Here is a 72,089-nt window from a genome sequence, read left to right as displayed (position 1 = left end):
CTTCATGAGGGAGACATAGATGTAAGTAGTCTCTTCTTGCTAAGGAAAGTCTACTTAGAATACCAAAGCAAGATGCTATTTAAATACTTTCTTCAGTTTCATTCTTTTCCTCTGTCCTTTACTGCCTTCCTTATCATCTGACTGAGGCAGGATCTTGGCAAACCTTATTCAGCAAAACAAATGATCAGAACCTTGGGAACCCCTGGACTCTGTTTTTGGAATCTCCAGAACAGTTTTGCTGGCCACTGTCTAGGAGAAAATTTCTTTCTCCAAACCTCCTTGCTCACAATAGTTATACCTTTTCTGGGATCCACCCTTTTGTGGTCCCAGTGTCCTGGAACACAGATGTTCATAGTGGCCGTCACATGGGCACTGTGGCCACGTGCATGGCTGGGGGTGGGGTGGGGGGGAGGGGGGATTTGCTGCCCTCTGCTGGCCACAGCGGACTTGGTCTGGTTGTTAACTACTGGGTCATGTCCACCTCTGGCAAAAGGCTGCAGTTCTCGCCCTCCAACTCGCCTTCCTCAGCATTTCTTAACAGGTACCAAATCCTCCTATTATTAAGAAGCATGGGATGAAGCCACATTGCAGCTCCCATGAAGAGTTTATCTAATATCCCCAAGTGAATGATTCTAGCAATATATCTAGCATAGGGATCATGAATTGTTTCTGGGAATGGCCCTGAAATATGGTCAGAAAATGTCTGAGCTCATCAACTCTGTCCTGACTCTCATTTGATTTGTTGTCAGACAGTGGTATCTCTGGATCTTGCCCTTACATAGTGTGGTAGTTTCTATTTGGAAGCCTCAAAACACAAAGCCCCTTCTATAGCATAATGATAATTATCATTATGATTAATCTGCTACTGCATCCTTTAAGTGGTGAGAATTGCAGAAATCTCAAACATCAGCATCAGTTTGAACCTTTAAACTAGAAATAAAGGGGAGAAGATTTGGCAGTATGATGATGGGGGCAAAAATCAGGTATTTGGAAGAAAGAGGAGACTGGGTTTAGATACCCTGATGTGCCAGCTTATTGGGAATCAGTAATATATGCCAACTTTTATTTTACCACGAATACCTCCTCAAAGTCTTGGATGGGCTTCTCTCTGGCCGTTCTGAGCACACTAATGCAGATTGGTAGTGTGATATCTGGAATGTACTTCTAGGAGGATCCATTTACTAGGCAGCCTTTTTTCTTTGCTGTGGAGGAGCCTTTTAGCAGATGGGTGTGTTATAAAATGGTTGGCACTTTGCCCCTACATGAGTGTAAATATTATAAACATGAACATCTGCCTGATATTACTGATGTCTGCAGGGCATATTGGCCTCAGTTTAGGAGGCTGAAACAGTGAAACACTCATCAAACAGTGAAAAATCCAAGAGATGGCTGACATGGGATGAGGAGGGAAATTAGTCCCTCTTTTTTTTTTTTTTTTTTTTTTTGAAACAGAGTCGTCCAGACTGGAGTAAAGTGGCCACGATCTCGGCTTACTGCAAGCTCGGCCTCCTGGGTTCACGCCATTCTCTTGCCTCAGCCTCCCAAGCAGCTGGGACTACAGGCGCCCGCCACCACTCCTGGCTAATTTTTTTGTATTTTTAGTAGAAATGGGTTTCACCATGTTAGCCAGGATGGTCTCGATCTCCTGACCTCATGATCCGCCTGCCTCGGCCTTCCAAAGTGCTGGGGTTACAGGCGTGAGCCACCGTGCCCAGAACCCCCACCTTTTTTTTTTTTTTTTACATAGAGTTTCACTCTTTTCACTCTTGTCCAGGTTGGAGGGCTATGGTGCAATCTCAGCTCACTGCAGCCTCTGCCTCCTGCGTTCAAGTGATTCTCCGGACTCAGCCTCCCGAGTAGCTGGGATTACAGGAACACGCCACCATGCCCAGCTAATTTTTGTATTTTTAGTAGAGACAGGGTTTCACCATGTGGTCTCGAACTCCCGACCTCAGGTGATCCACCCACCGCAGCCTCCCAAAGTGCTGGGATTACAGGCGTGAGCCACTGCGCCCGGCCAACTTAGTCCCTTTTAACCTTCATTGTGGGGAAAACTTTCCTTTAAGAAAGTTATGCAAGTATTATATGAAAATAATTTTTAAAAATCAAATAAAGGAATTTCAATAAAAAGTTGATTTCTTTCTTTTTGAGGCTGAATAACATTCTGTTGTAAGCATATACCACATTTCTTTTGACCATTCTGTCAATGGACATTTGGGTTGTTTCCACACATTGGCTATTATGAATAGTGCTGCAGTGAACACTGGAGTGCTAATATCTCTTTAAGATCCTGATTTCAAATTTTTTGGACGATCCCAGAAGTGAGATTGCTGGTTCATATGGTAGTTCTGTCTGTAAGTTTTTGAGGAACCTCCATACTGTTATCCATAGCAGCTGCACCATTTTGCATTTCACAGTGTACAAGGATTCCAGTTTCTCCACATTTTCACCGAAACTTTTTGTCTTTTGTTTTTTTGATAATATTCTTTCTAATAAGTGTGAGATGATAGCTCTTGCTGGTTTTGATTTGCATGTGCCTTATAGTGATATTGAGCAGCTTTTCATATATCTATTGGTCATTTGTATGTCTTCTTTGGAGAAATGTCTATTCAAGTCCTTAGCCCATTTTAAACTCAGATTATTAGTTTTATTGCTATTAAATTGTAGGAATTCATATTTTTGATACTAACCTCTTATCTGATATGTGGTTTGCATATTTTTTCCTATTCTGTAGGTTGCCTTTTTACTCCGTTAATTGTTTCCCTTGCTGTGCAAAAGCTCTTTTAGTTTGATGTAGTCCCACTTGCCTGTTTTTGCTTTTTTTGCTTGTGCTTTTGGTATGATATCCACGAAACCATGGCCCAGACCAACATCATGAAGATTTTCCCTGTGTTTTCTCCTAGGAGTTTTACAGTTGCAACGTGTGGTTTACTTTTGGTATGTTCCCTCTGCCAATCCTTAGGCGGCAGTTTTTTCACTCTGTTAAATCATTTAAATCATAAGGATGTATTTATTCCCCTATAATTAGCATTTTTAATCCAAATACTTCAAACAGGAGGCAAATTGGGAAGGGAAGAATGAACACCACAGCCGAGTGACTGCAGATATAAAAAGTCCCTTCATTAGTTTGGTTGTTTTTAATTAATAATTGAACTTAAGGCCGGGCACGGTGGCTCACACCTGTAATCCCAGCACTTTGGGAGGCCGAGGTGGGCGGATCACGAGGTCAGGAGATCAAGACCATCCTGGCTAACATGGTGAAACCCCGTCTCTACTAAAAATACAAAAAAATTAGCCAGGCGTAGTGGCGGGCACCTGTAGTCCCAGCTACTCGGGAGGTTGAGGCAGGAGGATGGTGTGAACCTGGGAAGTGGAGCTTGCAGTGAGCCAACATTGCGCCACTGGATTCCAGCCTGGGCAACAGAGCAAGACTCTATCTCAAAAAATAATAATAATGATAATAATAATAATAATAATAATAATTGAACTTAAATAAAGAGGACCCAGAGGCAGCTGTTTCTAATATTGAATCACCACTGCACATGAAAGATGCATTTATTTATGTCTATGCTATGCCCTTTTTTTGATGTGGATAATTGATCATTTCTTTTTTTCTTTTCCTCTTTTTTTTTTTTTTTGAGATCGGGTCTTGCTGTGTCACCCAGGCTGGAGTGCAGTGGCATGAACACAGCTCACTGTAGCCTTGACCTCCTATGCTCACGTGATCCTCTGGCCTTAGCCTCCCAAGTAGCTGGGTCCACAGGTGCTCACCACCACACTTAGCTAATTTTAAAATTTTTTGTAGAGAAGAGAGCTCACCATTTTGCCCAGGATGGTCTTGAATTCCTGGACTCAAGTGATCCTCCTGCCTCGACCTTCCAAAGTCAAGGTGGCTCATGCTGGAATTACAGGCGTGAGCCACCATGACCAGTCCGTAATTTCTTAATCTTGCAAATGTACCATGCAAATGCAACTTTGAGCTCTACCTTCTAACCTGTCCATTACAACTCCTGAGCCCCTCATATACAAAATTCCTAAATATATATTAAACTTCACCCTTATGACAGAGTACTCTTGGGGCTACAGTTAAAAGCAGAACTAAGCAAAGGTCTCTTGTGGTTATATATCAAAGTATATGCCATATTTCCTTGTCATTAATATTTTCTTTCATTTATTCATATATTCATACATGTATGCAACATATGCGTTGAGCTCCTACATGTACCAGTCACTTTGCTAAAAGACAGAGATACAGGCATGAAGAAAACACCGCCCCTACCTATAACCTTCATGTTAGATTATGTCAGTGTGGTTTTCATTAGGGCTGTTGGCAAATCTTTGTTTATTTCTATCTCCCTTCAGACACATAGTGGGATTACATTTCACTGTCTTATTGGTTTAGGCATGGCTATATGACTGGCATTAGCTAGCAAAACGTGAACAGAAATGATGTGTCAAATTCCAGGGAGATGCTCTGAGAGCCAATCATGCCTTTTGTCACACCTCTTTTTCCTTCTGCTAAAGTGACTTACCAGTGTTCCATATACTGACTACCAATGCATACATGAATGTGTGATGATTATTGTAACTCGCACATAGTTCTTAGTTTCATGAATAAGAAGTAAGCCTTTATTATTTTAAGGCACTAAGATTTGAGAGTTACAAATAACCCTAGAAAAGGGTTACCAAATAACCCTGCCTACCCTGACTGATATAATCCATGTGAGTATAGCAGTCAATTACTATACTTGGTCAGGCATGGTGACTCATGCTTGTAATCCTAGCACTTTGGGAGGCTGAGGCAGGAGGATTAGGAGGACCAATTGAGCCCAGGAGTTTGAGACCAGCCCCGGCAACATAGCAAGACCCCGTCTCTACAAAAAAATTTTTAAAAATTAGCCAGGCATGGTGGTGTGCATCTATAGTTTCAGCTGCTTGGGGGGCTGAGGAAGGAGGATCGCTTGAGCTCAGGAGGAGGAGGTTGCAGTGAGCTGTAATCATGCCACTGCACTGCAGCCTCACAGAGTGAAACTCTGTCAAACAAACAAACAAACAAACAACCCAAAAAACCACTAAGGCTCTAATTTGAGAGAGACAAAGGTTTAAATCCTAGCTCTTCTCTCTACTAAATCTACTAGCTCTGTGACTTTGGGTGGGCTTCCGAACCCCTCTGAACTTCAGTTCTTTCTCTGGAAAATAAGGATAATAGTAGGATTGTTGTAAGGATTAAATGACTAAATGCATGTAAAATAGTACATGTCCTGCACATTGTAAATGCTTAATAAATTGTAACTATTTTTATTGCTTTCAATCATTAACAACATTTTTAGCCTATTAAACATAGGTACTCAGGCTATCTAAAGACAGGAGGAATGTGTGTAAGGCAGCTGAGTTATTGTACTAGATGGAATACTGTGTTTTAGGAGATGTGAAAAAGAGTGAGTTCTTCAAGATTTGGGTGAAAATAAGTGCATACATGACTATTTTGTGATAGTAGTGGGAAAGAGGTCTTTCTATTTGGTCTTTGAAAATAGTATCTGTGCTTATTCACGCTCCATTCAGAGTACTAGTCCCTCTTTACTAAACCTTGATGAATTCTGTGCTAAAAATACTTCTTTCCCATTTGGTGCAGTGAAATGTCATATCCATTAAACACCAACATACTAAATGCTGCTTGCACATACTCAACCCAGCAAACCCAAGTCAACAGGAAATTGGATCTTCCTCAGTTTGTTCATACTGCACATCTCAACAGATTATTCTGAAGGATTATCTAAATGCTAATTGTTACCTTAGAGCTCTCTTAGAATTAGGAAACAAAGAACTCATCTACTATAAAGAAGGTGGCATTGGGTCAAGGTCACCAAACCCTCAAGCTGTTTTTTTTCCTCCTTTATAACAGATAGTCACAGAATTTTCAGAACTGGAAGGGACCTTTGGAATTACCTTGTCTAGTTCTAATATCTTCTAGAAAATTGAGGCACCAAGAAACTTAAATGTCTTGCCTAGGGTAATGCTTAAAACTAGTACGTTCTAGAGCTTTCGGATAACTTTTTCTAACCACAGGCTTGGAGCTACTAACATGATACTGGTTAGTCCAACGTGGTTATTTATATCAGAGGCTTCCGAATCCCAGTTAGTGGGCTGGTCATGGGCTATCAACATCAGAATCACTCAAGGAACATTTTAAAAAAAAATTCCTGGGTCTCATTCTTTGAAAATTCAGGTTTGATGGGTCTGAGGTAGAACTCCAGGAATCTGTATATTTAGTTAACTTTCTAGGTGATTTTGGTGTGGGGCACCCAGACTGGGGGACCATTTTGAACAGAAGTCAGCGTTTTATGTTCTATTCTCTGCTGAGATTGGCCTATGATAATTTTAGCCACTGACTAGACACTTGCAGGAAAGCTAAATTAGGAAAAGTCTTGGACCACTAAGGAGTGTCTAAGATTTTAATCTGCAAGGCCAACCTCAAGGTGATTAAAGTATAGAGAGAGGGGAGCTAGTGTTGCCCTTGCCAGATACAGATTGATTTGAAATGGAAGCACATTCAAGTACAGAATGGAAAGTGATCTAAGAACACTTGGTCCCTCCTCTCCCAGAGATGGGTGGCCACTAAATTAGAACTGGCAGCTTGACTTCACTTAGGAAAACGTCATTCTGAAACAAACGATACCAGTTTAAATATTTTAAAACAGAATGTTTGAGGGAACACACTTTAAAACTGCATATAGAAAAGGTAACAGTAAATCATTATAAATAATAGACCAAGATGGGAGGTTATATTTTGCCAACTTTTGAAAAATAAGAGCTGGAAGGGATCTTTGAAACCTTTTAGTGAAGGGATTCTAGACACGTCTGAGGGCATGGCCCTCCTTTAGTAACTCTGGCTCTCTAAGCAGAGGTTCGCAAAAGAGACCACACCTCCTACTGTCAGTATTTGTTGTTTTGCCTGTCTGGTATTCTTTCCTTCCTTTTAATAGCACTCCGATTTCACTTTAGGGAATCACTCTTACCTCACTCTCACTCTATGTGGTTCTCATCCGTGGGTTCCAGGGGTGGGAACATCGCCCAACCTGGGCCAATAAGCATTCTACCCTTAGCCACAACAATTGCATCAAGATGGGCACTGGGCCAATGAGCACCAGCCCGGAGCTTTTATTAGAACTACTGGAGAAGAGGAGTTCCCAGTCTTTCTGCTGGGCAAGGCTATACCAGCAAGACTAATGTTGGAGCTGTTGGTAGGTATTTTTCCACCATGAAAGGAGGGATTGATTTAGGAAAAAGTCAACATAGAGGAAAATAGGGCCAAGAGTCAGGGAATGACAGATTTATGAAAATATCATCTGAGCATCTGGTCCAGATATTTCTGAAGCTAGATGTTTCAACTAGTTTGGTTAGGCTTCAGTAACTTACAAACAAACAAACAAAAATCGTGGCTGCCGTTAACTCCTCAGGGATCAGAATCTGGGCTGTGCATTTAGAAAAATCCTGATAATTCTGATACATTCATTGAGAGTGGACGGGATTTGAAAACAGGAAATGGGGGTATGCATTTACTCAGTGGAGCACTTCTAGTTGAGAATAACTTAAGCTAGTTGAGGAAATTTGGCCAGAGTCACATGGCTGGAATACAGTAAACCTCTTGTGAGCTTGATTCTATCTTCTTTTTGGAAAAACAAAACAAAACACAGTATACTTTTAAAAAGTAAAGGCACACATCACTTAATATAAATTTGCTGACAGGGATGATGTGGTAGAATTGCTTCATTTTATCATTCAGGGATATCTGACTTTTATTGATGCAAAAGCTAGACAGAAATTTGAAGAGCTTTTTTTCACACAGTGTTCCCTCCACTGCTATAAACATTGACCACATTTTAACAACAGCAAGTTTTATTGGAACATAGGTAATTTTCTAGAGGTCAAAGTCCCTCGATGTTCCTCAATAAGAATGCATGCATATCACACACTGTGACTCCTGTCGTCTTCTATGTTGGAGCACACCAATGCTGCTGGGGTGGTCTGCTCACTTCACTGCCATCTTCTACCTGTACCCTCTTGGCGGGTCCCACTGCCTCACCTGGGTTTCTATTCCACCTCTTCTTCTAGAAGTCCACAGACATCCTCAGGTCTCATCGAGAAAGACGTGATGGGGCATAAGCATCTTTCACCTATCCTGATCAGTGATTACAGCTCCTATACAATAATCTACCACTTCTGCAACTCATACCAGCGTAGCAGAATGGAGGGGTCAGATGCAGGCTCCTAGGTCAGACTTGCTAGCTGTATGTTCATGGACAAGTTGCTAATTTCATTAGTAAAATAGAGGTATTAAGAGTAACCACCTCCTGAGATACTTGTGAGGCTTATACAGTATTTAATCTGCAAACCCACTCTATGACTATCCTTATTCACATTTTGCAGATGAGTTTGATTAGCTTGTCCCAGGTCCTAGAGCTAGAGAAGGCCATATTGGGATGCAAACCAAGGTCTGCCTGACTCTTAAAGACATGCTGTTACCACTATGCCCACTGCCCCAGAGACAGAAGTATTGTGGACACCAACAGGATTGACCTACAGGCCAAAAAAAAGAAAACGTGTCATGATTCATTTCTTCTTTAAACCCTTACAGAAGTACTTTTGCCTCTTTCAAGTCAAATTTTTTGCATGCTGGCTTTTAGAAATAAGTTCCACTGGTTTGTAAATTATTTAGGGGTAAGGACAATTTTTTGCTTATTTTAATTTTCTTTGTATCATCTACCATAGTGCTTTGCACATAGTAGGTGTTCAATAAACATCTCCAGTGAAATTGAGCTTGTCTTGTGTCCATACGTATAAATACTTACCAAAAGCTCTATGATACTGGGGACACATCAAATTTCTGAGTGGAGTATCTGTCTATCTGGCAGTTTACAGAGTTCTGAATTTTTAATATATATTTTGTCTTTAGGCACTTCGTAACATGGTGCCACTGATAGATATGATCCAAATGAATCTTTCTTGGCTTCTTAACTGATTATATAGCTGTGGGAAAGTTACTTTGCTGTTCTAAGACTCTGCTTTCTCATCTGTAAAATAATACTATTATCATAGGATTAGAGATGATGGACGATAATATGGATAAAGCCCTTAGGATAGAGGCTGACTCATAGTAAGTGCTCAGTAAATGTCACCTATTACTGTAATTAAATTAAAATATTAAAGAATATGTCCTATATTAAAGAAATTTTATTTTAGAATTATTAAATAGGTGTGTATAGGCAAGGCCAAGCGAATGAAGTATGAACAACAATTATCCTGAGATCTGGAATTACTAAGAGGACCGATTTCTGGGATACAGATTTGCTGGGAATTACTGTTAAAAGCTCCAGCTAGGGAGGATGCTCCCTCTGGGGCATCTCTGAGTAGTACTGACTACAGGTGTGGACTCCTCTCTGGGGATAAAAATTTCAAAGGGCATAGACTTTCTGAAAGTGCTAGTGTCAAGCTTCTTGCCTTTTTACTCCCCATGGCTTAATTAAGTCAGTTCCCATCCTTCAGTTTTGTGAACCATAGGTAGATCTGCAGTGTGTGTATTTAATAAGGATTTACTCAGGAAATAAATTGTGTCTCTTTCACCTTCAAGCCTAGCCCGGTTACTGGTGGGGAGCTGGCAGACTGTCAAATCCTATTCTTTTGGGGGCAATCCATGGCCAGGATTTTTTGTGGAGCTGGGAACTCACCACAGGGGATGTGGCTGCTTGTCAGAGATGCAAACAGAAGCACTGAAGCTTCTGGGCTTAAATGAGTTGATTTCCACCAAGTTTTTGGACCATCTTCAAAAAGTAGGACTGTTCTAGGAACTTAGGGGTGGGATGGATGGAAGAATCACAGGTTTCTAAGACACAATCCTGACCCTCAGAGATGTGTAACCTGGTGGGAGAGATGGATATATTGACAGCTAACCATAATGCAAGGTCGAGTGAAACATGAGCCTTGCTTATGGTACAAAGCAATGGGCCAAGAAACCCAGAGGAAGGAGAAATCACACCTAACTGGTTGGATGAGAAGGACTAAGATTTCAAAAGGTAGAAAAGTGGGGAAAGGGCATTGTGGGTGGTTGGAGCTGCTGAAGCATGTCCGTGCTTAGATTAATAGAGTTTGGCAAATTGTGTGGGTAACTGGAGTGTGGGCAAGGTAGAGGATGCAGGAGTGGGAGAAACAGCAGGCCAGATCTTGAACTCCACCTTCAGGACTTTCTAGGGCCATTTTAGGTCTTCTTGAAATGTAGTGTCCCTGGAGGCCCTGATGTTGTTGATAGAAATCATATTAAAATGCCTTATATCCCACATTCTGATTGATATGTATGATAAGAGCCGAGTTGAGTGAGTTGAGCTATAGTTGTTTCAGTTACCTACAGATGTGGTCCTGGGACCAATGCCAGTCCAGGGAGAGTTTGGAATCAGTTTGGGATAAGTACAGAACTTGAGACATTGCCACAGCAACCAAGTGTGTGATCGTTTTTCTAGTAACTCCTTTTTAACTTCCAAAAAGATTGGTTCACAATACATTGGTCCAAAATACACTGGAAATTTTAAAATTTTGATGGTTCAAAACTTTTCATACATTGGAATTTTTACATAAAAGTTTAGAAGCATTAATCTGATTGAAATAATATTATGTTTTGAAGACATTTGAGATTGAAAATGAACTTGAAGATAGAGCAATAGAAATTATACAGTCTGAACTGTGGAAAGAAAAAGGATGGAAATATCTAGTACTTACCATCATATCTACATTACAGTAAATTATGCCTAAACATTTTGAATTAGTTGGAGATAATATTGGGACAAGCACAGAAATCCATTCAAACTAAGCTGAAACAAAACAAAATGTATATGTGCATGGGTTGTCGTTAGAAGGTTATAGAAGTCCCTTGTATTAGTCCAATTTTACGCTGCTAATAAAGACATACCTGAGACTGGGTAATTTATAAAGAAACAGAGGTTCAATGGACCCACAGTTTCAGATGGCTGGGGAGGCCTCAGAATTATGGCGTTAGAGCAAGGGGCAAGAGAGAGCTTGTGCAGGGGAACTCACCTTTATAAAAACCATCAGATCTCGTAAGGTCTATTCACTATCATGAGAACAGCATGGGAAAGACCCGCCCCTATGATTCAATTACCTCCCACATGGTCCTGCCCACAACACACGGGAATTGTGGGTGCTACAATTCAAGATGAGATCTGGGTGGGGACACAGCCAAACCGTATCATCCCTTGAGGAATTCAAGGGCAGGGAGCTGCATCCAATGGCTAACCAGCATGGATACTGCCTACATAAAAAGACCTGGTCCCCTTGCTCTAAACTTGAGACAACTGAGAAGGGACATCCCAGCTCAGCTGTCTCAAGTTAGAGCAGCTACCAGGTTGCCTGAGGCTTTTATTAGAACTTTGTCACAGTTTAGTGCCTCCCTCCACCCAATCCTATTTCCATTTTCTCCTTCCCAGGTGATAACCTCAAGAGGACTCCTTAATTAATGTCTGTACAGTAACTTCTCAGAGTTTGGTTACCAGATAACCCAACCAGGAACACTGTACCTCCCCATCTTCCTCTCACCATCCCTCCCTCCCCACTTCCTCTTCCTTTTTGCTCTCCCTTGTTCCCTCTTTTCCTCCCTCTTTTTCTCACCCTTTTTCTATCTTCTTTCTTCTCTCTATTCTCTCTCTTGCTCTCCCTCATACTGTGGAGTTTCTCACGTTGGCTCCTTTCTGAGCTCTCATGTCATTCTCTTCTCACTTTCTGACCAATTTTCTCAGCTCTTCTGGCACATGGACCATCATGGCTGCCCCCAAATGGTGTCTTCAGCTCCCCAGTCACCATCACTGTGGTATATGCTGTCGGTATCTCACCCCAATGCCTTTACTGGGCTGACGTCCTCATCCTGCAGCTGCTGTGGGTGTCAGTTAATAACAGCTCATATGTGTACCCTTCTCTGGAGGACTATCCTTTACCAACTGGAAGCTTCTCTCCTGGAGATGCCCAAAAGGTTTTGCCTCACACTCCTTGGCCAATGACTGTCAGATGGGTGGGGGTGTGCAAAAGTCCATCCTCCTTGCCTCAAGGCAGGACACACTCCGTGGTACAATTCCCACTCTGGACAGCCCCCTAGGATCAGGTGTAGCCTGTCTTTTCCTGTCTTTGCATAGCATCTTCCCCTGTCCCATGCTGCTCCTCTCACTCCCTTCAGGTGTAGCCTGAGAGCACTCCCTCAATCAATCCCTCTGCCTCTAAGGAGCCTGATTTAGGCTCATCTCCTTACAGATCCTGTGCTTGTGGCAAATTGGCTCAGCCTTTGCTGTCCTAATTCCAAATATCCAGGAGACAGAACTCAAAGTTCTTTCTCTTTGAACTCCCATTCAAAGACCAGTGCTCCCTGTGTGCAGCTTGGCTCAGGCTGAGCTAAGCCCAGCATCTAGGACGAACACCTGGAGTTCATTTCAGGTGAACATTGGGAATGCATTACAGGTGCAACCTTCTGTGGCTGCAGAGGGGACAGAGTTAAATAGTATAGGGTAGATGAAGGGTACAGCGAGAGGGGACAACTCTCAGAAAAGGCTAGTCATTTCCTGCAGAGGTGAACCCTACCCGTGTCCTCCTCCTCAGTCTTTCTTGAATTAATTTTCTTGGTCTTCTCTTTACCCCTCATCAATCTTCCCATCTACATGCCAAGTTCTAATCAGATAGTGAATATTTGAAAAGTGGCACCACGTGATGGAGAAAGGACTGGGCTGAGTGTCAGGTTGGAAGATGGTCCTAATTCAGCTAGCTTACTTCACATACACCTCTGGGTCTCCAGCTTTAAGGTAAATTAGAGAGTCAGTTTGCTAGCTTCAACAGTCAGTGCTTTTCTGAAAACAAGAAGGGCTGGCTGAGTGCTTTGGCTCACACCTATAATCCCAGCACTTTGGGAGGCTAAGGTGGGAGAATTTCTTGAGGCCAGGAGTTGAGATTAACCTGGGCAACATAGCAAGACCCTGTCTCTACAACAATTTAAAAAATTAGCTGAGTGTGGTAGTACCTGCCTGCAATCTCAGTTATGCAGGAGGATCACTTAGCCCAGGAGTTTAAGGCTATAGTGAGCTACGATTGCACCACAACATTACCGCCTGGGCAACACAGCAGGACCCTAAAATTAAAAAATAAAAACAAATAGGGCAGAATCTGGGTCTTTTAATCTCTGCATTCCTGAATTCAGCACAATGCCTGGCACAAAGAACACTGATAATGTATTTTTTAAAAGGAGCTATTCTCAGCTGGACGTGGTGGCTTATGTCTGTAATCCCAGCACTTTGGGGGGCCGAGGCAGTGGATCACCTGAGGTCAGGAGTTGAAGACCAGCCTGACTAACATGGCAAAACCCCACCTCTACTAAAAATACAAAAAAAAAAAAAAATCCGGCTGTGGCGGCAGGCGCCTGTAATACCAGCTACTTGGGAGGCTGAGGCAAGAGAATTGCTTAAACCTGGGAGGCAGAGGTTGCAGTGAGTCGAGATGGCGCCACTTCACTCCAGCCTGGGTGACTGAGCAAGACTCCATCTCGAAATAAAAAAAAAAAAAAAAAGGAGTTATTCTCTAAAAAATGAAATGATGGAGAATTACATTAACATAATAAGGTAGAGCATGATCCCAAAGTATGCAATATTCTGAGTGTGGGGTGCCTGTTAACAATAACTATCACTCGGTAAGTGCTTAGTTGTGCCACTTCCATGTTAAGTATTCGACTGCTGTTGTGTAACAAATCACCCAAAAACTTAGCCATTTAAAACAATTTAAGCCATTTTATTATGCTCATAGAGTCCGTGGGTCAGGCATTTGGACAGGACACAGTGGGGATGGCTTGTCTCTGCTCTGCAATGTCTGGAGCCTCTGCTGGGAAGATCTGAAGTCTGGTAGTGACTTGTCAGCTGGAGCTGGGATCACCCAGAGGCGTCTTCACTCACAGAACCGGTGGCTGAGGATGGCCTTGGCTGGGTCTGTTGACCAAGGCACCTATGTGTGGTTTCTCCATGGGGGCTGGGCTTCATCACAGAACGGTAGCCTCAGGCTAGTAGGACTTTTGAAGGTGGCTGCTCACAGCTCCAAAATCAAGTGTCCCAGTTTACAAGGTAGGAGAGAAGCTTCATCGTTTTTATGACCTAGCCTCAGAAATCAACTATATTATTCCCACCACATTCTATTATGAGCAAGTCATAAATTCATTCACGTTTAAGAGTAGGTGAACTAGGTACTGCCTCTTGAGGGGATGGGGGAAAGGCTGTCACAGAGCACATGGGATGGCAGCTATTGTTGTGGTCATATCTGGGAAATAAAATCCGCCGTGCATGTACTGTCTCATTTAATCCTTTCATTATCTTTGGAAGTAGGTATTATTGTCCCTCTTTACAGGGAAAGAAACTGAGGCTCAGCGGGGCTAAGCAACTGGCCTGTGGACAAGGCCAGTACATGGCAGAGCTGGAGTTCAACCTAGCCTGTACAGAGCAGGTGTTCTCCAATAGCATATGATGCTGCTTACAGGAAAAGGGAACTGAAAAAAATAAGACATTCAAAGGCCAGTTTGGGAGTGAGGTATTCTTCTCTCCCATAATCCTGATGTCAGAGTTATTATCTTTCCCATATGGGAATCTGGTTCCTGTGCATAACTCTCCAGGGAATTGCTTCACAGAAACTATGTAAGTATGTGTGTACCTTTGATGCCTCAAGTCTTCTAGATATGCCAGGGGCTGCTGTCTGCCCTTCCCGACCACACTTACATGGCAAAAGAGTCCAGCAAACCATGAGCAGGAGCAAGCTCTGACCACCTCCGTGAAGGCAGCACACAGAACCAGTTCGTGCCAGGAATATCTTCTCTGCCATGATCCCCCTTTGAAATTACATCTTCCTTTTAAGTTCAAACAAGAACCTAGACTTCCAGAAAGTCATCTTGGTACTCCCAGGATACTTATAATCTGGAATGTTTAGAAGGTACTTGGCACTCACTGCTTGCTCTGTAGGTTTTTTGTGTTGTAACACCCCAGTTAGTCTTCTAAGGCCTCAGAGGGCCTTATTCTGCCTCAGTCCCCCACCCCTGCTGAACAATACCCCATTCTTAGGAGGTAGGCAATAATTAGGTCAAAAGGCCTCAGAAAGTTTATTATGATATTATAACAGGAGGACACATGCTTCTTTAAAAGCATTTTTTGAGAGCCTACTGTATCACAGGCATTGTGCTAATGACCCATGTGATCCAGAAGCAGAAATTTAGAAAATCAGGTATGAGCCTTTTGGGCACTCTGCAGCAGGTAAATAACAAATCAAAATTGTATCTAGAAGTGAAGCATCCTTGGTCAGATTAAGAGGCCTTCATGACAGGTACATCTGAGGCAAACGCTGTAAGGTTACAATCTCTATCAGCTGTCAGATGTTTAGGAAGACCCTAAATAGAGTATTGAGATCCTAATTCTTGATTTTACTTTCTCCTAGAAGTTGTCTGAGTGATGATTTTAGCTGGGGCTATCAGTCAGGAAAGGATGGGTCTTGCTGTCACTAATTTCAAATCAGTCCTCTTGTAGTAGGCAAATTTCTCTACCTTTCTTTTAATTTGTCACCATTTCACCTCAAATTATCCTGAAAGGCCATGACCTTTGGAAATACCTTTGAATGTTAAAAATCATCTGATCGAGCCACATATAAACCTGGTCATAAATTATGGGTAATCAATATCAGATTACCCATAATTTTATCTTCATTCATTATTCACACTGTAAAGCCTTGATCCAAATACAAAGCTATTATATAAAACTATTTCTTCAACAAACCAACAACAAGAATAAAACAGCTCCTGTAAATAATTACCTTTGGGATATGAAAGAAAATGTAAACATTTTATTTGGCAGTTGTTTCTGAACACATGAATAAATAAATGGAAAAGTACATATTAATATTTCTTTTTGGAGTAACAGATACCATTAAACGCTTATTTACACATCTTCACTGCAAAGAACAGTTACACAATTAAATTTTGTCTTATAAAAGGTAACTTCCCACATCACTGGACTGGACAGTTAAGGATGGAGATACTGGTAGTGCTTGGTTCTAGCAGTCTCAATGTTTGAAAGGCATTCATTTGCAAGTGTAATAAGAAGAGTCATCATGCATTGAGTTCATCCGGGTCATGTACTGTAGAAAATTTCTGATGGCAGCCACAGAATTTGGTGTCTCATGCGCTTAAGTCAACTATGACATGTTTGTAAATCTGTGTATTTCCCTTAAAACTGGAAGCAAAAAGAAAATTACGCTTATTAATGGACACATGTGTGAATGATCTTGGTGCCTGAACATTTAATTCCTGAAATTTCACAAATTTGGCTTTTTCTGCATCCCAGTTATACACTTGAGTAAAGGAGTAATCACTTCCAAGAATTGCATATTGGTAATTATTTATCTGAAGAGGCTGGAACACCATGGATCCTCGCGACGGCATCCTCTGAATATCCTGGAACGAGGAGCCTCCCCATTTCATGACTTTGGAATCACCAATGAATCTTGTCAAGCAAATGTACACGTCCCCTTTGACTGAGAAGTGCTTCACTGCGTACACATCCTCCATGTTAGGAATGTCAGTTTGGTTAGTGAATAATTGTGTTGCTTTGTTCCACTGATAAATTACAGGACGCTGGGAACTACTGGACAGAATTAAATGAGGCGTTCTGAGTGTCTGAGGTGTTCTGACTATTTCTAGATATTCCACATCAGTGTCCCTGTACCACGCATGTAATGATTGATGGGAGTAGAATCCGTTTCCGTTCCATTTGTAAATGGTAGTAAAACCAGCTTTTGAACTGTCAGCAACAACAAAGTACCAGTTGTTTTCAATCTTGAATGTTTCAATGTCATTGGGTTTTCGGATTTTGAGAATTTCAATATCCTGGATTTTTATGAATTTATTTGCAAAACTGTCTCGCTTATAGATGTGAGAGCCACCAAACAGCTGGGCCACAATAACATAGAGCTGAGTTTCAATGACTATAGGCTTGCATACTACAGTGGATGTGCCTGGGAAAAGACAAAGGAGAGGTTAGTTGTGTGGCCATCCTCTTTTGGAGCATGTAAACATGCAGGCTGGGGCCATACAACTTCCACCCAAATCAGCCTGAAACAAGAGATCTCCTTGGTTGATTAGGCAAGGCTGGTCTCCAAAGCCCAATGGCAGCAGTGTCCTGAAGTTCTGTGCCTTTGTGCCTCGTGGGGCCTTGTTACCAACAATTGAGTTGTTTACGTCATATCCAGCCTGCTCTAGACGTTCAGGACACACAGCTATGGCCCGAGCGTTCTCTTATTTCTTGCAGAAAGAAAGCATTACTTTCCCTGACATATTATGAGTTAATCATAACTCTAATGAAAACTACTGTTTACTGAGCATCTATTATGTGCTTTCTCAATTTACCTCATTAATTTTCCCAACAATCTTAAGAGATAAATAGTATCTCTTTTTCCACATGAGTAAACTGAAGCTCAGAGAGGCTGTTTTGGTAGCAGAAAGCAGAGTTGGGGATTCAAAGTCAGGCCTACCAGCGTGTCTATGCTTTTAACCCAAGCTGGGGACAAGTTAGCTATTCCAGGACTTCAAATTTGGGTTATCTAAGATCTTAGGTAACCAAAGGCTAGCATTGTGGTCTGGGTAGCCCATGGCTCTACTGTAATTGTTTTGCTCTAAGTCTGAACTGCTTCCTGCTCTAGAATAACTCGCCTTTCCCCTGCAAAGAAAGGAGATGCCACTTTTCACTTTTCTGGAGCTTTAGGTCACTGGTGGCAGGAGTGAAGAGAAGGAAGAGGGATGTTTAAGAAAATCGAAAGACGGGGGCAGCCATGGGCAATGCTCCTGAAAGTTATTTTGGGAAATCACAGAAAATGATGTGGGATCTGTCAGTGGCCTAGCTTGATATCCTTTGGGGAAGAGTTTGATACTTATCTGACCTGTGAGATTCTGATCTCACAGAAGGAGTTTGGCTCTAGAAAATCCAGAGACAGCTGGGCAAATCTGGGCTTTAGGCCTCTTCTGACTACAGCTCTAGTGCGGGGCAGAAAGTTCTACATTAACTCTTTCTACTAATTGGCTTCATCCATAGGCAAGGTAGTCTTCTTTGTGACTCTTTTCAGGGCTAAACTGATTGTATGATCTTAAGAAAATCATTTAACTTCTCTGAGGCTCAGTTTTCTTTTCTGTACAATGAGACTTTAGACTAGATTAAGGATGGCCACCAGATTCCAACACGTACCAATACTGATTGGCTCATTGACTGTGATTGTCTGGGGAACTGTGTTGAGAAGGATTCTGTGGCCGTGTCTGCACTCTACATGAACGATTACCATGATGGATTAGTGATGCCTGTCTAGAGTGAAGGAAGGGATAATGACTGAGCATGGGACACATATTTGTCATCTGCTATGGTTGGAATGTTTGTGTCCCTCCAAAATTTATGTTGTAGTTTAATCCCCAGTGTAATAGTATTAAGAAGTGGGGTGTCTAGGAGGTGATTAGATCATGAGGACTCCACACTCATGAATGGAATTAGTGCCCTTGGAAAAGGGCTTGAACAAGTCTGTTAGATCTTTTTTTGCCCTTCTGCCATGTTAGGACATAGAGAAGGCACCGTCTTTGAAGCAGAGAGTGAGCCCTCACCAGACCCTAAATCTCCTGGTGCCTTGATCATGGAGTTTCCAGCCTCCAGAACTATGAGAAATAAATTTCTGTTCTTATAAATGACCCAGTCAAGGTATTTTTTGTTACAGCAGCAAGAAGGGACTAAGACATCATCCTAGACAAGATGCTCTGAGGTGCCCTCTGAAATTTTGCAGATGTATGATTTATTTCTCTTGTAAGTGCTCATCTAAAGAGCCATTCAAAGAAATTCATGAACCATACACAAGTAAGAAGAGCCTGGTTTTGACTGCACAGAACCCTGCTATAGTCCACTGGAAAACTTACGGGGGACTAGGGAAACATGACCTTCTTCCTTCAGAAAGGAGGATTCTAAAAGAAAGGAGTTTCTTTTAGATTATAAAATGGTCTCAGTTTGGAAGGGATCCCTTTATTTAAGTAACCCCAGCCTTGAGCAAGCCCCAGACCTGTCTTGGTCCTTTGAGCAATGAGGGTGATGGCTACCAGTAAAATCTCTCATGACCCTCCATGCCTTATCTAAAGGCTTACCTTTTATGGGGAGGTGTGAGTGCTCTTGAGAGCAGATTTAATGGTATTAGAAGCTAAAGCTGATATTAAATATTGTAGAGGGAGCCCTATGTTCTAACTAATGACTTATAATTTTAAAAATTATTAAAATGGGAAAGAGACTTAAGAGATCAGCTAAGTAAGGCCAGGCAAGGTGCTTCATTCCTGTAATCCCAGACCTTTGGGAGGCCGAGGCAGGTGGATCACTTGAGGCCAGGAGTTTGAAACCAGCCTGACCAACTTGGCAAAACTCCATCTCTACTAAAACTACAAAAATTATCGGGGCATGGTGGCGCACGCCTGTAGTCCCAGCTACTTGGGAGGCTGAAGGACAAGAATTGCTTGAACCCAGGAGGCTGAGGTTGCAGTGACCCCAGATCATGCCACTGCACTCCAGCCTGGGCAACAGAGTGAGACTCCGTCTCAAAAAAAAAAAAAAAAAAAATTAGATTCCATGGCCAAATTAAGGGTGAAAAATACGGGAAAAATTTCCTCACTGCAGGACTTCTCGGATTCACAGATGTATGTATTATGAATCTACAAGACCAAGATATGGTTCACGAGTTTATTGAACCACAAAATCCTTTTTGTTACAAGGCATACATTAACATTTTGTAGAAGAAATGTTTGTGTAACAAAGTTTGAGACTTAGTGATCTAAAATTACCTTCTTATCTTATAGTTAAGAAAAAGGGGTTGGGGGTATCCGTGAGTATGAGCGGCTCGCCCAAAGAGACTGTGGCAGAACCTGGACTAGAACTCCTGATTCACCATCCAATACTTTTCTTTGAAGAAAAATAATCAAATATTTACTGATTATGTATTATACTAGACCCTATGCTAAGTTTCTTGAATATGTGTTCACATGATCTTATTAACAACCCTGTGAGTTAAGTATTAATATTATTCCCATTTTACAAGTGGGGAAATTATGGCTTAGAGAACAATCCCAGGTCATTTAGCAAATGGTAGAGTTGAAATTCAAATGACGTTAGGTCTGCTAAAGCTTTCCCCTATACCACTCATCTTTCCTTGTTGCCCTTGGCTGAAGTAATTTAACTTCCCACTCAAAATATTATTAGGCTTTTCATACCTGTAATGTTGTCATAATTCCGGAAGGTCTTTTCCACATGGTCCCATTCAAGGAAAATGCATTTTCCAGTAAAAGGCTGAGCGATGACTACATACTCATCATTCAAATAAGAAAAAGTGTCTATGGACAATGATTGATAAGGCAGGTCTTGAGACTTTGCAAATTCTGCAAAAAGAGGAAATGATAAATAACTGTGAGCTAATACCTCTTTCCTTGGCTGGATCTCAAATATTCATAAGAAATACATGTATTTCAGAGAATAGTAAAATGGCCATTTTACTTTTCTTTTAAACGCATGAAGCATTGTCAATGGTTCATAATTTTTTAAAAATTAAATTGCTCAGTTGGTTTTTAAGATATAAAAAATATCAGTTCCTGCATACGGAAAAAAAAAAAGGTAGCTCTTATTTTAATTTTATGAGATGGAATGATGATGAGTACATTACCTGTAATGATGCAATCGAAATCCTTGGAGGAGAGACTATTGATTTTGCGCTTCTTGTATTCTGGGGGGCCTTCACAGTAGATGTCTTCAACAGTTGCATTGGTGTGGCCAAGCCATTCCACTAGCCATTTCAGTTTACAGTCACAATTAAATGAATTACCCCTCAGGTCCCTGAAAGACAAACTTCAGCTGCTTTTGCTGTACAAGGGCCCTACCCACACAGGAGAGAGTGCTACATGAACAATTAACATGTGCAGAATGACCTTACCCAGCTTTACATCCTGCCCTATAACCCACCTGGAACCTGACTGACCACTCACTTGGGGCTCAGAGACTTAGCACCATGCACTTGAAGACTACCCAGTCAATGGAACCTCATCACTTACTCCCTCTTGGATCCCCAAGTGGCTTAGTCTAGGGCTGTGCTGTCAATAGAAACAGTATACGAACCATAAATGTAATTTAAAATTTTCTATAGCCACATTAAAAAAGTAAAAAGAAGCAGGTATAATTCATTTTAATAATATGTTTTATTTAACCCAGTACATACAAAAGATTATCATTTTGACACATCATCAATATAAACATTATTGAGATATTTTACATTCCTTTTTTATACTAAGTCTTTGAAGTCCAGTGTGTATTTTATACCTATAATATATCTTAATTCAGATGCTAAATTTTACCAGAAATAGGTGATCTATATTTAGATGTCATAAAATTCATAATTGAAAAAAAAGATGTATATACCCAAATTGTTCCAAACATACTTAACATTTTCCAATAATTGAGCTGAGAATCAGCTTTTAAATTTAAATTTAACTGTTAAAAAATTAAGTAAAATTTAAAATTCAGTCTCTCAGTTGTACTAGGAGCACATTTTAGGTGCTCAGTGACCATAGATGTCTGGTGGCTACCCTATTGGACAGCACAGGTCTAAAGGACAGAATGTAGTGATTATTGTAATGTATTTAATTAAATCAAGTGAGCTGTTTGCTTCTCTTCTTCCTCACAGACATAATTAATCCTGATCCTCTTCTGTGGTCTACAAATTCAGTTTAAATAGGAAATGACTTTGACACAGCAAAGTTAGCACAGACATACAATCGCTCATGCCTGTAATAAGTTATACAGCATAGACCATTTACATTTCCACATATGACCCCAACTCACCAAGTTCTCTGTGTATTTGCATTGCTTCTGTTCAGGAATTCCACCTCCTTTCCTGGTCACATAGAATTCTTAAGATAGGTGCTGCCTACTCTTCACACCGCACATAAATAATTTTTAAACGCCCAAACATTTAAAAATGTTTTTTAAAGGATACTTTCAAGAAAGCCAAGAAATCCACTAAAAGGCAAGTTGGCATGGATCCTTGTACTTCTAAGATAATTCTTGATTTGGGCATATTAGAGTAGGTCCAAAAGGCTAAACCCATCTTGGGATCCCCTGGAGAGACTGAGCCAATTTCAATATTTTTTTGTTTTGTTTTTCACTAGTGTAGGGTATAGACTGACATAAAAATGGGGTAAAGGATCCCCAATGAGCTACATCCCACGTCACCCATGGAGTGTGTTCTAACTTCCAAGACACTCCCAGAACTGACCTAGTCTCCCAGGAGAACTCTGACCCACACTAATGAGTGGCAACCTTTCAGGCTAGTGTAAACCAGAGAAGATAACTATGGTCTGTCCAGGACTCTCTTGGAAGAATCCTGATTTGGGCGTTCTCTTGGAATTAAACCATCATTCAGGAATTGGGGTAATAGACATGGAGGAGGGGCTGGGGAAATACTGCAAGGAACAAAGAAAGTTTTTCATTAGGCTACTGATTTGAAGTTAAATACTGGGCTTGGAAAAAAGTACTTGACTCAGATTTTCTTTTTGTTTGTTATTGGAGAAAAGTTATTTTGAATATATAGTCTACAGCAAAGTACCTGAATACTTTTTTTAAAAAGCCTTTGTTTTCATATATCCTTTCATTTGTTCCTGTATTCCACCTTATGACATTTAAATACCTTTCTAATGTTCTGGAAGGCAAATAATGAAGCTGAATTGCTTTTGAGAGGTTTAGGCATATATTACTTGCTTTGCTTACAAAAATGTACAAATTCCTTGCAAAGATCTTTCACTCGGAGGCTTAAAAGTCAAAGTTTGAAAGCTCTTTTGTTTGAAAAAGGGTCAAAAATAATTAAGTTCATTCCCTTCCTGGGGCTTAAGCCAAATTCCTGGGGATTAAGCTTAGAGTTGTTGTTCAGTCTAATGAGAAAAAAGGCAAACTTTTCTCCCTTCCCCCACTTCCTGCTCCATTTCTCTGTTGACTGACCAACCCAAGGGTGTAACCTTTCATCTTTATTCTGTCAGTTTCCCAGACTCCTTTATGTTTTCCCTTTGTAGCCCTATTTCCTGGACCTCATGAGAAAAAAGGGATCTTGAAATTTCTAGCCGGGTCTCTTCCCACCCTGTCAAAGTCCCTTACCATCGCTCCCTGCCATATAGACACACACTTTGTCAAAGGAATGCCTGGCTGCCACATATTCAGAATTTCCAATGATAAATATCACAGAAGACTCAAATGTTAGTCCATGTAAATTTAAATTTTTAGCCAGTTAAAATTCAGATTTACAAATCCTAATTTTAATTTAAAAGCCAATTAAAAATTCTAATAATCAATACCAGGCTTCCTTGTTAATGACTGCAAATTAATTAATTGTTCATTGATTTCTTAGGTCCTCTTACACATTTGTTAAAGAATCCAGGCCTTTGAAAATATCTTTTGGGAGTGTCTGGAGATTGTTGTTTGCAAGGCTCCTGGAAAAAAAAAAAAAAAAGGTGATGTAAACTGTAGTGATAAATTAAACAAAGGCATTTACTGATAAAGTTTAGTTATGAGTCTCTTTTGTCATTTCCAGCCTACTAAATGACTTGTGGTCCTTTTTTTACTTCTGAAATACTACTCAGATTCCTGCTGTTGTCCTTTCAGTTCCTAACCTGTTCACTTCAACACCCACTCTGTATTTATTTATTTTTATTTTTATTTCTTGAGACAAGAGTCTCGCTCTGTCACCTAGGCTGGAGTGAAGTGGTGTGACGTCAGCTCACTGAAACCTCTGCCTCCCGGATTCAAGTGATTTTCCTGCCTTAGCCCCCCTAGCTGGAATTACAGGTGCCCACCACCACACCCGGCTAATTGTCGTATTTTTAGTAGAGACAGGGTTTCATCATGTTGGCCAGGCTGGTCTTGAACTCCTGAGCTTCAGTGATCTGCCTGCCTCGGCCTCCCAAAGTGCTGGGATTACAGGCGCACTCAATATTTAAACAACATTTTATGTTGGTTAAAAACAACAATGATTCCTGGGCATTGATCTTTCCATTTAGAACAGAACACGGGAGAGTCACACTCTCGGACACTCAGTCTAGGGGATATCTCCCAAATGATGACTAACCAAACTGGTGAGTGTCCATCTCCAAAATGCCCCCTCTCCTCCCGCCTGGGCTGCCCCTTCCTCCTCGCTTGCTCCGGAGAGCAGCCAAACCTCCAACCCACAGTGCCAATAGCTCTATCCCTTCCCCAGCACATCCTTTCTCCTTTCCGAAGCCCACGCCGCCTTTTCCTTTCTAGCTCCATTCATTCCACCTCAGAAAAAAGTTTTCTTATAAATACCTATCCAACTATTCTCTTTAATCATCTCCCTCTTTCTCCTTCTTCTGGTTCTTTTCCTGTGACCACAGGAATGATTTTCCCTTTCCCTTTCTATTTGTTCTTCCACAAATCACTAGAATGATTCTAATCAACGTTAATGAGTAAAAAATTGTCCTGATAATGCCAAGAAAAGGGAAATGTGTCCCTAGTACACAAATATAGCACAGTACTAATGCTGTATGACTGGGGAAGGTCACCAGGTAGTGTAATTTTCTATTTTTAACCAGCACCATATATATATATATACACATGTTATAAACTTTTCTTAGAGGTTTTTTTTTTTTCACAATAAAAATAAAAAACTAAACTAAAAGTAAAGAGCCCATACCATTAGCCTCTAAACCCTTGAAAATTCTCTCGACTTCCCTTTAAAACATTCTCAAAAGTCTATGTCTTCTACCTCCACTAATTAAATATAAGATTTCTCAAGTGCAAACATTCAAGATTTTTAGAACTTATTTTTAAGTTAGTTACGTTGTTTTTCTGGGTTTTAGAAATTACTACTAGTTTGGAAAATGGTTCTCAAAGAACCTTGGAATGTAAGAATAGGAACTGAGTCAGAACGTTCCATGCTCAATGGTGGTCCAATTGTGACAAAGAGCATGGCTTTTGGAGTGATTCTGAGCTACGTTTGAATCCTGACTCCAGCATTTACTGGTTGTGTGACTTTGGTAATGTATCTTCTTGGAAATTCAGTTGTTTCATTTTTAAGTGAAGATAATAATACCTTATCTTATAAGATTATTGGAAAAAGAAAATTAGATAATCAAGGATGGTGCAGGCATCTGTACTACTCTCAGTAGAGTGGCTGGCATCAGAAGAGGAGAATGGCTTCTGTATGTACATTGTCCAAGAAAAAACGTTTAGAAACAGACCATACGAATGAGCTGCTATGGCTGTCCACATACAGCAAAATTAACAAAATACCACTAAGGAGGACTATTCAAGAGAATGTCGCCATAATTCATCTTACTGACTGGTGTTTGAATGAAGAGATTTTCTGATGTCTTGGACCAGTCCAGAGTCACTCCCCATGTTATGTGTCTCAGTTTATTTTCTGGCATAATGTGGCTTAAAGTTATCATACTAACTTCTAAGTGGATGTCCCTTCCTCTGAAGCTAGCAAAAACTGCAACTGGCTGCAGGGCATAAATTTAGAGGAGGTTGAATCACAGGACAGTGGGCATGCAATGATTAAGCAATCAAATCCTGAATTACTACTGCCAATAGGGCTACACAGGAAAAGGCACTGTGCTTGTCTTACTGTCGGAGGGGAATTCTTTTTTTTTTTTTTTTTTTTGAGACAGGGTCTCACTTTGTTGCCCAGGCTGGAATATAGTGGCGCGATCACAGCTCACTGCAGCCTCAACCTCCCTGGCTCAAGTGATCCTCTGGGCTCAGCCTCTCCAGTAGCTGGGACAACAGGTGTGTGCCACCATGCCCAACTGAGTTTTTTTTATTTGTAGAGGCAGAGTCTTGCTATGTTGCTCAGGCTTGTCTTCAACTCTTGGGCTCAAGCTATCCTCATGCCTCTTCCTCCCAACGTGCTGGGATTACAGGTTTAAGCCACCTACCCTGTGGGATTCTTTTAAACAATGGGTGAATCTGGAAATTCTACTTCCTGCCCAAAGGAGCAGAGCTTTAGGCCTCACATGATCCATGTGAGATAACCACAGAACAGATGGCAAAACAGAACTGCAGACTCCGAGCTACCGGGCTTCCGGAACGGAGAGGCAGTATTTTTGCATGACAAGATGGAGGGCTTCTTATTCGCCAGAACTGCGAGATGGGGCTGAGAAAGACAGGCTGGCCCGGTGGGCTGTGGGATGAGGCATTACATTTCCCGACAACTTCTTGTGACAGAGGCTCTTGCCTTGGGAACCAAAGGGTTGGGGAGGCAGGGGAGTCAGAGGGAGAAATGGTGGGTGGATTCGCTGAACCCAGTGTCAACCCTTTGCTGCTTCGCTACCAAAACTTCAATGAAATCCTTGCCCACAATGGACTGCTCTTAGAGGAGAAAGGATGAAGCTTCATGTCTAGGTTTGGTGAGTGATGGGCATGAGAAGGCTGCCTGGATTCACTAAGAGAAGCAGAATCAAGAGGAAGTAAGATTCAGACATGACAGCGGGGCTTCCAGACACCCAAAGCCAGGGAGCTGGAGTTCAGATAGCTTCCCTAAGTCTCTGGGAGGTCCCAGTGACATCAGGGTACATTTGGATAAAAGTAAAGCAGGCAGTGGGATTTGGGCAGAGAACGACTTAGGAAAGCAATGTTGACAGAGCCTGAGAATTATTCTGCAAAAAATGTAACAGGTTACCAGGGTGCGGTGGCTCACGCCTGTAATCCCAGCACTTTGGGAGGCAGCGGTGGGCGGATCACCTGAGGTCAGAAGTTCGAGGCCAGCCTGGGCAACATGGCAAAATCCTGTATCTACAAAATACAAAAATTAGCTGGGAGTGGTGTGTGCCTGTGGTCCTAGCAACTCTGGGAGGCTGAGGTGGGAGGATGGCTTGAGCTCAGAACTTGAGGCTGCAATGAGCCATGATTGCACCACTGCACTCCAGCCTGGGTGACACAGTGAGACCCTGTTCCAAAAAAAAAAAAAAAAGATATATATAAAGGATTGTGTAAATAAACGATGGTCCATATGTAACATGGAATACTTTGTAGGAGACTTTAAAAATGAGGTAGGTCTCTATGATTTAATATGAAGTGATACCTAAGGGTAGAGTGTCATCTCTCTGGAGCAAGAAGGACAGATACATGTCTGTGGATACACAAAGAAAACTCTATCAGAAGATACAAAAACTGTTGATTGAAGTTGTATCTTGGCGTATGGTTACTGGAATCTTTCACTTTCCTATGTAAATACATATTTATGTTGTGCATTTTTATCATCAAGCATGTATTATTATTTTATAATCAGAAGAAACAAAGAATAGAGTTGACTTTTTGAAAGGATCCTGTTGCTGAGTACTTGTACATAAATATGGTTCTGTCTAGTGAGGGTTCAGTCATTCAAAATCAATCATTTGGCTGCATTCATCAACTTCCAAAGCTACCTACAGGGTTAGATTAGGAATTACTGTCACGGCCCGAACTCTGGGGCCTGAGTGGTCAGATCATGCAAATGTCTTTCACAAGACCTCCTGCAGGAGGGAGCTGCCTGTTTTCTAAAAAATTCCCATGCAGTTTCAGGCCCTCACCCTTTAGGGAGATTGGGGCTACAAGGCTGTCCAGGCTTGAAGCCATTGCTATGGTTCTTTGCCCCAGCTTAAAGTCAGCTGTGATGAGGGTCAGCTGTGATGAGGGTCTGTTGCCTCCACAAATCATCATGGGCATCTGAGGGCTTCAGGGAGATTCACTGCAGGAGAGAGCTGCTGAGGGCTCTGGGGCCAGGGGCACCAGGAAATAAAAGGGCAAGTCACGTGACGTTCCCTGAAAACTCCTCAGCATTTAATCATAAAAATGGGGTAAATAGCATGAGATCTGGTGGTTATCAGGGATAAGCACTGAGATAGCACTTTGTGGGTTAGAGTTAAGGTTATTTTAGGGTTTATATTAGGATTATTTGATTCTTCAGATTCCACCTCTGCACTGAGTTTTGCTACCAGAAAGCAAAATACCTGGATAAAATTTTTGCAGTTCTGCCTTCATCCCACTCCCAGCTTCACAGAGTAGTGACTTAATATTATTATTAACTTTTCCTCAACAGAAGCTCTCATTGCTATATGTGCTATGTGTTTGTAAAACTGGTTGTAGCTATTCTTTCCTGCATCACTTAGTGTAGTGTAACGGTTTAAGTGCCAACTTCGTCCAAATCCACCAGGGATTAAATTTGAACGTCATCACTCTTTGGAATGTGTCCTTAGCCAACTTAATTTAACCTCTCTGGGTTTCTGTTTTGACATCTGCAAAACTGAGTAAAGGGTATGAATTTCACTTATTGTGAGAATTAACACATGTAGTTACTAATATTTTTATACACGTATCTTTGTAATGGATTCCAGGAAAAACTGTATCTGCAGGTGAATCTTTAAACCTTATGTGTTAAGACCACAAAACTAATCTTTTTCTTTGTTGTTATAGTCATTAAACAGTGATATTAAATATCTAAACACTTTAAAATATTCACTTCAGGAAGCCGAGATCATCTATTGTTTCTGCCTGTCTTAGTCAGGATAATCCTATGCCTTGGTATTCTTAAAAGTTCCATCTTTTACTTTTACTGATACACATATACACATACACACATATATACACATACTACATATGCACATATATATGTAATAATAATTATTTCTTCGCTTCAAGAAAAACTGGAAAGTGCAAAACTTATTTTTTGAAAAAGGAGAGAAATAATAATTATCATAGGAGAAGTAACCACTGTTAAGATTTTGTCATGTTTTCTTCCGGCCATTAATGCGGAGCCCATCAAAAGCAAGGGATTCTGGAAAGCCATGTTGCTAGTCCTGCCCTCCAGGGTGTCTAGTCCTTCTCTTACCTCCAGAGTGTCATGACCTGAGAGAGTGTCACCCTGAATTGCGGTAGGGGACCCTCCTTCCTCTGCAAAGATCTGTTAGCCAAGGGTGAGGGTTAAACAGAGCTGAATTTTAACACTAGATGTAAGAATTCTTGATTCTTAGGAATAGGAGGAAGAAAAATTATGAAGGACAGAGAGGCAAGGAGTCCCAGGTAGCCACCAGAGTTGTCAGGAAAAAGACTTTCTATATGGTATGGTTTAAGGAGTACCAGGCTCCTGCATTGGCCGAAGCTGACCCCTTGCCAGTCAGACTCACTTTAGGGCCCAGAACTCAGCCACAGAGTACAGGGGTGAGGTGAACAGGGAAGTGGATATCTGAGTTTGAGCTCTGGCCGTTCCCTTTTCTATAAAGTGAATGATCACTGGGTCAGAACAATCTCCAAGTTCTATTCTTGCTCTTAAATCACATCTTTGTCATTTTCACTGAGAGGCTTATGGCTTCATCTTTAAAATTAATAGATGACACTAGGATAGGTGATACTTTAGGCCACATACTTAGGGGTCAGTGTGTTACAACAGGCTTTTCCAGGAGATGGAGATCGCACTGGGTTGTACCAGAATGTCCGACTGGGGTGGGGTGGAGCTAATTGGGACAGGGGTGAAGACACAGCCAATGAGAGACTTGAGGAAACATTTATTCAATGTTCCTTTATTTCTAGGATAATTCTGCAATGAGCACTGGAAGGATGGTTCTCTTTCCATTATCTGTAGGTCTAGCATAGTGCCTGGCACAAAGTAAGCCCTCAATAGATACTTTTATTTATTTATGTATTTATTTATTTTGAGATGGAGTCTCACTCTGCCACGCAGGCTGGAATGCAGTGGCACTACCTCGGCCCACTGCAACTTCTGCCTCCCTGGTTCAAGCAATTCTCCCGCCTCAGCCTCTTAAGTAGCTGGGATTACATGCACGTGCCACCATACCCGGCTACTTTATGTGTTTTTAGTAGAGATGGGGTTTCACCATGTTGGCCAGTCTGGTCTCGAACTCCTGACTTCAAGTGATCTGCCCGCCTTGGCCTCCCAAAGTGCTGGGATTACAGGCATGAGCCACCACTCATGGCCTAATAGACACTTTTAAATGAATGAATGAATGAGACAGGCTGGAGTAGATGAGAGGAAGCGTACATATGGAAGCGTACATATCTAGGCAAAGAAAAGAGCAGAGGATGCTCCTTTGAAGTCCCCTGTGCCAAGGCACTGAGGGAGAAAGCTCAAAGCCCCGTGAGTGACTAGTGCAGTCCCCACCAGCTGGTGTGGACCCCCTCAGGAAGGACCCTCCCTCCCCACAGCCCCACTGTGGTAGAAACCCCAAGGCAATGTGGAGGCCCTTTAAAGTGTGCCTTCAACTAACCACCATTCTCTAGGTCCTGATTCACAGTTTACCTAAGAAACATTCTTTAAAACAACTGAGATATTGCACAGCTCAACGTCTAGTTACCTTGAAACTGGCTGAGTAAGGTCAAGTGTTCTCAAAGGCAGATGGGCATTCCTTCTTGACAGAAATGATGACCATTTCCTGCCCTTTGGTGTTTTCATCGTTTACCCAAGAAAACCTCCAATTTTGACTGTGGAAGCCACTGGAAAGTCTTCTCTCTGAGGCAACCAGACTGGCTCAAACACCACATTTGTTTCAGTGCCACCGGGCTCTTCTGCTAAGAGAGCATCGCCCACAGCCATCTGGGGTGCATCCAGCCCCTCTGCAATGCAGATTCTCAGCTTGGGTTTGTGTCTCTCTGAGCCTGAGGCGGTGCAAGTGCAGTTACTTTAATTTCATAGAAAGTGTTTAAAGGGGATATACACTCTAGCATTTAGAATCCTGATTCAGGACTAATGGAGGTTGTGCAGTGAATTTTAGTTTATTCCTACACAGTGGTGCTTACTACATACCAGACCCTGTTCTAAGCACTTTGCATATATTAACTCACTTAATCTCAAGACCTTAGGCACTAATACTCTTAATTGCCTTGTTATTCCTCATCCCATTTTAAAAGATTTTTATTATAACCCCATTTTACATGCCCAGTCTGTAGCATAGTGAAGCTAAATGGCCTGCCCCAAATTCCACAGCTGTTAAGGTGCAAAGCCGAGGAATTGATCTGAGGTGGAGAAAAGGGCACTTTGAAGCCTAAAGCCTTAAAAAGGAAACCAATGGTTCAGATAAATGCCAGCTTTATTAATAAGCAGTAAATAATGGAAAATAAACTTGACCTATTGAGCTGGCAGAGAGACAGTTGAACCCAGGCAGTCTGGTGGCAGAGATCACCCTCTTAGCTGCTACATTGCACTACCTCTTTACATACATGGCAATGTGAAGGCTAAAACAAAGCATCCTATGCAACTGATTGGGAATACGCAAGCATCCCGAGTTTGGGGACTGTTATATAGTTCTTTGTACCCCCTCAGTGCTGAGCAACCATTGGATACTCTACAATACATATAGATTGATGATAATTTTCTCCAAATATTTATATATATGCATGCAAACAACGCTGGTTCCACTGGGCCTTATCCACAGTGACACTTACATGGCACACAAAGCAATCATTACTAAAGACTCGTGGGTATTACTAGAAGCCAATACATAATGTTTGAAGACTTTGTCATCATTGGCCATAAACTAATTTTTATTCAGAAACTAATTTTTTATTCATGTTTTCCTGATTACCAAAATAACATATGTTCACCAGAAAAATTTAAATATACGAACGATTGCTAAAATATACAAACCATTAAAACATTAAAGTGAAACATGCATAACATTAGGACAATTATTCAAAATAAAGTAATTGAGAATCTCAGGATTTGACAGGCTTTGAAAGGACTTAACTTTAAGAAGTCTCTCTGTCTTTTTAAGGGTTAATTTGTACGGTTTTAAGAGTTAATTTGCAGGGAAGGGGGGATCTCGCCTGATAGCCAGGTATATATAGTAACTTTTTTATTTTTATTTATTTGTTTATTTTTATTTTTATTTTTTCTTTGAGATGAAGTCTCGCTCTTTTGACCAGGCTGGAGTGCAATGGCGCTATCTCAGCTCACTGCAAGCTCCACCTCCTGGGTTCATGTCATTCTCCTGCCTCAGCCTCCCGAGTAACTAGGACTACAGGCGCCCACCACCACGCCTGGCTAATTTTTTGTATTTTTTTAGTAGAGATGGGGTTTCACCGTGTTAGCCAGGGTGGTCTTAATCTCCTGACCTCGTGACCCGCCCGTCTCAGCCTCCCAAAGTGCTGGGATTACAGGCGTGAGCCACTGCGCCTGGCCTATAATAACTTTTAAGTTGTCCGTAAATGTCTCTTAGAAGAGAAATCTACTGACATCTCTGTATAAGAAGGTGAGAAAGTGCGTTGTTCCTCTAGGCATGAACTAAATTTATATAAATGCACAGGTAAGGGAGTGGCTTTAATGTTAGGCCAGAGTGGGAACCAGCTGGACCTGAAAGTATACGTCTAATCCCAACTATCTGCATTTTGAGATGAAGTATGTGGGTAGGGTTCCTGTTTTCAGGATCTTTTCTTTCTTCTCTAGTCATATTTCCTCCTCAAATCATGTCCCATGGAAGGATCCAGACAGCTCAATAAAAGCTATCTGGTCCTGCTCTAACTGACACAGTGGAGATAGCACCGGACGTCTCATCAAAGACCGTGGGAGTTATCTGGCTTTACCACTTAGTAACTGGGGAGCAGCTTAAACTCATGGTGTACCTCCACTTGCTCTTTTGTCTGTGAACATAGTGCTACTGCCCTGTCTCTTTCATGGGGTCATCAGGAGACTATGATGAAGCCAAGAATATGAGAAAGCTTTGTAACCTCTTCCTGCAGCACATGCAGGTTAGAGGGTGAGGTGCTAATTCCTCACAGCTCGAATGTTTGCCTTGATTGGGAAGGATTGATCTGAGGTGGAGAAAAGTGCACTTTGAAGCCTAATGTCTTAAAAAGGAAACTAATGGCTCAGACAAATGCCAGATTTATTAATAAGCCATAAATAATGGAAAATGAACCTGACTTACTGAGTCGGCAGAGGGAAATTTGGGTTTCACATCCTCCCTACTCCATCTCTCCTTGAAAGACAGAAAGCAAAGAAGGAAGGAATAAAAGAAGGAAGGAAGGAAGGAAGAAAAGAAAGAAGGAAGGATGGAAGGAAGGAATTGTACAGTGAAGAATAGCATAATTCAAAAGGAGAAGATAACTTGGGGACAAAGGCCCTCAGTGAGAAAATATTTGTCCAATTTCTCTTGCTAGGCTGAGCTTCTCTAAGGTGGGACTAGATCTTACTCATCTTTGTAGGCCCTACTCCTTGTAAAGCATGTGTCACATCCTAGAAACTATTTAAGATGAACCATATGGCATTGCCATTTTTGTAGATAAAAAATAGCCTAACATTGGCAATGCCATATGAGTCAACCTAATAAGTGTTAGCTAAAGATGCAAGAGACCTAAGGGTCATATTCATTTAGCCAGCCTTAACCCCTGTTCCCTCATAACACCTTCCCACCTCCAGCAGCAGCTCAGAGACGTGGGACTTCTCTTTCACTGCCTGTAAGAGTCGTGCCTCTCTTTGAGGGCTGCCCTTGGTGTTCCTTGAACCTGAAATTTTCTGGATATTAAGTGTATTCTGTACCAGTCTCTCTCTCTTATGGGCTCCATACTGCTAAAGAAAGGGCATCATTAAGACCCACATTTAAATTCCCATTTCATTTGATAAACATAATAGGTTCCACTAAACAAAATGGGTGTCCTACACTAGGATGTCAAACAGACTTTTTTCTTTGCCTTTTTCCTCTTCCCCTTCCCTTCTTCCTCTCCTTTCCCTTCTTCTCTCCTCTCATCTTCCTTCCTCTTTTTCTTTTTTCCTCCCTCCTTTCCTCTCTCCTCCCTTCCTTCCCTCCCCTCACCTTTTCCCTCCCTTCCTTCCTTCCCTCCTTCCTTCCTTCCAAGACAGGGAAACATTTTTTCCTGTTCTGTGCATGAAGCCTGAGGGAAACCACAGGCTTTTAGGCTGGAGAGGAGACACAGATGAATGAATTGGGCAAGTGAAGCTCATATCTGGGTTCCTCAAAAGGACACCTGAGTCCTACATCCTCCCTACAGCTCTCATGATGCTAAGCATTGGACAGAGGCCATGTGGATTGGGATGTATGTGAATCTAGTGGATTTCAAGTTGAGGTCATGAACTTCCATTTCTCCTTCCATATATTTGCTTCTTTTGTTTAATTTTGTCTGAAAAATGAGGTTTGGCAGTGTTGGGCTCTGTGATAAAACTGCATAACATTTATTCTGTAAACAGCCATCTTTGCATCATATCATGTCATTGACATGAAGAGTAGTATTGCAAACACTGTTTTTTTATTATAATAACTCTGTACAGAAGCCTTGAAAGGTATGATTTTGTAAAATATGTCTGGTCATTAGCTTCTCTTTGCTACAAAACAAGCAGCAGGAGAGAAAGGGGCCTGGTGGAGGCAGAGGGACAACCGCATGGACACGCTGGAAATCAGGCTCAGTCAAAGGACAGGAATTTTTGTCTCCTTTGTTCCCTGCTGCATCCTAGGGCCTACAGCAGAGCTGGGAATGAAGTATGATGAGAGAACAGGTTAAACTTGACAGAATGACTATGACACTTGGATCTCTTGCATCTGTATCTAGAACTGATAAGATACCTATTAGGTAGGTTGAGAAACAGCTGTTGAAAGGATGAAGAGTCACTGCAATTCAACTGTTAAGTAGATGTTCTCATAATTCCATAACTGATCAGCTCATGAGGCATCTATCCCCTCCAAGACTGTTTCCTCATTTCTGAAAAGGGGATTATTGTGCCTGTTTGGCAGGATTATTGAGAGGATTAAATGAAAAGTGATGTAAATGTTAGTGCCTTTTCTTTCTATGTGCTTCCAGTTTCCTTAAAATAATCTATGTGTATGTAAGAGTGTGTATGTGTGTGTGTATGTGCGTGTGCATGCACGTGTGTGCCTGCGTGTGTGTGTGTGTGTGTGTGCGAATGTGTCTGTAGAGGGTGAGGGAGGCTAGAAGAAACAAGTTGTTTGGGTCATGTTGTTCAGGGTTTCTCAACCTGCCCACAATGCCACTTTAGGCTGGATAATTCTTTATTGTGAGGGGCTGTCCTATGCAGTAGATGTTTAGAAGAATCCCTGCCTTTTACCCACTAGATGCCAGTTACATCCCCCAGTTGTGACAACCAAACATGTCTCTAGATATTGCCAAATGTTCCCTGGGAGACAAAATTGTTCCCTGTTAAGAACAACTGCTGTTAGCTGTAATCACCCATTGAATAATTAAATATTTCACTGATAAACAAGTTGATCGGGTAGTATGAAGACATCGTCTGTGGCTATATTATGTTTAAATGTATATAAAGTGAGGGCTTATAGAGGAAAAAGAAAAGCTGATATCAAATTACATAGTCAACCCATAATGATCCATGAAGCAAGTAATGATGTAGATAATAAAAAAAGTTACTTCAGGCACACAATTTCCCTGCATTAGATTGCTTTTCTAATTATGGTTGATTTAGGATACAAATATTAATAGTAATCAATTTCTTGAACACCCTCTGACAGATGACAGGGAAAGATGGCAAGTGTGCATGGAGAGAAATCATTTGGGTTTCTTAAATTTTTATGGACACTCATAAAGTAGGTGCATTAACCACAGGTGATCAAACTTCATTGTCCATTAGCAAGCTTAAAAAGTAATAGCAATATTCATACTTACAAGTGAATTAATGACTTTAGTCCCCGGAAAGTATGTCTTGAAATTGACTTGATGTTGTTGTTTTCTATGAATCTGCAATAAGTTATAATATTTTTTGTCAAACAGTTACAGGAACTTGAGAGTACTTGTCCTGAATCATCATGTTTAAAAAAAGCTTTTTTACTTACAAATACTCTAGATGTGGAAGACCAATAAAAGCATCATCACTGATCACATCAAAGGAGTTCGATGTGAATAACCTGCCCAGAAAAAGTACACAATGAAAATGGTGAAACTGACAGATTGTCAATCTTGGCTGCTTTTATCTCTCAGAAAAATGAGTGGGAGTTGTATACAGAAAAATGTCTGCATGGCTGTCTGCTACAGTGTTAGTTATGCAGATAATCTATGCAGCATTCTTTTACTCCTAATCATCTCCTCATCAAAGGCTCATCAAGGGGTGCCTGGTGCCCCACTCCTCACAATGACTGCCACCTGCCCTGGGTGATATTTTGAGATACAATCAGAGCACCCAAAGCAACATTTTACATATTTTCGTGACAAAGGCACTAACAATCTTTCTACTTGTTCTAGAAACCTCTGGAGTGTTCTGACTGGCAAAAACAATGGTGCTTGGGGTTTTGAGCCTGGGAAACCTAAAAAAATTAAGCTGCATGCCCAGTTGTGCTGTGATATCTCATAATAGACAGGCAGTTGACACTGGCTCCATGAACACCAACCAGCCTCCTCCTTTGCAAACAGACTGAAAATGGGAAACATGAGGTTCGGGAAGAGTCTTAGACCCATTTTATTACCGAATAGTTGAAACTTTTACTTGGACAAATATATTTGCAATTTCAAAATCCACAAGGATTTGGTTTTGAAATTACTGATGAAAAAGAACATCAATCAGCCATCCCACACCCTGTTGAACTCCTTGGAGAACTGAATGAGAGGCTTAAAAGAGGTAGTTTTAAGCTAAACCGTACAGCAATATATTATATTATGTCATAATGTAATAATAATAATAGTAATTCTGTTAGTAAAGCTTATCACTTTTACTTTGAAGCCGGGGATTAAATATAACTACCACGAACCAGCTCACTGAATTCACCTCTGAGCCTGTGAACTAGAGGAATTAAAACTAGGAGATCTCACTTTCTGAACATTTATGAGTCATCTGTTTGTCATCTGGGATTGCTTCAAATAATCAGAGGAGGGGGACAGCAAGGAGTTAGAGAAGAATTGGCATGAGTTGATAATTTTTGAAGCTGAAAGATGGATACATAAAAGTGAATTTTACTATTTTCTCTACATTTATATATACTTAAAATTTTTCATAAAAATGCGGAGAATGGGGGATAGGAATGAACCAACCAAACAAAAGGAGATGATTTCTTGCATTTCTTCCTAAACTATCAATCCTAGAGTGGTGTTGGATTGTCTTCTAATCCCTTATGCCTCTAATGTCATGGCTTTGTACCCAGATAATTTACTAGGTTCTGAAAAGCCAGCACTAATGAATAGTGATACATGTTAGAATTCCATATTACTAAAACAAATTCAAAGCTGTATGATTTCCATCACAGCTTTGGCAATTGTGTCTTTTCTGACTTCATGGTTCTGGAAATCAAGAAGATTCCTCAGCTTGACTCCAAGGTAAGCTAACATCCAAAGGCTTCCTTAGGTTCCAGACTTTCATTGCATTCAGTACAGGCAGCATCAGTGGTGGAGAGAATGGAATAAGGCAGAAATTGGTATATACAAATATTATACCTCTCACACTCACTGATTTGAAAAATGGCCCATGGACCATGCACTTCATAATCTCATACTCCAAGTTGCCAGAAGAAATAGTTTCCATTGCTACTTCCCTTTATGTTAAATCAGATGCAGGACAGAGTGGGAAATGAGTATCAGTGGGCAGAACTTGCCCATGCATGTCACGGGAAGAAAAGAGAGGATTTCTGCTAGATTTTTTGTCTGCTTGTTCATTTCTTATCCCTAGCACCTGTGATACAGCACCTGACCTATAGTAGACATTGAATAAATATTTGTTGAACAAAGAGGAATTCACTTTACATTAAATTCTGATCCTTACCAAATTACTGGATTAAATGTTTCTTACAGCAGGAATTCGCCCTTATTTGTTTTTATGTCCCCAGTCCCGAGCACAGTTCCTGGAGGAATAATGTTTGTTGAACTACATTTCAAGGACTAAAACCTCTGGTGAGAACTACAAATGCATATGCAAAACTATGGATGAATATTGGAGGAAAGGAGCCAAAACACAATAAAGTACATCCTATATGATTATACTTATATAAGGTACAAAAGCTAATGTATGCTGCTAGAATCAGGAGAGTGGTTACCCTTGGAGGCAAGGAGCAATTGGGAGGGAACACAAGGGGCATCATTTGGGGTAAAGATAATACTGAATTTCTTGACCTGGGTGCTGTTTACAAGGGTGTTCACTTTGTAAAAAGTCATTGAGATGTACATTTATAACATGTGCACTTTTTCTTTACATATATTATACTTCAATTTAAAAGTTTCTTATAAAAGCTAAAAAAAAAAAACCCCTCTGGCTAAGATAATAATGAATACCATAATCTCTCAATTCTAAATTCAATTGTAGTTTCTATGGAAAAAGATGTATAAAATTAGACATACATTCTAAAGATAGTTGAGTGGGCTATCCATTTTATTATCCTACGTATACTTAAAAAGACTCCTACATCATATTCTATACAGAGGATGAAACTCTGACCCTTAATTTGTATGGATTCTTCTAAATATGTTTGATTTCATTATTATAATTTGTTATTGAACCAGATATGTTAAAGTATTCCACAGTCTCTATTAAGGGAAACTGTGCCCAACCCACCCCACCTACACAAAAAACAGAACTGGGGCAGACCACGGTGGCCATGTTTTACACTACACAACCTCTGTCCCTTTCCACAGAGTAGTCAGTCTCTAAACCAACCAGCATCCCATGGCCCAAGTAGCCTGGTTTAAAAAGGTGAGTTGGGCTAAGATGAGACCCTTGTTGGGGATCTGGAATTGGCCGACTGAGAATTGCAGCCACCTGGTAGAGAAGCTAAAGGATAAAGGATGCCTTAGGGTTGAGTTGGATCCATGGTAGGCAAAAGTATGTGCAACGAATGCTTGGGAGAGTGCAGAATGGAGACCTCACCAAGGGAAGTTTTTTGAAGACTGGTATGGGAGAGATACCTAGATCTGTGTTGGAACCTGAGCCAAGGCTTCTGAATGCTGCTTGCTCTTGGAATCACCTGGACAGCATCAAAAATACTGATGCTTGGTTCCCACCCTCGGGGATTCTGGTAAAATTCTAAACCTGGGGTGTTGCCTGGGTTACTGAAAAGCTCCCTAGGTGACTCATATGCAGCCAGGGTTGCACATGGTAAGCTTCCCAGGTCAGTCAAAACACTGTCCCCTTTACCTGTGGTGACCAAGGGGCCTCCGCTCCTTGCAGCAAGTCTGCCTGGAGCAGTTGCTGTGCGGCGTGGAGGAGCTGTGGACTTTCTTGTCCCTATAACTCCGTGTAGCCTAGAGTCTGCAATAATATGAGTTGGAAGTGACAACTATCCTCACAACAGCAGCAGCATCATGGAGGGGTTTCTGAAACCAACGGACCGTCCAAATGACCTCGTTACTCTGAGCCACAGATCAGTGATCTGGACCCTGCAGGCGTGCCAAGCAGTCAGCCCGTGGGTTTGTGCAGAGGTGGTGCAGAATTTGCCCTCTGCCCCAGTTCCATGGGAACGTTGGAGGTTTCTCCTCTTTTTTTAGGGAAGCATTTTCCTAAGAAGCCAGGCATTTTCCCCTAGAATTTTGGTGGAGGTGGACACAGGGGTGTGCCTGATCTGTCTATACCCTCCCCCAAGGGCTGTGCACTTATTAATTCAGTAAGACAAGGGGCTGTGGGAGGAGAGGGGAGGATTTTTTCTTCAGCAACCACGGGAGTATGTTTCCTTACCAGAAGGGAGATTTAGAAAAATCATTTATATGAACTGTGGATTCCAGGCAGGTACTAGCTTATTCTTTGAATAATGATCTTTGCCTTCATAATAGCCTACATGTCATAGACTCCTGCCTGGATTATCTTATTTGGTCTTTAGAACAACTCTATGAAAGTAGTAAAGCAGGTAAGATCTATTTGACAGAAGAGGAAACTGAGGCCCAGAAGGCTACTAAACGCTTTCCTTGAGGTCACAAGGCCCAAGACCCCTGGTTCAGTACCCCTTTCCACACACTGGGTGACCTCTCAGCATAGGTCTCAGGTCACATAATGACATAATAACCATGTTCTGGCGAGCAGCCATAATACCACCACTCAGCTCATATGGATTTAAGAAAAGTAATTAAACAATAATGCCTTTCTTAGAGGAATTAATTAATCAGCGTAAGCAGTCTTAAAATCACATCCAGATCATATCAATCTGTGTTTTTCAAGTAGAAAGTTTAAAAATTTTGAACACACTTTGTGAGGTTTTTCCAGTTTTTTTTTTTTTTTTTTTTTTTTTGACAAAGTCTCGCTCTGTCACCCAGGCTGGAGTGTAGTGGCGCGATCTCGGCTCACTGTAACCTCCGCCTCCCTGGCTCCAGCAATCCTCCCACCTCAACTTCCCAAGTAGCTGGGACCACAGGAGCACAACACCAAGCCTGGCTAATTTTTGTATTTTCTTTTTTTTTTTATAGAGACTGAGTTTTGCCATGTTGCCCAGGCTGGTCTTGAACTCCTAGGCTCAAGCGGTCCACCTGCCTCGGCTTCCCAAAGTGCTGAGATTACAGGCATTAGCCACCATACCCAGCCTTGAATACACTTTGGTGAATTCTGTTTATAAATAATATATGCTCATTGTAGAAATTCTGGAAAACACAGAAAAGCTTAAAGAAGAAAATGAAGTGCACCATAATCATACTACCCAAAGACACTGATATGCATATGCATAATACACATATGGTATATACACAAATGTATTTCTAAAATTGACATCATATTATATTATTGTGTGTCCTTTTCATTTGCTTATTATATCATGAACAATTTCTCATGACAATCAAGTTTTCAAAAATACAGTTTCCATAGATTAGTAAGTTTTGTATTATGGATATATCATGATGTAACTTTTTCTTATTATTGATTCCAATGTTCACTATTATAAAAATGATTATAACCATCCTCATATATAAATATTTTTCCTATCTCTACTTGTTTCCTTATGATAGACTTAGGATAGATTTCTAAAAGTACCATTATTAGATTATGGATGGTTTTTAAATCTCTGGTTCTTCACTGCTGACTTGTACCAAATTACATGTCCAACTCTGAGTATGGAAATGCCTATCTGACCATATCCTCACCAACATTTAAAATTATCATTTTTATTTCTTTTTCTATGAAATCATGTCCTTTGACTCCTTTTGTTGCTTTCTAAGCACTTTTTATTTATTAAGGATATTACTTAGTCTTTTCCTAATTCTTTTGATGCTGAAAGTTTTTTCCTACTGATTACTGATTTGCCTTTTCATTAATGATTTTTAACATAGAGAAGTTTAAATTTTTATTTAACAAAATATATTAACTCCTATTATGTATTATTTCTTTGCTTTTAATTTTTTTTTTTTTTTTTGAGACAGAGTTTCACTCTTGCTGCCCAGGCTGGAGTGCAATGGCATGATCTCGGCTTACTGCAACCTCTGCCTCCCGGGTTCAAGTGAGTCTCCTGCCTCAGCCTCCCGAGTAGCTGGGATTACAGGCATGTAATCCATGTAATCCACCATGGCATGTAATCCACCATGCCTGGCTAATTTTTGTATTTTTAGTAGAGACAGGGTTTCTCCGTGTTGGTCAGGCTGGTCTCGAACTCCCGACTTCAGGTGACCCACCCTCCTGGGCCTCCCAAAGTGCTGGGATTACAGGCGTGAGCCACCGCTCCCAGCCTGCCTTTATTCTTTTTTTAAAATCTTTTTTTAATCTTTTTTTTAAATCATGAATTTAGGGGGTACAAGGGCAGTTTTGTTACATGGATATATTGTGTAGTGGCGAAGTCTGGGCTTTTGGTATAACCATCACCCGAATAGAGTGCAATACACCCGTTAAGTATTGCATCATCTCTCCCTTCCTCCTACCCCCCACCCTTCTGAGTCTCCAATGTCTATCATTCCACACTTTGTGCCCATGAGTACATATTATTTAGCTCCCACTTATAAGTGAAAACATGCAGTATTTGACTTTCTGAGTTATTTTACTTAAGATAATGGCCTCCAGTCCATCCATGTTGTTGCAAAAGACATGATTTCATTCTTTAAATATCCTTTCCTGTCTTCAGATCAAGGAAATACTGCCTACATCTTCCCCTTAACATTTTCTTTTTAGCTCTTAATACATTTGGGACTTACTTTTATGTATGGTGTGAGGCAAGACACTGCCTTGTTATTTTCTAAATATTTACCCAAATTTACCCAAAGCTTTCTGTTGAATAATTAACAGAATTTACAGAATCTCCCCTACTCAAGTGTGTGATATCCTTCAAATGTCTGCCACTTTGTTTTTTTGTTTGTTTGTTTGTTTTTTGCTTTTTTCTGGCATTTTCCAAGGATCAAATCTTGGATTTATTTTTTATTCCCACTGTTTTCTAATTTATTATTTTATCTTTTCTTTACTGCTTTTCTCCTGATTTCCTTAGGATGCTTACTAAGTTTAGTGCTCAATCATATACTTTTTTTCTTTCTGAATAAAAAACGAAAGTATTTAGAAAATGGAACTTTACCTTGTGGAATGCATCCAGTAAGTTTTGCTCCATACTCATCTCTTAAAATTGCGTATTTCATTTCAATGGGAATTTAGAATAATATTCTTAAAATTCCCTGTAATTGTTTTTTTTTAAGCTTTCATAATTTCATTATTAATACTAAACTGGGATCAGAGGATGTTGCCTGTAAAATGCTAACACTAAGCTCTAATTCCTCCAGATTCCGCTGTCTATAGGGATGCGTCATGACTAAGTGACACTTTCACACTAAGGCCATAAAGCTGTTAGGGGATTCCTGGTTGAACGGAGAGGTAGGACACACAGAATTTACTTCAAAAGGAACGGAAAAGTAGGCAGCAGGGTTAGCATGGAGCTCAGAGTTCAGAGGGAACTCAGGGCCAGCAACAGAGAAGTAAATGAAGAAGCAGAAGATCTAAGAACGAGGATATAGCTACAGGGGGTCAAGGTCAAGGCTGCCCAAATTCCAGGTGAGAGGCCAGAGACGGGAATGCATAAGAGCGAAAGGACTGGGCAGGCTCATGTGTTGGTGCTAAGTCTGGTGCGCCACTGAGGTGGTTGCCTGTCCTGGGGCCTCACCTCTCCAGAGGCCAGGGAAGCAGCACACTGAAGAGGGAATCAGGAAGCCTAGGTCCTAATATAAAATAGACCATAAATTCTGTGTCCTAGAGCATACCACTTCTCTCTATGTTGTAAAGCCAGGAGACTAGACTAGATCATTTGTGAGGTCCCTTGTAGCTCTAAAGATGTATGAGTCTATCCTTATAGCACTGCAGCCTTCATTCATGGAAGAGTAGGCATGTGGAGTCTGGGGAGCGGGGAGGCGGGTCTGCAGATGGCTGAATAGTTGGGGGAAGGGTGACTCCTGCTGAGAAAAGTTCCCATTGTCTCAAACTAGACTGCTCATTTGGTCCCGTGCCAGGCACCCTGGCTCTAATGACACGTACTTCTTCAGACCCTCTCCAGCCACCTGTAATATCTTGATTGCCATTAGAATTGTATCTGGCCCATCTGTGGCCTGCATCCCATCTTCCAGCCTAGAGCAGGTTTTCCTGGCTATGGAGGGAGATGATCTAGGGGGCTCTTCCAAATGATTCCCAACTCCGTGAAAACCACTCTGATTAAGAAGGGAGAAGTGAGTAGCCAGCACCTGGTTGTCACTTGGAGAATGAATTGATTGGATTCAGAATAGAGAATCAGGTTTCTAAGCTTGTAACTGCCAGTTATAATTGTATGTTTACACATTAAGTAGGTAAATCTGTTTCATCATCTGTTAAAATAGGATTGAGGATGCAAAAAGACTTCCTGGATGATTTTAAAAATTATGTGAGGTAATGTGTATGAGCATATCTCCAATGCTCCTGCCAAGGAATAGCTAAGCAAAGAGCACAGACATCAAATGTCGGAGCTGGAAGAGCTCTTAGATCTAGGAAAAGGACACGTGTTTTACTGCAAAGGAAACTCAGGTCCCGTGAGGATGTCACCTGCCCCAAGAAGACTCTGATTGACATCTTCTAGGATATTAGGTAGGACATGGACAGTGTGTACAAACACGAGTGTGCACACTCCCAAGTGAACATGGGTTTGTTTGCATATGTATATGTAAATGAAAGAGCACAAGATGCACAGGTTACAGCTGTTAGAAGATATGGAGGGACAGCTGCAGGGGCTTGCCAAGTTGTTTAAAGCTGGCTTTGCTTAAATGATTCAAACCCTTTGGTTTTTACTAACATTCTCCTTTATCCAAAAGAATAGGGCTGGTTAAATGATAATTAATAATAGGCTGATGATTCACTTTAGTTAAATGCACACATTCTAAGTGCATGTGCCATGTGAATAATTTACATTTGAATATTTTAAAATATGCTCCTAATACAGAAAAGCATTAAAATTGGAAGCATCACACAAGTACATTATTTGACAGTTCTTTTTGACTCTCAATCTTGAAAATTCAGCTGATCCTTAATTAGATTACCAACTCTTCAACATGGATTGATTGGAATGACCTAAATTTGGTTCCACACTAACCTGAGGGTGGGGGGCACTCCAGAGAGATACGTAGTCCAACTCCTCTTTTTACAGATGAGGAGACTGAGGCTGGCAGAGGTTAAGTGACTTAACCAAGGTCACATCTTTTGTCAGTGGTGGGGCTAGGATTAGGATGTGGATTTTAGATTTGCAGGGATGTCCTTGACATGCACACTAGCAAACATTTGAGCATGTGCCCACTCCGTTTTGAGTGGTAACCCCCATTTGGTAATCCCCAATTCTCCTGGGATTATCTCTCATCCCAGGGCAGTGAAAACTCTTCTCTTCCAGGAATTGGCACAACTAGTCAGCAGCCCACCCTCCCCGTGTGTTTATAAAATCACCCTGGATCTCCCCGGTCCTGGAACACCAAGGAGAAGGGCCTACTCCATGCCAGCCCTCATCTTCAACAGTTTGACATCTGATTTTAATCCTCAGATGAACACTAAGATGTAGGTTTTATATTCTCCACGTAAGAGATAAAGAAAACCAAGGTGAGGGAGGTGAAGTGATTTGAAGCTTGGAAGTGGCAGAGCTGGGATTCCAGGCTAAGGCTTGTTCTCTCCCTTCCCGACTTCCCCAGGACTGGTGAGTGGCCATGAGGAAGCCAACTCCCTCTTTTTAGTATCAGCCCTGCCCAGTATCTGCTGGAAACCTACAACAGCCTTGCCCACAGTATATACTCCCAGAGTATATTCCCTGGAACGCACGACCTTCAAGGGGTTAATAGGTTTATGTGCACAAAGACTGGCGGATACATTTAGGAAAAGTGGGTTAAAGAAGTTAATCAGAGTTCTTAACTATGCCTTTTCTATCCTTAAGTAAATTGAGACTCTTCAAAATGAAATTCAATATACAGTTTCCTAATCTCACTGATAATGGGACTCTTTTATCATTGAGCTTCCTACAAAATGAATATTCCATGGAACATACCCAGGGAAATGCTTGTTTAGCCATTTAGAAAATAGCTGTGATGAGGCCGGGCGCGGTGGCTCACGCCTGTAATCCCAGCACTTTGAGAGGCCGAGGTGGGTGGATCACGAGGTCAGGAGATCGAGACCATCCTGGCTAACACGGTGAAACCCCGTCTCTACTAAAAATACAAAAAATTAGCCGGGCGTGGTGATGGGCGCCTGTAGTCCCAGCTACTCGGGAGGCTGAGGCAGGAGAATGGCGTGAACCCAGGAAGCGGAGCTTGCAGTGAGCTGAGATCGCGCCACTGTACTCCAGCCTGGGCGACAGAGCAAGACTCCGTCTCAAAAAATAATAATAATAAATAAATTAAATAAATAAAAAAAGAAAAGAAAATAGCTGTGATGAAACCTGCTCCAAGTAAAAACAGTGAGAGTATATATTTACACTCAGAAGCCTTTTCCTGTTGAATGAGCTGCAAGCAGTCATCTCCTTCCTCCAAAAGCTGGAGATATAGTGGGAGGTCCCTAAAGAAGGGGTGTGTACTAAACCCCTTGAACAGGTAGAGAGCCTACTGGGGAGGCTGACTCCCAGAGGTCACATCAACAAATCCACACTAACAAAATGGTCTCGAGTTGCTCCTTATGTGGAGACAGACCGTTTAATGTATCCATTATGATGGGATTCTTTCCACCTGCGTATCCTTTGCTATCCAGCCTCTCTAGAATGAGGTGGAGTATAAATAATTAAGCTAAAAATAAAGTGAATTATCATATGCATATATTTCCAAAGTACTGTATGTTCCATAGAACCAATATTCTATGAGATGTTAAGAAAAGTAAACAATTTTGAATAATTTCAGAGATGTTTCCATGCCAAGGTAACTTCATTGTAAATAACCAAGCAGGGATAGAACATGCGGTTTCCCAAATTTATTTGAGCACAGAACTCTTTTCTTTCAGGTCAACTGCTCCACAGGACACAAGTTTAGACAACAGTAGTCTAAGGTGTAACTTTAAAGTAAATAAGTCCTTTTTCTTTTGCTTTTTTCTTTTCTTTCTCTCTATTTTTGTTTAAGCGAGGAGATCAGAGCTTACACATATAAATGAGAGTTGCAACCTAGGGAAACTAGCTGCTCTTGCCAGCAACGCGGCCACTCTTTCAAAGGGCTTTTGAAACTCCTTTCAGTCATTGTCTCCAGGAATTAGGGCACATTCTCCCGAATACCCTTGTTAATGGCGAAGGTTGACCCTTTGAGAGGGGATTTGATTTTGGGAACAAAACTATGCAAAGTCAAGCATGATGATTCATGTTCAGGAAGAAGTAGACAGCAGTGGTTAAAAGTGAGGACATGAGTTTAAACCCCAGCTCTGCTACTTAATAGCGGCATGACATTGAGGAGGTTACCTTTTAGGACTCAGTGTTTCATTTGCAAAATGGAGATGATTATATCTACCTCAAAAGGTTACCATGATGATGACATTAAAAATGAGATCTATAAAATGCTTAGCACCAAGCAATACAAAAATAACTAATGCCTCTAATAAAACCTTGCCTGGTTTTATTGCATGGCTTGTAAACTGGAAGTAAAGACAGTTCTCAAAGGAGGGTCCAGAAATCTTTAGCCATGGAAGCACAGTTGGGCAAAATCTATGGCCCTCTATGAAGTCAAGAGTGATTTGTACGTATACATTCTAGTTTGTATTTTTAAAGATCCATTGCCTTTTGATCACATTTTACACATGCAAGCACCTGCCATCTTGCTATGTAAAAATGGGCCTAACAATTTTTTTCCAATCCTTGCTCCATGAGAGGGATACTGAAACATCATTTTATCATCAGCTACCACAGGGAGAGCCTGGTAAGGTCCCTTTGGACCTGTTTGGGAGATTGGGAATGACAATTATTGTATTAATAATCTTACAACAGCCAGTTTCATATTATGAGGTTCTTTCAATGAACAACCTAATATATTGGCTTGTTAGAACTGATTCAATAATCTTTGTCCATTTCTTTTTATCTCTTTCTTTATTTTTTTTTTTTGAGACGGAGTCTCGCTCTGTCACCCAGGCTGGAGTGCAGTGGCGCAATCTTGGCTCACTGCAAGCTCTGCCTCCTGGGTTCACGCCATTCTCCTGCCTCAGCCTCCTAAGTAGCTGGGACTACAGGTGCCTGTCACCATGCCCGGCTAATTTTTTGTGTTTTTAGTAGAGACGGGGTTTCACCGTGTTAGCCAGGATGTTCTCGATCTCCTGACCTCATGATCCGCCCGCCTTAGCCTCCCAAAGTGCTGGGATTACAGGCGTGAGCCACCACACCCAGCTATCTTTGTCCATTTCTTTAACCATGCCATTTCTTTATTATATTAAAGTAACTGTTTGTAGAATACAACAGAATTTTAAGATAGGAAGAGACCTTAGATGTAATCAAATGCAAGGGTCTCAAAATGCCAACCTATGTTTGTTTGGTCTTTATCCTGTTTAAAAATCTATTTCCAGATTTCCACCTTCCCCTAAAAATTAGGAAGGTAGGGCTCCATATGTATGTACCACATTCCCTTCAGCAATAGTCAGTTGGAGCAGGGGACGTCATTTTTAGGTAAGACATGTCTTCTCTGGTTTACCTCAGTCACCACTACTCCCTATTGTCTTATACTCAACTGCTTCCTTCATTGATCTTACCACCTCAAACCCCACTAGCATTTGAGTTTCAGAACCACAATTTAATCTACCTTTAATATTTTATGCAATAAAAGCTGAGGTCCAGTGATATTTTGTGACCTACCCAAGGTCATGCAGCCCAATAGTGGTCAAACTGAATTTCAAACCCGTATCTCCTGACTTCTCCTTCAGGCCCCTTTCTATGCTACCATAGAACCACTCATCTGAAGACTGCCGATGTTAATTATTTCAACAAAATCTGGCACGTTTTGCAAAATGTGGTGCCAGTCATTTTATTCATGAGGAAGAAAGGAGAGGGTTATGACTTTTTTTTGAAAGGTAAATAGTTCATGTTTCCTGCGAGAAGTATTTAAAGAAAAGGTTTCTCAGCAAGTTCTGCTGGAGAACTGTGTATAGAACCACAAAATGTTTAAAGCTGAGATTATTGGCAAATGCAGATTATACAATCAGACACTAATCTGATGTTACGGTAGTTCCAATTAAAGCGATTTTCAGATACTGTAGTAAAGCTAATGTGTATTGAGTTACAGGAACCTTGCCAAGCATTTTCCATGCACCGTTTTACTTAATCCTTACTGTAAATCTGTGCAATAGGTACTATGGTTCTTCCTCATTTTGTAGAGATAGATATCAAGACTTGATTAAGCTTGCCCCAAATCACACAACTAGTAAGCAGCAGAGTGGGGATTTGAACCCATGCTTATCTGCCCACAAGCCTGTGTTGTCTGCCTCATTGCCAGCTCACCAGGGTCAGCTGTTTTGATATTACAGCTGATGCTGTGAAGCCCTTGCAGACATTTTGTAGCCCATGTTAGCCACAGCATCAACAACCAGCAAGCATCACCATCATCACTAATCAACTGAATATCATTTTGAACAAAATGAGAACACTTATCAAGACTACATTATAATACATTTAAGCAGGCCAGACAAACACCTGTAATCCCAGCACTTTGGAAGGGTGAGGTGGGAGGATTGTTTGAGACCAGGAGTTCAAGACCAGCCTGGGCAACATAGCAAGACCTCATCTCTACTTACATAAAAATAATTTTTTAAATGAAACCAATGCATTCAAATACAGGCAAAGTATAATTTACCATATCAAGAATCACTACCAGCCTGGAGCTGCCATATCAGGGTGAAAAGTGACAGCGTGTCACTCATCTTTGTGTCCCTCACAAAGCCCAACATTTTACCTGCTACCCAGTAGAGTCTCAAAACATGTCTGCTAAAATGGGAGGCTTTTGTTTTCATTTTGTTGCTGCTTGCAACTATACAATAAATAAATACTTGTTTTGGCTAAGCAGGTACTTAAATAAATCAAAAAGGAAATTATCTTTGTGTTAATGATTTTTCTTTTCATATTAATAGTGCTTAACTAACATTTCCCTCTGGATGTCCTGTCAGACTGGATAAAGGAGTATCTTACCCTTCCCAGGACAGACTAGTCAGCCTCTTCAGTCCAACTAAAAACCAAGGAGGCCAAATGTGAAGTCAGCGTGGGACAAAAGAGATTCAAGCGGTGGGTCTAACGAAAGGCTTAGATGCTTTGGGTTTGAAATCTGGTATGCTGGAAATCTCTGCTGAGGAAGTTTGAATTTACACCTTCATGAGCAAATATCTCCTCGAGGTTTTTTAGTTCGGCTCACTTCCCAGACCTCCACGCCATTAGTCCACATGAACTCAGATAGAGTGCACCAAACATCAGAAAGAGTGTGAACATGACCAGCACTATCTGCTGAGAGTAACACAGGAGCCTTCAGCACAAAATCAATGGAAACATAAACTGGATTCAACAAATATATGGGAAGCCATGTCTGGGCTTTTCTCTGGGACCACAGCTTGTGGGTGATCCTCCAAGAAAGACACAAGGCAGATAAAAGCACCATAGCTCTAATAAATGGCACACAGTGCCAGACATCAGTAAAGTCTAGAGAATTTGAGAATCAACAGAGGTCATAGAATGAGATCCTGCAGAACTTGTTTGGGCACGTGTGTGTGTGTGTGTGTGTGTATGTGTGTGTGTGAAGTCAATGGTGTGAGTGATAACCCTGGACAAATAGAAAGGGCCAAATATGGACGGCAGCTCAGGTGTCTGGACTTTCTCTGTTTCTAGGGAGTCATGAAAGCATGGAGAGCTGTGTCTCAGGAAAGGCAACGCTAATGGAGGTGGGTCAGATGGGAACTGCAAGCAAACAGGGAGGCATGGAGGCTCCTGCCACAGCCTGTGAAACAGTGAATGAAATGCAGCCTCAATGAAGGCAATGGTGCTGTGGTGAAGAGGAGGAGGCAGATTCTCATGCTGTTGGACAGGATACGTGTCCAGGGGGAAGTGGACAGTGAAAGAGAGCAGTCAGGTAACTCTGAAATTTCTTGTCTGAATAACTGAAAGGATGAAATACGCTTTCAGAGAAAACATTTGTGTCGAGCGCTAGTTTGTGTAGTTACGAGAATTAATTCGCTTCAAATAACAAACCTGTACGTGGACCCTTGAATCTAAAATAAAACTTAAAATGATTTTTAAGAAAGTAAAAACAAAAAGAAGTAATTAGTTAAAAAGTTAAAGATTAGATCTATGGATCATTGGGCAAATTGTAGACAAAACAGCCTAGATGCTTTTTGGTCCATCATGGGGACATCAGCTGGGTATAAACCAAAACATGCTCATCTATAACCAGCTAATAATTCCTCCAAAAGCACCCTTGGCTGATAGGTCTGGCTTGAGTGGTCATTGAAGACTGCTAAATTATAGGCTTGTAATATAAGGAGGAATAGAAAAAGGTAGCAATTGCTTTAAAGGTAAAGGAGACCATGGGTATTTTTTCCCGGACAGATCATATTTTGAAGGACTAAATGATAAAGCCTTAGTAAGGATGGACTGATTCCTTCCTTTGTTCATGTCTTTTGCTTTTCCATTGTTTTTATTTTTTAATTTCTTATGGATCATGTATTTATGTGTTGACTGTGGATTCATTTTTAAAATAATGCCATTCCCCTCCTTTGACCCTAAAAGATCAAAGATCAATTCTGTCTTTCAAACAAGACCACATCCAGTTGGAATACTAAGAAATTTTTTCTGGTCACATTGGATTCTTACATGCAGTGTTTTTGTTTTGTGTTATTTTATTTGGGTATGATACTAAAACTACCCTGGAAATCACTCCCTGAAAATAGAACACTCTTAGGAATTACAGGGGTTTAGTTAATTAAAATACGTTATAAATGGGTGATGACGTGGCCACATTTTGTCCTCTTAAATTGGAATTTCACTTCCATCATGAGCCCATATCATTGGGGATTTCAGTCTGCAGTTGAGAAGGAACAGGGCTGTAATGTGTGAAAACACATTTCTCTAAATTCCATTCACTAAAAGTACCACTTTCTATCACTAAAAGCAAGCTAGAATGCATAATCATTGTCATTGGTTATGTTTCAAAACTGGCCCTATGTAAAACATGAATGAAATTGCATTTGCTTTGGAAAGGTTTTTGTTGTTACGTTTAAAACCATAAATGAGATTTTTAAAAAAATGTATTTTACAACTAATCTGATGAATTTGTATTGAATAATTTTATTCTTTCTCTCTCCTCTCTACAGAATGTGGGTTTCTGTTTTTCTTGTTCTCCAACACAAACTGCCAGCCACGGCCTACCAGGATCTTTTCCCAAACACTGCATGTAACTGAAGATACCGTGTCTGTTTTCCTCAGTACCCCAGACTGACATTTCAACAAGTACTTCTCATCATGGCTTTTGCAGAAGCTCTGAAAAAGCATCTGGGGGCATAACGACATTATCAGATTTTTAGGGTGGATGATGGAAATAGGACATTTGCTTTAACCCTTCCCAACAACAAAGCAAGAAACCAACGAACTGTCTTCCTACATCAATCACGCTGAATTGATTCTGAAATTTATCTCTTCACAGTGTATGAGGGGTGAGTGTGGTAATTCACAATCACAAATGCTACTGGAATTCATTGCAAACCTCAACGGCTTGTGCAATCTAGGCCTAATCTGGTGGTCCAATGCCGCTGGTCTTCATGTTCCAATGGGGGATTGGCAGATCATATGGGGTTTTCAGGGCACTGGACAGCCCTGTTTCACAGAAGAGACCTTTCTGTCTGGGATCCATGCATTCCCACAATTGTTATGATCGCTTCATAGTTCGTATTCAGAGCCTTCTCGTCTATTTCCTACTCACTGCACATGAGTTTATTAGGCCTTTTCCTGAGGATAGGAGGAAGCAGAGAACATTGGGCAGGAAGGATGGAGAGCAGAGTCTTTAGGCACAGGGTCCTGGAGATTAGGGACAAACTTTGGCCCCTGACAATTTTGCATAAGATCAGCACTGGCACAAGTCTACCATGTTGAGGTTAGCCAATCTGAGTTAACCGAGAACACACAGGACGAGAATTACTCGCCTTTTGTTATTTCTGAAACCTGAACTGCTTTTAGAAATAAAGGCTGGAATGTTCCATAGGAACTCGGAGCATGGGACACGGGCATGGTACACACTCGGTTGGGCTATTTAAAAACCAGTCCCTTGGCTTCCCTCTGTGATTCTAAATACGTGTAATCACATTACCCTGCAGCAGCCGGTAACTATTTCTATAACATTGTCCAGCATCTGTGCTTGCCGTGACTGGGTCCACCCAACAAAAACAAAGCGGAGATGTGGTAACTGATTAGGTTAATCACTCCAGGCTTTCTGTGCCACAGCTAATGTCCATCTAGTGTCTACTGACACTACTCCTAGAATTTTAAGGACTGATCTATGTAACTATCCTAGGGGAAGGGAGGTGCCTTAGCATATCAAAAGGATGCTTTTTAAATGAGCCATTTATTCATTTAACAAGTGAGCACCATAAACACAATTTATCACTTTCTCAGAGACAGCAAATTCTTATCCTATGGAAGGATCTCAGCATTAGAGACTCTGCCCCTTTCTGTGGGAAAGAATCTATCTTTTTTGGATTTGTTTGATGTGCTAACTAACACTTCCCCCAGTCACACCACTAGCCATCAATCAAATAGATAAACTCCTTAGGAATATCTAGTCAATTGTTAATCATTTGAAGACATCAGCCAGTAGAAGGACATTAGCCAACAACATTACATAATGTCAAAACAACTGATCAAGTTTGTGAATTCAACTAAACAGTCAAACCAGTTTAGGAATTTCATATAGACAAAACAATAGATTGAGTGACTTTTAGCTTTTTAGCTTGATGCAAATTTTTTAAACCCTGCCATTTATAAAATGTGTAAGCATTCGGCATACCCTATGCCAAGTGTTTTATCTACTTAAACCTTGGAAATATGTGTTCTCACTTCCATTTTAGAGATAAGAAGACTGAGGCTTAGTTAGATTTAGTAATCTGCACAAGACTGCATGCTTAGGTTCTATGAGTGGCAGGGTGAGGTTTAAACACTTGTCTCCAACGTTCACTCCATGCTGTTTGCCTCTGTGTATGTAACTTCAAACAGCCAAAATGGCCAGGTAAGGCAAGAAAATAAAAAAAATAGAAAACAAACAAGTGAAAGGCTTGGCTCCTGAATCATGCAGTTAAGATAGCCAAGACTCAGCTAATCCACAATTGGCTAGTCCTGCCCATATCCCTCCAGCTACAAACCAAGTCTGTGACCTGATACCTAAGTCCTGGGAGACCTCTTGACCCCCATGTGATACCGCTATAAGAAGTAGGACTCTAACTGCCAAACATTACACATCAGAACAAATTTTACGTGTTCCATTATGCCTGTGAACAGATCTGATTTCTTAGTCAAATATTATTTTTTTGAATATTTTCAGGCATAGAGTGAATATGTGGTTCCCTTGTGGCCAACTCAAAACATATAGCAGAGAGTAATCCTTTGCACTATTCTATATTAATATTTTCTTTCCCTCCTTGTAAGGGAACTAGTTATAAATTAGATGAGATTAAAAAACTGTCTCTTGAGAATTGATATTTTAAGGAATTACCTAGAAAGAGCTGAGGTGTTTTCTTCCCCCACATGGTAAATCATACAGAGTAGCAGCCTGCCCCAGATCCCCGGGAGACAACATCTTGAACACATATGTTATGCTGGGTTCTGTATTGACTAATTCAAAAACTCCAGGGCAAAAGAACCAAAGTTCCCAAGTTAAAAATGAAAGTAAAATAGTGGAATGGAATTGGGATCATTGCTGCAACATTCCAACAACTTCATGAATAGCCATTAAAGTAGACAGCACGACAGGTTAACAAATTTACCATTGTAAGACTCAATCTGCACTGTTGGTGTGAAGTCGCAAACAAACCCATCTACCTCTCACTTTACTGATATTCTGTTTTCTCAGAAATAGAATCACATTTGACAAAATTAATATTGAGATCATTTTACTAGAAGGCTTATCCAAATATATGCCATATTAAAAATAGTCATGATATAAATATTTCTCACAAGAGCTGCAGCGATGGTGTGAATAAAAAACTCCCTTCTGAGATTTCAGTAAAACCAGATCTCACAAAGGATCTGAAAGAAAACAAAAAACAGAAAACAAACAAACAGACACACACAAAGAGACACACACACACAGAACAAACCTTATGTTAATCCGGTTTAGCATAACAGTGACTATTTTGACACTATTTTATGAAGTACGATACTATTCCTTCCCGGATGAAGTAAGAGAAATGAATCGGCTACAGGTTTCTCATGATAATGTTCAGGGCTGGAGGTATCTAAGCATGTTCGGTAGCAGCTAAAAAAATCAAAAATTCTAAATGCAGCAAATGTTAGCACCGTCAAATGGCCATGCATGCAAGAGGAATCTCTCTCTCCATGCCCTTCTACAAATACATGCAAAGCCCCAAATCCACCGGCTGGAATTTTTAAATCGTAAATTACATATCAAAATGCTTACGGGCCTTACAATGAGATAACATCAGGAGGAACGGTGCGTGGAATGGATCTGGCATTCTCACATAAAGCATTATCTTTGGTACAAGTACACACGGCAGGGCATTTTGGCTTCGCTGGTTTCTTCCCCTCAGTCAGCAAAAGCGCAGATAAGAGACATAGGAAATAAGCAATTCTTTTCAGGGGAATGCAGGCATTTCCCATCCTTTTGCTTCTTTCTGATTCCATGCAGTCGAGAAAATATCCCCAACCATGAACAGGGCTTCTGGAATTCAGATGGTGATTGTCTTGCTCTAAGAACAGGTCACATAGGAGTCCACCCTTTTCCTCTGCCTCTGTATCTCTGCTTTTTCAAAACAGAGACCTGCAGCTGATTCGTGAGCTTCTCCTCGCTCCAGCAATGCACTGCTCGGGGGAAGAGACCTGTGAGGTACTGTGAGATGGGAGGGATCCAACTGCTGGAGGAGAGAGCCGACTTGCATCACCACAAAAACACTGAGCACAGACCAGCCTTCGAAGGCAAAGTGAAGTGATGTCACAGAAAATAAACAGCTTTCTGCTTTCACCGGGAGGCCCTTTAATTGTTACCAAAAATAGGACGGCATTATGTCTTATTAGTGAGTGGGTGGGCGGGTGGGTGGGAGCAGTCATCTTGCATAGGATGTCGGCAATCTCAGAAACCTCTGGGAGTCTGCTTTTCATGTAGCAAACAACCTAGTAAGAAAAACTAGCTTTGGAGCCAGCCCTGGCTGGAAAAAAATGAAGTTAAATGAAACTCTCTCCGCAACACTGGGCTAAAACCTTTTGCTGTTTCTTGCTGAGCCTACCTGGCTGGTGCCATCAGTGAAAGACAAATCAGAACAGATGAAGAATGTGACTTTCAGGGGATAAATGTGAGTAAATACTTTTCTGGCATTTATTAACTGTCATGAATGATTGATTTTCCTATCCCCCTGGGTCCCCCACGTAATTCATTCTCTCCTTCCGTGACAAGGAAGGGAAACAGAAGTGCGGACCCTCTCTGTGTATAATCCACCTCCCTCTCTTCTCCTACCCTCCCTTCTTTGGCAGTAGCACCAGAGGCCTGGAAGGAACTCCCTGCCAGCAGGAGGCGGCCAGCTCTAGCTTCCTGGGGCTTTGAAAAAGGCCTGGCTCAGTCCCGAGGCTGTGACATGCTGGAGGAAATGCTGGACTAAGAACCAGACACCTGGCTTTGAGAACGCAGGTCTGCTGTGAACTCACTGAATCTATTCTCCTGTCTGTACAATGGGGATGATAGTAGAGATATTCTGGAATTAAATGAAAATGACCGGCTATGTTACTCATGTACTCGATAGGTGAGGATGGGCTGTTGGAAAAGAAAATTCATTTAAAGAAGCAATCAAGAGGCCCTGGCCTTGGGGTGGGGTAGTTTGGTGCAAGAGAGTAGGAAGACTCTTGGGATGGAGGAAGAGGAGGAAAACAGTCCCGTGGGTTATTTCACTATGGTGAAGGTGGCCATCCTTCAAGCTGGCACGACCAGCCTGGGATATTAGTCCACATTCCTTTCTCCTCTAGCTTCTTAGACTGACAGTATTAAAAGGACTGCTTGAGCAAATGCTATTTTGACATAACCTCATTCTGCATCAGAGCTCAAAGCATTGCCATTCTACCCTTTCGCTCATGCGGCTGGCCCCATGCTAACTTCAATCCCTTGTTCAGTTCTCTGTAAGCTCTTTGCAGGGCACAGTGGCGTTCATGTGCATTCTCACATTTGATAACTGTCTGTTTACCCCAGAAGACTGCAAGGTCCACGAAGTTAGAGACCCTGCTAGGAACCCAGGGCTTATGTAGCATTGTGCATGTAGCAGGCAACCTGGGTGGCTATACCAGCAACAGCAGAGTGTACAGTCCATTCATGGTCATGCCCAGCCAAATAACTTACAGTTATACCTTGCAGTTCTCATAAAGAGATCTAACCTAGTCAAGGAAGTCAGGGGCCAATTCCCTGAAGAAGCAGTGACTGAGCTGAGTTCAGAGGTAAGGAGGAGTAGCAGAGAGGGTTGGTGAGAACACTCCAGGTAGAGGGAACAGCATACATAAAGTCTGGCTCATGATCTGCAGAGCAATGGAACACCTCTGCAGAATCAGGCAGAGGAGTGATATTATCTGGTTTGTGTTTCAAAAGGACCAGTAGGTTATTATCACTAAGTCAGTTTTTGTGGGGTTGTAAATACTGTGTGCTGTTTTTTACAGAAGGGAAAAAGAAAAACTCTTCATTCAAGAGAAGTCATGATTTTAAAGTATATTCTACGAACGCTTCACTGTCAAGGACTCTGTGGAGGAGGGAATGGAGGACAGTGTTTTTAGAAGCTGTGACCTCTGGGCAAGCCTCACTTTAAACAGTGAAAGTGTCGCTTAAAAGTTGGCTGCAAGTCAGGTTTTCGTCCACTAAACCCTGCTTCAAGTGCCCAGTGGAAACTTGCTCCATAAAATAATTACGTGGTAAAAGTTTTATGGAGGATGGTTTTTATTCAAAGTCACCCCCTAAATCAACTGACTTGTAAATGATGTGTTCTGTAACTACAAAATGAAGACCCCAAGAAGCTTCAGGGACCTCAAAGATCCTGGATTCAATACCTGCATATTACAGACAGAGAAACTGAGGTACGGAGAGGACACACAGAGGCCACCACCCTGCATGAGATGAGCCCCATGGCAGAAACTTGGTTACAATGACTAATGTAATCGATCAGGCTAAGTCGCTCCCTACATTTCACTTTCAAATGTTTCAAATCATGAAGATTGCTTGACTAGCTGTTGGCTTTGTGGTATGAAGACACAGCCAAAGAAAGGGTGAGCAGTCTTTTTCTTTTGACTTGGTAAAGCTAGGAAGGCAAATGAATGAGGGAAAGAAATCATATCCATATTATTCACTTTGCAGCTGTATTTATCTGGCAGTTCAGTTTGTCAGTTCAAGGGGGAAAAGGACCATTGGGGAGGGGAGGGGAGGAGAAACTCTAAGGACAAATTACAATGGGCATTCTGAAAAGACAGTAACTTTTTATTTTTCTATGGCATTTAAGACCCAGACTTGAATTCTTTATTCAATTAAAAACACCCACTAAGGTCAGGCAAAATTTAACCATGTAATGCAGGATGCTGGTGGCCTTTTTGGGAGCAGAAACCACTTCCTGGCTCCAGAACTGGATCTGAGGAGAGACTCAGGGAGATGAGGGCAGGTTGCTGCATTGAAGTCTTGAGAGGACTGAAGAGGGGGCTCCATTGCTGATAAAGCTTCCCATCCTACTGCTCCAGGAAGCCCCAGGGAGCGCAGAGATGATGTGGGAAGCAGGAGGTGGAAGCTTAGGGGTTTCCACCATCTTGGAGGCCTTCAGATAAGGTGTAACCACCCACCTGTGGATCACAATAGGGACCCTGGGGAGAGGGGCTTGGAAAGGATTAAAGCAGAGTTGGAAGGAGGCCCAGGGAAGCCAGGAGGCCGAGCTGAGGCAGGCTCAATGCCCAGTCTGAGCTGTAGAGGAGTAGCTGAGCTCTGCACTTTGCCAGCCATATGACCATGGACCGATTTACCCTGCCTAAGTCACAGTTTTCTCCTGTGTAAAATGAGGATAATAATAGTATGTATCACATAGAGTTGTTGAGAAAATGAAATATGATAATGTATCTAAAAGTGCTTCTTGTGCAGTCTGATATGTGTGAAAGATTTATTATCATCATCACCATCATTCTCATCATGGTTGCAATAGGACTTGCATTCTGAACATGTGACTCCTGGGACCTGGGAAGCAAAGCTCTCAAATAAAAATGAGGTTAGCTGAAGCGTAGATTCACTCTGGGAAGCAGACACTTCTGAGCAGAATGACACACCGTGGCCTTGTCAAGGCTTCTGCCATGGGAAGGAACTAAGTTGCCTCCTGGAAAAAAAAAAAAAAATCTCACCAGTTTGGGTGAGAGTAGGAGCACCCACGCTTGGCCCAAGGACAAGGTCCAGAAGTGGAGATTTAAGGTGGTTGTGAATACAGGATGAAGACTTTTATCAGCCTACTGCCTGTGAGCATATGTAAGTTAAAAGGGAGTAAGAGGAATCTCTTTTGGGATCCCTGTAACAAAATGGGACTTCTCTCTAGTGTGGTGGGCACCACTGCGTGGCATGCAGGTGCTATAAGGAACTATGCACAATCGTGACACCAGGAGCTGCTGAAGAGATAAGGTAAATAATGCTGCCATCCAGGCCTGGGGATCAGACTAAAGTCATGGAATTTTTCACCAGGAGCAGCTAAGCCTTAGTGGCCCAGCAGCAGCTCAGCCTTGATGGCCAAGGAGCAGTGACAGCCCTGCAGACATCAAAGGCACTGGGAAAGGATCCCAACAAGGAGGCAGAGCAGAAGAGAAGGAAAATGAGGGACAAGAAATAATATTTGGGAGCAAATGTACAGTGTTCCCTGGGCATCCTCAGAAAGACTGGAAGGGGGTTCCTGTCTGGGGGCTTCTGGTGGTTCTGGAAGAGCTGTTGAAAGCAGAGTGAGACAGGAACAGCATGTGCCTGGTTATGATCCCAGTTTTCCCCTCAGGCTGGTGTGGCCTAGGAAACACACATTGTGCAAGTAAACAAATCACTATTAGGAGCTTAAAAGATCAAGCTTGGCCTTGCCTCCTTTTACAAACACTCAGACATGCAAACTGGTGTCATTTTAAGCAGCTTTCTCCATAGAGCAGGGTTTGCAAAGCTGCATGTCAGATATGATAGTGAATCGGGACATCAATATCAATCTAGTGAGTAAAAGTAGAATTTGAAAAATAAAATCATTTCGAATACAAAATCAGAGCATATTGCACCAGTAAGGATAACTATTGCCTTGTGAAGGCTTTGTTTCCATTCTTTGTGTATGTATGTAGGCAGAGTTGTGATAGAAATTGTGCTTCTTTCAGTTTACAACCAAAAAAAAAAAAAAGAAGAAGAAGAACAAGAGAAAACAAAAAGAAAGGGAAAAAGAAAAACTGCATGAGAGGATGCTAAAGATCCTTTCCCAACCCAGGAGTCCAAAATGGCAGGGAAATGATGTTGACTCCAATAAATTTCACTTACTGGTTGAAGTTAGCAATTAGACCTGTTGGAATATTGTTTCTGTTCTTCACTGGCTGTGTGAACTTAGGAAAGTTGCTTAGCTTCTCTGTGCCTCATCTGCAACAATGAAGTAAAAATAACAATACTATGTCTGCATTGTTGAAATTAGGATTAGTGATGATGTACATGGAGAGAATGTTGCTAAAAAGGCATTGGACTACTGATAGTTCCCCTGGAAATAAGTGGGAAGTGGGCAGCGGGCCAGATCTTTAAGATTACTTAGCAGTAGTGTGCCATTAGGATTCTTTGGTAGCAAGTGACAGACACTGACTCTACCAACATAAGCGTAATCTTGTTGCCATGGTGATAGAGTGACTCACAGAATCGAAGGAAGGGTTGACCAAGCAGGATTTAGAATGAAGGAACTTGTGAAAGCTTGGGAATCTATGTGGCAGGAGCTAATGGATGATGCCCTCTGGCAAATTCAGTCCAACCTGTTCTTATCCTCATGTTCCTCCCCAAAGGATAGAGTATGATGGACTGAGCTTGTGTCAGGCGCCCTGCCCATTGCCCTGGGAAAGTAAGGCACCTTGACTGGCAATCTCACCAAAAGTGCACATGGTGGGAGAGAGGTGGTTCCACAAAAGCAAGTTGGGTACTGCTGTCAGAGCAGAGAGAACAGGCTGGGCAGGTGAAACTCAGGGATGCTCATTTGGGTAGGAGTGAGGGGCTCTGATACCTAATATCATTGGCCCTTGCCCCTAACTCAATCTCATGGTTTTAAAGAGAAATGACCAGAAGACAATTTAGACAAACAGATATGAATACTTTCTCCAAGGACAGCTAAACTTGCGTGTTCTAACTGTGGAATCCGGATTTTCACCTCTTAGAGTCCATGAGAATAAAACTTGGGCCAAGAAAGGGGTTGAGAAGTAATAATGAAAGCTGACTCCTATAAAATGCGTATTATGTGCCAGCTGCCATTCTAAAGCATTTTACGCATATTAACTCACTTAATCCTCATAATAATCCCATAGGCTAGATAGATATTACCGTTATTTCCCCTATATTAGCAGAAAAGGAAACAGAGGGTCAATAGGTTAAGTTGTGTGCCCAGGGTCCTGTAGCTAGTGAAAGGTGGTGCTGGGATGGAAACCAGGTGTCCTGGCTCTGATGTCCACAGCATTAGTCACTGCTGGTCACTGCCTCTCTGATGGGCTGTGTAGAATGAGGGATACTGTGAGCTGCTTCAAAACTGGTAGTGCCTCACTGGCTGGGCGCTACTATTGTACTACAATTCCCAGCATGCAACTGGGCTGGCTATCATCTTAACCCCTTCTTCACCAAAAGTTCCTCACTGTCTTGGGTAAAATCTTTTTTACTGGCAAAATCTGATCTCCCTCATGGATAATTATGCAATTGAGGCATAAATGTAGATATAAGTGGCAGTAGATAGTGGAGAGGGTAAGATTCTAAGTTAAAATACCCTCCGCATTTTTTAGTATTTGAAGGAAGACATTGGAGATTACTATGGGAAAGATTTTTTTAACTTAGAAATGTGTACTATGAAAACGTCGATGGGGATGTTTTAAAGCACCCATTCTCAAACCTGGCTACACTTTAGAATCACCTGGGGAATTAAAAAAAATACTTAAAGTTTGGGTCACATTTCTAGAGGTTCTGATTTAATTGTTCTGGGGTGTGACTGTTAAAAGCTCCCTGTGAAATTCTACAGAGTTCCCCATGGGTATAAAACAGGAGGCACAGCTTGTCATGCAGTGGGGGCATATGGGGAAGCATCAGGGCTGGTCAGGGGCCCGAGGGAGCAAAGGGAAAATGCAGACAAGAGCCTTTATTGCGATTTCTGCAGGAATGGTAATGCGAGACAGAGTAAACAGGCTCAGGATTGGCTCCTTTGAATAAGTTCAGTGAGCTTTGGGGCATACGGGCTGTCCCTAGTTGTCTGTTACCTGGCCCTGGGGTGATTGGAGCAGGTGGATGGTGGCCCTGAGAGACAGCCCAATAAAGGAAATGGTTGGGGGTATGGACGCTGGCTTGGTTGGTTTGCATTGGAAAGGTGTGCTCTCCCACGTGAGTCATTTACTGTCTCTCGGAATTGGCTAACCCCGGGAGGGGCAGTCCCTCCAAGGTCAGCACAGCTCCAGTTGTCAAAGCATCAGGATACAGAAAATTTAAAAACATGCTTAATATACCCTTCCACTCTTCAGCAGAAAGCAGCTAACTGGGCTTAAAGAGAATTGGCAACAGCTTGAAGCCTGGAGAACCATCCCATTAGGAGTGGTGTTCTGCAGCGAAGGAAGCAGGGGGGCCAGTGAAACCAGGAGGATTTCAGCCCCGGCCCTATTTAGCTGACCAAGATCCCAAACCTGTCCCGGAATGACACCCAGGCGAATGGGAAGAAAGGCGGCAAGTTCTGCTTTAAAAAGCCTCCTTGTAGAGACATCTGCACTCCCATGTTTACTGTAGCACTCTTCGCAATAATCAAGATATGGAATCAAATTAGATGTCCAACAACAGATGAATGGAGAGAGAAAATGTAGCATATATACACTATGGAATACTATTTAGCCATAAAAAAAAAAATGAAGTCCTGTCATTCATGGCAACACGGATGTTGGAACTGGAGGACATTATGTTAACTGAAATAAGCCAAAAACAGAAAGTTAAACACCACATGTTCTCATTCATACATGGTAGCTTAAAAAAGTTGATCTCATAGAAGTAAAAAGTAGAACAGGGGATACTAGAGTCTGGGAAGGGTAGGGGGAGGTGGGGGACATACAGAGAGTTTTGTTAAAGGATATAAAATTACAGCTAGAAAGGAGGAATAAGTTCTAGTGTTCTGTACCAGTGTAGAATGACCATAGTTAACAATAATACAGAGTTTCAAGTAGCTGTAACTAGAAAGAGGATATTGAATGTTCCCAACACAAAGAAATGATAAATATCTGAGATGATGGATATGCTGATTATCCTGATGTATCAAAACATCACTATGTATCCCATGCATATGTACACTTATTATTTGTCAATTAAAAAATAAATTTTTAAGAAAGCCTCCTTGAAGCAGTACCCACAAATTATTTATCTTTCTATACCCGTGACTATATGATCATTACCTGGGAGAAACGGTTAAAATGGTCTTGTAAAAGAGAAAAGTTAGTTTAGAGATGTGGGCTGGTACTTTACTCTTGAAAAATAGAGTTTTTCTTAATTTTTGTTACCAAAGTTAAGTATGCTGAATTTATACATTTCTATGCCTATCTTCAAACTCGAGCAGAACCTGAATTACCCATTGATTGGAGTTTATTGCTTATGTCCCCAAGGGAAGTGCCTCCTCTGGCTCATGCTGGTGGGAGAAATTGAACCAGCCCTGCTTTCTCTCCCGGGGTTTAATTCCCAGCAAAGGAAAAACAATGTAATTCATAATGATGACAATGACAATGACGACAACAACAATAACCAACCTTTAACACATCCTTATAATGTGCCAGACCCTGTTGTAGGTGCATTAGAATCATTACCTCATTTAATCATTGTAACATAGTTCGGTTAATTTGCCCCCCATTTTTCATATGAGCAAACTGAGGCATGGAGAGGCTAGGCAGCATGGCCAAGAATAAGAGGCTGCGCTGGCTTAAAAGTGAGGCATTCAGATATTAGCGTCCATGCTCTTAATTGCTCCACAGCACCATCTCCTTGGATCGCAGTGATTTCCTGGAGCAAAGGTAATCTGATCTTACACAGGAGCAGGCAATAACTGCCTGAGTATAGAACTCCTATGAGGCGATTGGTATTGGAACTCTGAGCTAGTCTAGTTACATAACCAGCATAACCCTTGGAAAAGCTGTCGCACAAGGGAAGGCTGCCTCTGGGACTAGAAGAAAGAATATGCCAAGATCTGGTTCTGCAGTAGATGAGCTGTTTGACCTTGGGCCCAACTCTTCACAGTTAGGCTCTGATTTTCAAAGGAAGTTATTGGGCTGGGTAATCTCTGGAGATCCTGTCCTGTAAGCAGCCCCTGCCAGCACTCCTACTGGGGAGTGATTACCATAAAGACAAGGAAAGTGTTAAGCAGGTTCTTGCACCTCCCAAAGTAAGTAGCAAATAGCTGTTTGGGTGTCCTGAGGAGTTCTGAAAACATTGGGCCTAGTTGCCTCCTGCTTCATCTTGCACCATATGCCTGAAGCTAGTGAATGAATAAACATCACTCATGGCTATTTCTGGATGCTCAAGAAACTTTGAAAAAAAGAAAGGAATGATTATTTCGTGAGGAGAGTATATAGAAGACCCAGGGGAAGACAGGGTAGGGAGGAGAGTGAGGATTCTCTTTGTTTTGATCCTAGAATTCCCATTAGGTGGACTGGAAATGCTAGACTTCCCATTGTTGAACTGGAAACGCTAACATCCTGAAACTCTTAGGACCTCTGCAGGAAGAATTGTCCTGCCCCAAATGCTCTTAGCACCCCCACTGAGAAGGAGTAAAAGAGTTTCTCACAGTGGAAACACTGCGAACCTCTGTGCATTTTTCTGAACATCAATCAATAATCCATTAACTCGGGGAAGCTGAATGCTCTTCATACAGGAATCCAAAATAAATTACAGATATTCTCTAGGAAGAACTGTAGAAAGGTTCTGCGAGCTTGAACAAGGCATTTCATTTCCTTGGGCCTCAGTTTCTTTATCTTTATAGCACTAATATTCTATAACTTCCTAATTTCTCTCCCCAGAAAGGAGAAATAACTTGTAAACACAGAGGCTTAGAAAGAGTTTGTTTTTCCCACTCGGGGCATGCTAGGTGCATGTACTGCAGTTAACCAAAATGCACATGGTAAAGTTTAAGCCAAAAGAATGCAGAATCAGGCCGGGTGCGGTGGCTCACGCCTGTAATCCCGGCACTTTGGGAGGCCGAGGCAGGTCGATCAAGGTCAGAATATTGAGACCATCCTGGCTAACACAGTGAAACCCCGTCTCTACTAAAAAGACCAAAAAAATTAGCCGGGCGTGGTCGCTGGCGCCTGTAGTCCCGGCTACTCCGGAGGCTGAGGCAGGAGAATGGCGTGAACCCGGGAGGCGGAGCTTGCAGTGAGCCGAGATGGCGCCACTGCACTCCAGCCTGGGCAACACAGCGAGACTCCGTATCAAAAAAAGAAAAAAGAAAAAGAAAAAGAAAAAAGAATGCAGAATCAAATTATCCCAGAATATTTTTAATGAGGTATGATTTTAACGATTTAGCGTTTTTTTCTGGAAATATATTTGAATTTTATCAGACCTAAGCACCAAAAATTTAGGTAAGGTCATGGAAGGCCACCCTTTCTAGACTTGAATAGAAATCTACTCAAGAAAAGAAGTTTTTTAGGGGATTAAAAAAAGAATATTCTAAGTCATGGGCAAGGTGAAAATAATCTAGCCAGAAAATATATTTGGGGGTGGTACTAAGGAAAAGCAGTGGCTCTAAGAGGTATTGCCCTAGAGTGGGGTGTGGTTATTGTAATATAAAGTTGAAAATATGATTACTTTTCTATCTTCCTCTGCTTCTTTATGCCTGAATCACTCCCAAGACAGTTCTTGGAGGTTTTCTTTTGTTTTGTTTTTCAACATTTTTATTTTTGAGACAGAGTCTCACTGTGTCCCCCAGGCTGGAGTGCGTGGCGCGATCTCAACTCACTGCAACCTGCGCCTCCTGGGTTCAAGCGATTCTCCTGCCTCAGCCTCCTGAGTAGCTGGGACTACACGCCCCCGCCATCATGCCTGGCTAACGTACATATATATAGTGTTTTTAGTAGAGACGGGGTTTCGCTATGTTGGCCAGGCTGGTCTGCAGTTATTTTTTTTTTAAAAAGATCCTTCTTCATTCTTTCGAGGAAACTATTAACTACTTTTGTTTTGTTTTAGTTTATTGGTTTAAGATTCTGAAGTTAAGAGGAAAATCATGCAACTAATCTGTTCATGCTTTGGAAACTTGAACTTCATGATGTTGGATTTCAGCCTTTTTGCTTTTTCCTTATCCCTTTAGAAGGGATCTGTTTTGTTTTGTTTGGCTTTATACTCTCGTTCTGGAAGAACTCAGAGCTTTCCATTGCTGCTCGTGACTTATGGCCTGCGTTACACCCATTGGTTTCTGTAGGAATGATGACCCAAGAAGCGAAGAATTTGACCGCAGAAAATAGCAAAGCAATGACGAAACTGGTTATGACCACAGGATTAGTGCCCTGAGGGTCCAGGGCAGAAATGGGTGTTAATAGCAGGGAAGCACGAGGCTTCTGCACCAGCCTACTGCTGGCTCACATTCAGCGCTGCCCCTATTGCTCCCAGCAGTGCAACAAAGAAGGCAAAGGAACCCAGGCTTGCTGAGCCCCCTGCCGGCCAGGTGCTTCCCGTACATTGTCTCTATTGATCATTTCACCTGCCCTGTGAGCAAGGTATTATCCCCACTGAAGCTTACAGAGGTTAGACTTGTCCAAGACTATATATTTTGGCTTCAAACTGACTTCTGTCTGTTTCCAAAAATATTTTTCATGTGACTTCTTATTTTTTGATGTATATGAACTTATGGACAGTTCTTGAATTTTTGTCTATGTGAAGCACATATTGTGTGATGTATTTGCATGGGGCCAGGCATGGTGGCTCATGCTTGTAATCCAGCACTTTGAGAGGCTGAGGCGAGTGGATTACCTGAGGTCAGGAGTTCGAGACCAGTCTGGCCAACATGACAAAACCCCATCTCTACGGAAAATATAAAAATTAGCCAAGTGTGGTGGCAGGTGCCTATAATCCCAGCTACTCAGGAGGCCGAGGCAGGAGAATCATTTGAACCTGGGAGGCGGAGGCTGCACTGAGTTGAGAGTGCACTACTGCACTGCAGCCTGGGAAACAGAGAGAGACTCTGTCAAAAAAAAATGTCTGCATGGTATTGTTTGCTTATATGATGTTTAGAGCAAGAAAATGACTGAGGCTGACCACACTCTGGCTCTGGAGGCTTTCTGGGGATACCTGGAGGACTCTTCTGGTCATACCAATCCACTAGGATGCAGCCTAATGTGAAGATTACAACTCAAGTCTTGGCTTTGCTATTTAGCAGCTGAGTAACCTTGGGCAAGTTTTCCTACTCTCTCAGCCTCAGTTTCCTCATATATGGCATGGAAATAATACTAGTGCTTCTCTTACAGGATCACTGTGAAAAGAACATGAGATGCCCTTTGCAGGCATATGGATGGAGCTGGAAGTCATTATCTTCAGCAAACTAACACAGGAACAGAAAACCAAACACCGCATGTTCTCACTCATAAGTGGAAGCTGAACGATGAGAACATGGACACGGGGGGAACAACTCATACTGGGGCCAGTGGGGGGCAGACGGGGAGAGGAAGAGCATCAGGATAAATAGCTAATGCATGCTGGGCTTAATACCTAGGTCATGGATTGATAGGTGCAGCAAACCACCATGGCACACATTTACCTATGCAACAAACCTGCACCTCCCGCACATGTACCCCAAAACTTAAATAAAATAAAATTTTAAAAGGACACGAGATAATGTAAGAAAGTAGTTAGCACATAGAAAGCTGTCACTATTCCAGTATGTCTCCTACTACCCACGGTGCCCCTTATATAAGAGCGCCCTCCTGAGGCTGTCAGAATAACTGGGGGCAAGACAGGGACTGAATGGGGACACCAGGCCTGAAGAGTGGGGAGAACAGACTGGAATGGATTCCTGACCGAAACTACACCTGCTCAACCCCAGGCCTGTGTAATAGGCACTTCCACTTTAGTGTAAGGGTAGATCCCAGAACCCTGAAGAAACACAGCCCAGAGCTGGCATCCTTCTGGCCATTTGCTAGAGTGGAGCCAGATTTCAGAGGGCTCTCTCAAATGACAATGTCAGCACTAGGAGCTGATGGTTAAAGCTTTGCAAGAAAACAGCATCCAGTCTCTTCTTTTGCTACTCTCATGGGCCAACATGAAAGTGAGTTATGATGGACACAGGCCTTGCTTAAGTGGTGAATCTACTGTCCAACCTTTGACTATAATTATGTTGCTCAGATTAGAACTAAGTAAACACTGGATTTGTTTTGTTTTTTTACTACGAGCAAGTGAATCTTATTTCTTACTCAGCATAGTTGTCCAAGTTTGTTTATTCAACAAATGTTTAAGCGTGTTCTCTATGTGTGGCACACGTGGCACTGGGCATTCAGTAGAAAGCTAGAGGCCGGGTGTGGTGGCTTATGCCTGTAATCCCAGCACTTTGGGAGGCCGAGGCAGGTGGATCACCTGAAGTCAGGAGTTCGAGACCAGCCTGGCCAATTTGGTGAAACCCTGTCTCTACTAAAAATACAAAAATTAGCTGGGCATGGTGTCACATGCTTGCAATCCCAGCTACTTGGGAGGCTGAGGCAGGAGAATCACTTGAACCTGGGAGCCGCAGGTTGTAGTGAGCTGAGATCGTGCCATTGCACTCCAGCCTGGGCAACAAGAGTGGGACTGTCTCAAAACAAAACAAAAAAACAAAAAAGAAAGCTACGCTCACAGAGTTCCTGCCTTCTACTGGAGGAGACGAGCAATTTAACAAGAGAAAACAAGTGCGGTGAGGGCGATGTGCAGGCTGGCAGAGAAGCAATAGTCGCACAGAATCCTGACTACGGTGTAGGGACGGTTTGAACTAAACCCAAAGGGCCCTGACTCTGCCTTGATCCCTCCAGAAAGCCTCCTAGGGCCCCAACTTCCCTGTGCATGTCAAGTGACCACAGCGGTGGGCAGCATCCCACCTCAGCCTCTTCTCCCAGTGAGATCTGGGAAACCTCCTCCTTCCTTTGCCTCTGAATCCTCACAAACATGACCAAGGGTTTTGAGGCATAGTTTTTAGGAAAAAAACCAGGGAACAAGGAGAATAATAATAAACAAGAAAAAAAGTACAAGAAGTAAAAGGTATCATGCCTTACTGGGCCTTGCTTAGGTGGTGAACATTGTACTAAGAATCTTTCTATGTATATTACACTGTGTCATTCATTTCTCTGCGGTTGGTACTGTTGATATGACCATTTTTCCAGATAAGGCAACTGAGGGTAAAGAGGAGAAAGAAATAGGTCATAAACCTAACCAAAGGCAGAGCTATGATTTGAACCCAAGAAAATGTGAAAGTAAATTGATCATTTCTTTTTTTTTTTTTTTTTTTTTTTTTGAGACGGAGTCTCGCTCTGTCACCCAGGCTGGAGTGCAGTGGCCGGATCTCAGCTCACCGCAAGCTCCGCCTCCCGGGTTTACGCCATTCTCCTGCCTCAGCCTCCCGAGTAGCTGGGACTACAGGCGCCTGCCACCTCGCCCGGCTAAGTTTTTTTTTGTATTTTTAGTAGAGACGGGGTTTCACTGTGTTAGCCAGGATGGTCTCGATCTCCTGACCTCGTGATCCGCCCGTCTCGGCCTCCCAAAGTGCTGGGATTACAGGCTTGAGCCCCCGCACCCGGCTAGTAAATTGATCATTTCTTAAGGGCAATTTCATTTTATTTTATTTATTTTTTGCAGGGGCAGTAGAGGGAGACATTGCTGTTCCCAGAAAGGGGACTTTAGGGAGAATAAAGAAAGGAATCATTGATAGGAGTGCTAAATCCTCCAGTACGTGGTAGTGCTGGCCACAGAAGGAGCTCAGTAACTATTGAATAAGGCAGTGAGGGAGGGCATGAGGAAGGGAGTGAGGGAATGAGTGAGGCCCCTCCCAGCCTACCAGGACATTGTACGGCTTTTCTCTCATGAATCCCAGTCACAGGCCAGCTGCCTGCATTCTCTTTTCTTCCATCTTGCAGCTGCCAGGCATTCGGGGTAGCTTGGTAGTTGGTGTCCACCACTCTCCTCAGTCCCTGAAATCCTCATTCTTATAACACTGCTGTACCTGGGACTTGGTCTCCATGGCTTCTCCAGATGTTACTGCCCTGGAAGGCAATCCTACAGGACCATTTTATTTTAAGGGTGAGAGGGCTATAGTAGTTTAAGACCCCTGGTGGATGCCTGAAACCATGGATAGTACTGAACCCTATATATATTATACTAAATTTTGATTTTTTGTTTGTTTGTTTTTGAGACAGGATCTTGCTATGTTGCCCAGGCTGGAGTGCGGTAGCTATTCACAGCCATGATGGTAGCTGACTGCAGCCTCAATCTCCTAGGCTCAAGGGATCCTCCCGCCTCAGCCTCCTGAGTAGCTGAGACCACAGCAGCATACTATCTTTTTGATCTGATACCTGAAATGGCTACTAAGTGACTAATGGATTGGTAGCGTAGACATCGTGGATACACTGGATAAAAGGATGATCCACATCTGAGGGTGAAGTGGGAGAGCGCAAGATTTCATCACGCTACTCAGAATGGTGCTCAAATTAAAACTTACAAATTATTTATTTTTGGAACTTTCCACTTAATATTTTTGGACCTCAGTTCACCAAGGGTAACTGAAACTTCAAAAAGTGAAACTACAGGTAAGAGGGAACCACTGTACGACAAACAGTAAATATAAGGAAGTTGTAGAGGTTATGTAACCATCCCAACCACTCCATGAATGACCTACTTTTAGCTCTGACTGTCTATCATATGGTCTCCCCAGAGTCAGAGGTGGTGGTGATCTTTAGCAGGTTATTTCATCTCCCTAACCATATCTGTAAAATGGCCCCCATCTGCTCAGGTTGGAGTGAGCGTTCAAGATCGTTCTGTACTTGAAAGCTCTTAGTATGAGGAAAATGCTAAATAAATGTTGTCAAGGACTGAATTTTGTCCCCCCAAAATTCATATTGAAGCCCTAACCTCCAATGTGACTATATTTGGCGATAGCGCCTTTAGAAGGTAATTAAGGTCAAATGAGGTCAAAAAGGGTAGAGCCCTAATTCAATAGGATTTCTGTCCTTAGGAAAAAGGGGGCCGGGCGAGGTGGCTCACACCTGTAATCCTAGCACTTTGGGATGCCAAGGCAAGCAGATGGCTTGAGATCATGAGTTTGAGGCCAGCTGGGCAACATGGTGAAACCCCATCTCTATAAAAAATACAAAAATTAACCTGGCATGGTGATGCACACCTGTAGTCCAGCTACTTGGGAGGCTGAGGTGGGTGGATGGTTTGAGCCTTGGGGGCGGAGATTGCAGTGAGCCGAGATGTGCCTCTGCACTGCAGCCTGGGCAAGAGAGCCAGACCTTGTCTAAAAAAAAAAGGAAGAAAGAAAGAAAAGAAAAGAAAAATGGAAGAGACACCAGAGGTGCACATGCACAGAGGGGAAAGGCCATATGGGGACACAGAGAGAGAGTGACTGTCTGCAAGAGACCTCAAGAAAAACCAACCCTGCCAACACGTTGATCCTGGACTTCCAGTCTCTGGAACACTGAGAAAATAGATTTCTGTTGTCTATGCCACCCAGTCTGTGGTATTTTGTTATGGCGACCTGAGCAGACTAATACACATATTCTGTCTACTTCCTTTGCTTTCCTTGTTGTTTGAACACATTTGCCAAGTGAAGTGTCAGAGCTCCTGTATCAGAAAGTGGTCAGTGTGTGGGTTGGTAAGAAGAATTTACCGAAAACAGTATAGATTTGAAAAAGGAAAGTTTTAGAAAGAAAGAACGCTGCAAAAGCGTGCAGCAGGGGGCCTCAGTGAGAGAGGGCTGAGCACACTGTTGTGGATTTTCGTTAGTAGCATTTATGGACCTTACAGCGGGAGCTTAAGGGTAATTTTGGCCATATTAGCCAGGTAGGTCATGATACATGATTACATCTGCGGACATTTTGGTGCCTTAATGTCAGCAAGGGTTGCACAATGAATTTTGACATGCATGCATCCTGGAGATGTACAGAAATTCTAGTTACTTATGACGTTTTTGAAAGAGATCTAGACGCTGACTTTAGATACTAGGGAAGTTTAATTACTTCTAAATTCCTCAGATAAGGAGTTTTTGTCCTGGAG

At 41.8% G+C, this 72,089-nt stretch overlaps 1 protein-coding gene and 2 long non-coding RNA genes across 11 annotated transcripts; 2 read left to right on the top strand and 1 right to left on the bottom strand.

Moving 5' to 3' along the window:
• Window positions 1-15,886: 15,886 nt before the first annotated feature.
• Window positions 15,887-55,523, bottom strand: LGI1 (leucine rich glioma inactivated 1). Of its 7 annotated transcripts, none has more exons than XM_005565981.5 (8): window positions 55,080-55,523; window positions 54,608-54,679; window positions 35,930-36,001; window positions 35,763-35,834; window positions 23,525-23,596; window positions 20,788-20,957; window positions 20,342-20,506; window positions 15,887-17,076 (listed from the first exon to the last, which is right to left on the bottom strand). In XM_005565981.5, exons 1-8 carry the CDS (start codon window positions 55,292-55,294, stop codon window positions 16,241-16,243), a joined length of 1,674 nt encoding a protein of 557 aa, XP_005566038.1. In that variant the 5' UTR covers window positions 55,295-55,523; the 3' UTR covers window positions 15,887-16,240. The 7 variants fall into 7 exon arrangements, with proteins under 7 accessions (XP_005566038.1, XP_015311887.1, XP_045217150.1 ...); XM_015456401.4 differs by having other exon boundaries at window positions 15,887-16,295; XM_045361215.3 differs by lacking the exon at window positions 54,608-54,679 and having other exon boundaries at window positions 54,751-55,523.
• Window positions 47,770-52,026, top strand: LOC123566842 (uncharacterized). The gene is made up of 3 exons (XR_006689501.3): window positions 47,770-49,684; window positions 50,279-50,519; window positions 51,760-52,026. It is a non-coding gene; the product is annotated as an uncharacterized lncRNA (long non-coding RNA).
• A 182-nt stretch (window positions 55,524-55,705) lies between the features above and the next one.
• On the top strand, window positions 55,706-60,067 carry LOC102139205 (uncharacterized). 3 transcript variants are annotated; one of them, XR_010578048.2, is made up of 3 exons: window positions 55,706-55,959; window positions 56,141-56,291; window positions 57,302-60,067. It is a non-coding gene; the product is annotated as an uncharacterized lncRNA (long non-coding RNA). The 3 variants fall into 3 exon arrangements; XR_001493551.4 differs by having other exon boundaries at window positions 56,138-56,291; XR_010578049.2 differs by having other exon boundaries at window positions 56,138-56,403.
• Window positions 60,068-72,089: the final 12,022 nt, after the last annotated feature.

This window comes from Macaca fascicularis, chromosome 9, assembly GCF_037993035.2.
Source record: "Macaca fascicularis isolate 582-1 chromosome 9, T2T-MFA8v1.1".
NCBI classification, from domain to species: domain Eukaryota; kingdom Metazoa; phylum Chordata; class Mammalia; order Primates; family Cercopithecidae; genus Macaca; species Macaca fascicularis.
Note: the sequence above shows the minus strand (reverse complement) of the source record. Positions and strands in the feature narration are given on the sequence as shown.

What these genes read in the sequence shown, in the direction of transcription:
- LGI1 (XM_005565981.5), bottom strand. Translation starts at nt 55,294, where the DNA reads ATGGAATCAGAAAGAAGCAAAAGGATGGGAAATGCCTGCATTCCCCTG. An exon ending in CTGGATTCTTTAACAAATGT is followed by an intron (nt 20,958 to 23,524) that starts GTAAGAGGACCT and finishes TTTGTCTTTCAG; the next exon opens with GGACCTGAGGGGTAATTCAT. An exon ending in TTTCGATTGCATCATTACAG is followed by an intron (nt 20,507 to 20,787) that starts GTAATGTACTCA and finishes CTCTTTTTGCAG; the next exon opens with AATTTGCAAAGTCTCAAGAC.